The following is a 71,357-nucleotide window of genomic DNA, read 5'->3' on the forward strand; positions in this document are numbered from 1 at the left end:
TTTTTTTTAGTAGAGATGGGGTTTCACCATGTTGGCCAGACTGGTCTCAAACCCCTGACCTCAGGCAATCTGCCTGCCTTGGCCTCCCAAAGTGCTGGGATTACAGACGTGGGCCACCACACCCAGTCAAAAATACAGGTATCTTAATCACAAGGAGTATTGTTAAGATTAAATAACATAATGTCTATAAAGTGCTTAATACAGGTCTAATAAATTAAATATTTTAAAATATTTTTCTCCAAAATTTTAAATTCATTGTTCTGATATACTGGCATATGTATAAATAAACATACATTTATGTACTATAAATGTGTTTATTATTTGTATTATATATTACTTATATATATGACATATATTGATATATTTATATACTGATATATGTATTAATCAACATTTTATACACACACACACATACACACCCCAATTCCATACCTTTAGACATTTAGGTTGTTTGTTCTTTTTCTTCTCTTTCTTTTCTTTTTTGAGACAGAGTTTCACTCTTGTTGCCAAGGCTGGAATGCAATGGTGCGATCTCGGCTCACCACAACCTCCATTTCCCAGGTTCAAGCAATTCTCGACTCAATCTTCGGAGTAGCTGGGATTACAGGCATGCGCCGACACCACGCCAAGCTAATTTTGTATTTTTAGTAGAGAAGAGGTTTCTCCACGTTGGTCAGGCTAGTCTCAAACTCCTCACCTTAGGTGATCCACCTGCCTCGGCCTCCAAAGTGCTGGGGTTACAGGTGTGAGCCACTATGCTCGACAATTCTTTTTCAATATTATTAAAAAATCCAGGCTGGGCACAGTGGCTCACACATGAAATCTCAACACTTTGGGAGGCAAGGCAGGAGAATCACTTGAGGCCAGGAGTTTGAGACCAGCCTGGGCAACACAGGGATACCTCCAACTCCACACACACACACAAAAATTAAAATTAAAAAATAGTTGGTGGTACCCAGACACCAGGTAGAAGAAAAAAAAAAGAAGACAAAGAAAAAATAGCTGGGTGTAGTGGTCTGTGCCTGTAGTCCCAGCTACTCAAGAGGCCTAGGTTGGAAGATAGCTTGAGCCTGGAAGCTCGAGGCTACATTGAGCTGTGATCGCGTCGCTGCATCCCAGTCTGGGCAACACAACCAAAGCATATCTCAAAATAAATAAATAAAATAATATATTAAATATTTGTTTAGTTGTTATATATTTTATTTTATTTTTTTAGAGATAGGGTCTCAGTTTTATAATCCAGGCTGGAGTATAATGGTGCAATCAAAGGCTGGGCGCGGTGGCTCAAGCCTGTAATCCCAGCACTTTGGCAAGTCGAGGCAGGTGGATCACGAGGTCAAGAGATTGAGATCATCCTGGTCAACATGGTAAAACCCCTTCTCTACTAAAAATATAAAAAATTAGCTGGGCATGGTGGCGTGTGCCTGTAGTCCCAGCTACTCAGGAGGCTGAGGCAAGAGAATTGCCTGAACCCAGGAGGCGAAGGTTGTGGTGAGCCGAGATCACGCCATTGCACTCCAGCCTGGGTAACAAGAGCAAAACTCTGTCTCAAAAAAAAAGAAAAAAAATGGTTCAATCTTAGCTCATTGCAGCCTCCACCTCCTGGGCTCAAGTGATCCTCTCACCTTGGCCTCCCAAAGTGCTGAGATTACGGGTGTGAGACACTGTGCCCAGCTTCATATTGCATTTTAAATACCAAAGTGTTGGCTGGGTGCAGTGGCTCACACCCGTAATCCCAGCACTTTGGGAGGCCAAGGTTGGGAGATCATCTGAGCTCAGAAGTTTGAGACCAGCCTGGCCAACATGGCAAAACCCTGTCGTTACTAAAAATACAAAAATTAGCTGGGCATTATGGTGTGCACCTGTAATCCCAGCTACTCAGGAGGCTGAGGCAGGAGAATCGTTTGAACCTGGGAGGTGGAGGTGGCTGTGAGCCGAGACCACACCACTGCACTCCAGCCTGGGTGACAGAGTGAGACTCCATCTCAAGAAAAAACAAAAACAAAAACAAAAACAACAAAATGTTAACCCAAATTGGAATCAGGAAAAACACCACTGATTATATTTCCTCATTTCTACTTTTTGTATAAAGGGAGTCATACAGTGTGTATGATTGTGAGACTCATTCATGTTGTTGCAGGCAGTTGTGCTTAGTTTATTTTCACTGTTGTATGGTATTCCATGACCCCACTTGTTTCACCACCTCCTTTTAGTTGCTTATAAAATGTTTAAAAATTGACATGTAGTCTTGCTACATTGCCCAGGTTAGATTCAAAGTCCTGGGCTCAAGCGATCCTCCTGCTTCACCCTTTCAAGTAGCTGGGACTACAGGTGCATGTTCCCAGGCCCAGCAGTTGCTTCTGCATTTAACTATGTGTTGCTAATATCCAGATTCTACCCAAAGTCCTAAACTTACGTTGGTGAGGTAAGGCCAGCAAGAATAACTATCATTTCCTTTGGATAATTTCTTTTGTGGAAATTCTAATATCTTAATAAACACTAAAATTCTTGACTAAGTCAGTATCAGAACTCTTAATTTTGGTGAGTTAAAGATTTTTTTCAGCTGGATGTGGTGGCTCACATTATAATCCCAGCACTTTGGGAGGCCAAGGCAGGAGGATTTCTTGAATCCAGGAGTTCAAGACTAGCCTGGACAACATAGCAAGACTGTACCCTATCAAAATAATGATAATAATAATTACCCAGGTGTGGTGGTGCACATCTGTGGTCCCAGCAACTCTGGTAGCTGAAGCAGGAAGATCTGGTCCTCCTGAGAGGCTGAAGCTGCAATAAACCATGATCATGCCATTTGCACTCCAGCCTGGGTGACTCATAGAGACTGTCTCAAAACAAAACAAAACAAAAGATTTTGTTTCCATTTTTCTCTTAAGAAACTTTAGACTGCCCCGGGTGCCCTAATAAGAATAAAATCGTCAACTGAACATTTCAGGAAGGCTTTCTCCTCTGAAGAAGGTTACCTCTACCCAGCTGTTCTTTCCTACCCAACTTTAGTCACAAAACCCTGGAATGAAAACACCCTTGCAATCTCAGCCAGCCTCTCATTTTGCAGAAGAGAAAGTAGACCCAAAGCAGGCAGGGGCTCTTCCAGGGCTACCAATGAGCTGGAGAAAGAGACGCTGAGCTGGAGACAGAGACACTGGGCTGGAGGCAGAAACGCTAAACCCAGTGGCCTTCTTGACTAGTGCAACTCCGGTCCTAAGGCCTGGCCATGGCCAGCCCTGCCTCCACCTGTTTGGCTTCCTCTCCTGGTCCTTATGATGACTGAGCAGAAAACCCCGGGTGAGCCCAGCTGACTCAGAGCTGAAGGTTAGGAGGGTCAGGGTGGGGTAGCAGGTGGTGCAGGAGTGCTCAGTTACTCACAAGAGGGAGAAAGGCTTTCAGACCTGGAACCTGGGAAGGCTTTATGGAGCAGGGCCAGTCGGCTTTGGACTCAGGCCATGAGCAGCCTAGAAGCTACACAGGAAGGATCTGAGGAGGCAACTGGTGGGAACAGAGGGCTGCAGAGGCCAAGCGGAGCCAGCATGAGGCCTCCCTGCCAGTCATGGGGCTATGGAGTTTTAGTTCTGCAAAGCTGCAGAGTCACTGAAGGTCTGGTTGGTTTGTTTTCTTTCTTGTTTTGGTGATCAAATGTATATAACAAAATTTGCCATTTCAATCATTTTTAGGTAGCAATTCAGTGGCACTAATTACATTACTGTGCAACTATCACCAATAGCTATTTCCTAAACTTCTCCATCACCCAAAACAGAAACTCTATATACATTAAGCCATAACTCCTACTTTCTGTCTCTATGAATATGTCCCATTTTATTTATTTTTTTAGACAGCGTATTGCTTAGTCACCCAGGCTGGAATGCAGTGGTGCCATCATGGCTCACTGCAGCCTCAAATTCCCTGGAATTTGCCTATTATAGATGTTTCTTATAACTGGAATCATGTAATATTTGTCCTTTTGTGCCTGGCACATTTCATTTAGAATTGTTTTTAAGATTCATGTTTTACCTACCATGTATCAGTATTTCATTCCTTTTTGTTTTTATTTTTGTTTTTTTTGAGACGGCATCTCTCTCTGTCACCAGGCTGGAGTGCAGTAGCACAATCTCGGCTCACTGCAACCTCTGCCTCCCGAGTTCAAGCAATTCTCCTGCCTCAGCCTCCCAAGTAGCTGGGACTACAGGCGTGCACCACCATGTCCAGCTAGTTTTTGTATTTTTAGTAGAGACAGGGTGTTGGCCAGGATGGTCTCAATCTCCTGACCTCGAGATCCATCTGCCTCGGCCACCCAAAGTGCTGGGATTACAGGCGTCAGCCACCGTGCCCAACCATTCCTTTTGCTGTTTTTAGGGGGGCTGAATATATCATGTTTTTGTTTATTTTTATTGTGGTAAAATATACATAACATATAATTTATCATTTAAACAATTTTTACATGTAAAATTCAGTGGCATCAAGTACATTCACATTGTTGTAAGCCATCACAACTCTCCATTTCTGGAATTTTTCATCTCCCTAAACTGATACTCTGTACCCATTAAACACTCACCTCAGCCACTGGCAACCACTACTTTCTGTCTCAAGGAATTGGAGTATTCTACATACCTCAGACAATTGGATTCTCATTTGTCCCTATGTAGTTGCTTATTTTACTTAGCATAGTTTTCTCAAAGTTCACCCCTGTTGCAGCATGTGTCAGAATTTCACAACTTTTCAAGGCTGGATAATATCTCATTGTGTGTGCAATAATACTCCATTCTGCATTTTGTTTATCCATTAATCCATTGTTGGACGTCTGGGTTACTTTGGCCTTTCAGCTATTGTCAGTGACGCTGTTATGAACACTGGTATACACAAAACAGTTAAATTCCTTGCTTTTGATTCCTTGAAATATATACCTAGAAATGAAATTGCTGGATCATACGGCAATTGGTTTAAAATTTTGAGGACCCACCAAACTGTTTTCCAGAGAGAACCACCAGCAATGCATGAGGGTTCCAATTTGTCCACATTCTTGCCACCACTTGTTATTTCCTATTTTCATTCAATTTTAAGGCCAAGTCATCTTCCATTGAATAGTATATACTGTGTTTTGTGTATCTGTTCATCTATTGATGAACATGAGTTGTTTCTGCCTTTTGGCTGTTGTGAACAATGCTAATGCTTCAATGACCATTGATGTTTGCATCCTGGTTTTTAATTCTTTGGGGTATACATGTGGGTGTAAAGTTGCTGGGTCATATGGTAAGTCTATGTTTAACTCTATTTTTTTATTTTTATTTTTTGAGACGAAGTCTAGCTCTGTCACCCAGGCTGCAGTGCAGTGGTATGATCTCGGCTCACTGCAACCTCTGCCTCCCAGATTCTAGCTATTCTCCTGCCTCACCCTCCCGAGTAGCTGGGATTACAGGCGCCCACCACCACGCCTGGCTAACTTTTATAATTTTAGTAGAGACTGGTTTTCACCATGTTGCCCAGGCTGGTCTCAAACTCCTGACCTCAGGTAATCCACCTGCTTTGGCCTCCCAAAGTGCTGGGATTATAGGCATGCGACACAACACCTAGCTATTTTTTGTATTTTTAGTAGAGACAGGGTTTCACCATGTTGACCAGGCTGGTCTTGAACCCCTGACCTCAGGAGATTCACCTACCTTGGCCTCCCAAAGTGTTGGGATTAGAGGCATGAGTCACTGCGCCTGGCCTGGTTGGATCGTTTTCTAGAGAACCACCGGTTATTTCTTTGACTTTGGTTTAACTTATAACTGGAAGAGGTGATGAAGTTACTATACTTAAAAAATACTGCATGAACTATATATACAGAAGGGCTGGGCACAGTGGTTCACTCCTGTAATCCCAGCACTTTGGGAGACCAAGGCAGGCGGATCACGAGGTCAAGAGATGGAGACCATCCTGGCCAACATGGTGAGACCCCGTCTCTACTTAAAATACAAAAAAATTAGCTGGGCACAGTGGCACATGCTTGTAATCCCAGCTACGCGGGAGGCTGAGGCAGGAGAATTGCTTGAACCCAGGTGGCAGAGGTTGCAGTAAGCCGACGTCGCACCACTGTACTCCAGCCTGGTGCCTGATGACAGAGTGAGACTTTGTCTGAAAATAAGTAAGCAAATAAATAAATAAATAAAAATAAAAACAAAAATTAGCCAGACGTGGTGGCGGATGCCTGTAGTCCCGGCTACTTGGGAGACTGAGGCAGGAGAATTGCCTGAACCCAGAAGTCTCAGGTTGCAGTGAGCTGAGATCATGCCATTGCACTCCAGCCTGGGTGACAAAAGCAAAATTCCATCTCAAATAAAATAAAAATAAAAATTAGCTGGCCGAGTGCAGCGACTCACTCCTATAATCCCAACACTTTGGGAGGCCAAGGCAGGTGTGTCACCAGAGGTCAGGAGTTTCAGACTAGCCTGGCCAACATGGTGAAACCCTGTCTCTACTAAACATACAAAAATTAGCTGGGCATGGTGGCATGGGCCTGTAATCCCAGGAGAGGCTGAGGCAGGAGTATCACTTGAACCAGGGAGGCTGAAGTTGCAGTGAGCCAAGATCGCGCCACTGTACTCCAGCCTGGGAGACAGAGTGAGACTTCGTCTCAGGAAAAAAAAAAAAAATTAGCTAGGCGTGATGGCAGACGACTGTAGTCCCAACTACTTTGGAAGCTGAGTCAGGAGAATTGCCTGAACCCAAAAGGTAGAGGTTGCAGTGAGCCATGATCATACCACTGCTCTCCATCCAGCCTGGGAGACAGAGCAAGACTCCATCTCAAAAAATAAATAAATTAAATAAATATATATAGTAGAATATTAAAGTATAAGAATAAAGCACAAAATACTTTATGCATTGCTAGTTTCACATAGACTACAAATGTCTTTGAATCAATTAATGCATTCCTTTTTTTTTTTGAGATAAAGTCTTGCCCTGTCACCCAGGCTGGAGTGCAGTGGCATGATCTCGGCTCACTGCAACCTCCACCTCTCTGGTTCAAGCAGTTCCCCTGCCTCAGCCTCCCGAATAGATGAGATTACAGGTATGAGCCAACACGTCTGACCACCAATGCATTCCTTTTTTTTTTTTTTTGAGATGGATTTTTGTTCTATTGCCCAGGCTGGAATGCAAGGGTGGGATCTCGGCTCACCACAACCTCTGCCTCCCAGGTTCAAGTGATTCTCCTGCCTCAGCCTCCCAAGTAGCTGGGATTATAGGCATTCACCACCATGCCCAGCTAATTTTGTATTTTTGGTAGATGCAGGGTTTCTCCATGTTGGTCAGGACGTCTCAAACTCCCAACCTCAGGTGATTCGCCCTCCTCAGCCTCCCAAAGTGCTGGGATTACAGGCGTGAGCTACCGGGCCCGGCCCAGTGCATTCCTTTTATAAAGATTTATATAAAATTCATGATTTATATTTATGTGGCTTGTCCTGAGCTAGGAGGGCCTGAGATATTTTGTACGTGGACTCTGCCAATTCATTTGTGTTTATTTCTCAGAAAGTTCCAGTTCCAGAACACAGGCTGATTATCTGAAAGCCTACTGGATAAAGTAAAATATTTAAAAGCAAACAATGTTATAGTTGCTCTGATTCAGCACAATTAGATTCTGTTTGGGCAAAGAAAACTTAACAATGTTCTGCTATTTCTCAGCCACCATCAATAGGGAGAGCTTCAAGCCCCTTGTTCAAATAACCATCCTTGCAAAAGCAGCCTCTGGAGACAGTGGCTGGCAGCCAGCATGGACAGGCCTCTCAGGCTGCGTTGTACCTTTAGCATATTCACTTTGGCACATTTGTTTGCAAAATCAGGACTGACTTGTGTTGTTTTAATTTGAGGTGAAATGAAAGGATAAGAATTCAACTAGAGACTTAAAAAGGAAATAAATTCTGAGCCATGCTACAACATGGGTGAAACTTGAGGACCTCATGCTAAGTCAATAAGCCAGTCACAAAAGGAAAATACTTTATGGTTCTACTTATATGAGGGCCCTAGTCAAATTCATAAAGAGAGAAGGCAGAATGATGGCTGCTGGAGGGTGGGGGAGGGAAAATGGGGAGTTAAGTGTTTCACGGGGACAGAGTTTCAGTTGAGGACAAAAAAAAGTTCTGAGATGGATGGTGGTGATGGTTGCACAACAATGTGAATGTTCTCAGTGCCACTGAACTCTCCACTTAAAGTTTTAAATTTTGTGTTATGTGTATTTTACCACAATAAAATATGCATATGGAGAATCCACTCCAAAGCTGCACAGAAGGCCTTGGCTTATAAAACAGAAATTGGCTAGCCAAGCATGGTGGTATACACCTGTAGTCCTATCCACTTGGGAGGCTGAGATGGAAAGATCACTTGAACCCAAGAGTTCAAGGTTGCAGTGAGCTAAGATTGTGCCACTGTACTCCTACCTGGGCAACAGAGGGAGACCCTGTCTCTAAAACAACAACAAAAACAACCAGAAATCTGCTTAGTCTTCCTTTACTGAACACTGACCTTTAAAAAAAATCAACTTAAAATTTGGTGAGGTGGGAAGGATGCAGTGGCTCACATCTGTATTCCTAGCACTTTGAGGCACTGAGGCTGGTGGATCACTTGAAGTCAGGAGTTCAAGACAAGCCTGGCCAACATAGTGAAACCCCGTCTCTATAAAAAAATTAAAAATTAAATTAAAAAAAAGAAAATTAGAAGATTCTAAAAAATATCAAGAATTTCAACTTCTGCCAAAAAGTCAGATATCTGGCAACGTTAATCTCATATTCTCCAAAGGCAATGACTAGCTACCGTGAAGTGAGCTTAGTTGACTCCTTTCATCTTAGATGGGAGTTGAAACAAAGATTCTAGAGAGCAAGGAGGGACACTGCAAAGGACAGACTGTTCAGAAACACCAGCAAGTACAGATGAACAGGTGAAAGTGGGCACGGGCGGCAGGTCTTGCATTTGCCGGCCTTTCCACTGCCTTTTCTGGGTTGCCAATGTTTAGCTTGGTTTCTTGTCTTGTTGCTTCACCATGAAGAGTATCAGCAGACTTTTGACTTTGGAGGTCACGGACCCTTGTACTTGAAACTCTTTTCCACTCTATCCCTTTTCTCCTTCCCAGCAGAAGGCTACTGGAAACCAGAAATTAAAAGTAGCTCTACTCTTTCTATTTATTCTGGCAAAACTCTTGGACTGGGTAGTATGGGTAATTGAGATGAGAATTTTTTTTTTTTGAGACAGAGTTTTGCTTTTGTTGCCCAGGCTGGAGTGCAATGGCATGATCTCGGCTCACTGCAACCTCCGTCTCCTGGGTTCAAGCAATTTTCCTGCCTCAGCCTCCTGAGTAGTGTATTGCAGGAATGCGCCACCACACCCAACTAATTTTGTAGTTTTTAGTAGAGATGGGGTTTCACTATGTTGGTCAGGCTGGGCTGGAACTCCTGACCTCAGGTGATCCACCTGCCTCAGCCTCCCAAAGTGCTGGGATTACAGGCGTGAGCCACTGCACCTGGCAGAATTTTATTTATTTATTTATTTGTTTGTTTGTTTGTTTTTGAGACAGAGTCTTGCTCTGTTGCCCAGGATAGAGTGCAATGGCGCCATCTCCGCTCACTGCAACCTCTGCCTCCCAGGTTCAAGCAATTCTCTGCCTCAGTCTCCTGAGTAGCTGGGATTACAGGCACCCACCACCATGCACGGCTAATTTTTTTTTTTTTTGAGATGGAGTTTCACTCTTGTTACCCAGGCTGGAGTGCAATGGCGAAATCTTGGCTCACTGCAACCTCTGCCTCCTGGGTTCAGGCAATTTTCCTGCGTCAGCCTCCTGAATAGCTGGGATTACAGGCACACACCACCATGCCCAGCTAATTTTTTGTATTTTTAGTAGAGACAGGGTTTCAACCACGTTGACCAGGATGGTCTTGATCTCTTGACCTTGTGATCCATCCGCCTTGGCCTCCCAAAGTGCTGGGATTACAGGCATGAGCCACCGCGTCCGGCCTAATTTTTGTATTTTTAGTAGAGACAGGGTTTCACCATGTTGGCCAGGCTGGTTTTGAACTCCTGACCTTGTGATCCACCCATCTTGGCCTCCCAAAGTGCTGGGATTATAGGTGTGAACTGCGCCCGGCGAGATAAAAAGTTTTGAGGTATTTTGCCAAAGTGATTAACTGATTAAAAATGTTGGAAAAACACTGCTTTGTCACAGAGGATTAATATGACTGGAATAATTATTCTTTATAAGGTCCTATGGGTTGTTTTCTGATGTAATAATAACAACAAAACATTTGAATAGCACATTACAGTGTAAAAAGTATTTCTTATATATACATGATTTCAAACTCACAGCCCTCTTGTGCGTAAGTGATAAATTTCTCATTGTATGGCAGCTCCACTTAGAAACTATTCATATTGACATCAGTTCTGGAGATTCCAGATTCCATTTGCTGTATCATTGCAAAGCCCAGCATAAAACACAAGCCAGCTGCTGTTACCAGCAAATCAAGGTTGGAGAAAGTACTTAAAAAACAGGAAAAGCCTGTGGAAAATGCCTTGTCTTAGTGACTCTCAACTTCATTGTAATAAATGCTGGCTCTGAGGACGTGTAAATAGGGCAATCTCAGGTGTGATGCCAAGAGGGAAAATGAGGTATTCATTCAATAATATTTCACTGAAGGCCCACGTGCAAAGTATGCTGTTAGATCCAAGTATGCTGGGATCTTGCCTATGCTGGGCCTGTAGAGTCTGCCATATATTGTTGATTGATTTATTTAAATTTTATTTTATTTTAGGGACAGGGTCTTGCTCTGTCACCCAGGCTGGAGTACTCTAGGTATGTGCCACCACAGTCAGCTAATTTTTATTATTATTTTATTTATTGTTCTTTTTGAGACAGAGTCTCACTCTGTCAACCAGGCTGGAGTGCAGTGCCACGATCTTGGCTCACTGCAACCTTCACCTCTCGGGTTTAAACAATTCTCCTGCCTCAGCTTCTCAAGTAGCTGGGATTACAGGCACGTGCCACCATGCCTGGCTATTTTTTTTGTATTTTTTTTTTAGTAGAGACAGGGTTTCACCATGCTGGCCAGGCTGGTCTTGAACTCCTGACCTCTGATCCTCCTGCCTCGGCCTCCCCAAGTGCTGGGATTACAGGCGTGAGCGGCCATGCCCAGCCTGATTTTTATTTTTTAATTTTTTCATAGAGACAGGAGTCCCACTTTGTTGCCCAGTCTGGTCTCAAACTCTTGGTCTCAAGTGATCTTACCTCACCCTCCCAAAGTGCTGGGATTATAGGCCTGAACCACTGCACCCAGCCTGCAATTTAGAAACATATAATGAAATGATGAGATTTGTTTTCAAGACTTTCTATTATTTTAATTGGCAAAGTTAGCTTTTTTCCCTCTCTACTGTGAATCTTAAAATTCCTTTCATGCCCCTGTATAACAACCCAATGTACTATTCTTCATGTAGAAATATATTGCTTGACACAGGGGCTCACTCCTATAATCCCAGCACTTTAGGAGGCTGAGGTTGGCGGATCACTTGAGGTCAGGAGTTCAGACTAGCCTGGTCAACACAGTGAAACCGTGTCGCTACTAAAAAAAAAAAAATTAGCTGGGTGTGATGGTGGAGACTTGTAGTGCCAGCTGCTCAGGAGGCTGAGGCAGGAGAATCACTTGAACTCAGGAGGCGAAGGTTGTAGTGAGCCAAGATCACATCACTGCCCTCCAGCCTGGGCAAGAGTGAGACTCCATCTCAAAAAAAAAAAAAATTAGCTGGGCACAGTGGTGGATGCCTATAATCCCAGCTACTCAGGAGGCTGAGGCAGGAGAATTGTTTGAACTCAGCAGGTGGAGGTTTGTATGAATCAAGATCATTCTGTCTCAAAAAAGAAATATATCAAAGTAGGTATTAGGAGAAAATGAGTAAGGGTCTGTAGGTCTGATGTGAGGAAACTCAAGGAGACTGCTCCTTGGCTTCTCTAGGAAATCTACCACAAGAAATTTAATGGGGTCTTCAAGAAAGACTCTTGGAAGAAACCCTGGAAATGCTAAGACTTTGGCCAATGTCCCCTTACTCTCTCTCTCTCTCTCTCTCTCTCTCTCTCTCTCTCTCTCTCTCTCTCTCTCTCTCTCTCTCTCTCTCTCTTTTAAATAGAGACAGGGTTTCAGCATGTTGACCAAACTGATGTCAAACTCCTGACCTCAAGTGATCCACCTGCCTCAGCCTCCCCATGTGCTGAGATTACAGGCGTGAGCCACCACACCCAGCCAATACTTCTCAATGGGAAGTTACTTATTGGCTCTTATTCAGCTGGGACCACAACCTAAGAGTACTGGAAAGGAAACAGAAAGGAAAGGGAAAGGGAGATGTGAAAAGAAAGGCAGAAATTAAAGAAAAATTCCACCCTCTAGTTGAGCCTTCGGTCTCTCTGAGTCCCAGTTAATACCCTGGGGCTTAAGCCTCCTGTATTATTCTTCCAGTTTTTCACTAATCAAGGAAGTGCAAGGTGCTATGTGCAGGTGTGAGCATGGTTGTGTGTACACACACACACATAGACAGTTGGACTGTTGTTCAAAACTTGGGATGTTGCCTGTGTCTATCCTGAATTTTTCACACATACGCACCTTCCCCACCCCTGCCAAACAGCCCCATGGACAGTTTCCTGGGAATAGCAGGCCAACAGGAAAAGCTTGCTGAACTGCCAGTGTGCAGACATTCACCTGTCCCAGGCACCAGCTCTGCACTCCCTAAGGTTCTTCTGCAATAACTCCACACAGAAGGAATATGAAACAGAAACTTGTTTCTGTCCTCTTCTCTTCTCCCTGCAATTAAAAAAAAAACATTGTTAATTCTCAAGGATAGCTGGCCAAAGTATTGATTACTCTACAGAGTTCTTGCTATATTCAAGGGGGGAAACAATCTTGTGTTTTACTTTTAATGGCAATTGTATATTTCTTGAGAATCTTTCCTCCCACAGAATTAGCACACGAATCATCCAACTAGTGACCCTTAAGCCTGTAAGATACCAATATTTGAATAGGTGAGAGACCCTGAAAATGCTGCCCCATCTCCTGTGCGTCTCTTCTTCCACCATTAAACATACTTTTGGATTATTCCAAGTGTGAATTCCCATACTTGGCTCCATTTGAATGCCATCAGCTCAGTTTTTGCCAAATATGTCTATTATTGTGCACCATCTTCTAAATATTTACAAGAAAATCATAGTCCTTGATGGATTGCAGCAGGTCAGTCTTGGAGAGAGAAGGAAATGGCCTAGACCGCCCTAGGATGTTCCAAGGAGACTAGCTGTATATTTGAAGTATCCAAAGGAAAGAAAAGGGAGGCACAGAAAGGATCATATTAGCCACCATTTCAGGTTTGTTCAGAGCTGTCTTTGAATTCTGTGTCACCCAAAGCAAACCTCATTTGGGAGAAATATTCCACATCAGTAACATTCAGTTCCTTGAGAATATTACCTCAAATGGGGAAGTTAAAATCTCAAAAAGAAAATTACTTTTGATCATTATTTGAATACAATAGAAATTCTATGATTGCCTATTCACATGTCAGAAATATTTCTTTATATGTAGTAAATCATTGTAGACTTGATTTCATGACTTGGATGTATGAGACTGATAGAATCTGATCTTAATAATCTTTTATCTAGGTAAAACATTTTGGAATTCACAAAACATTGCGTATATTATACCTTCTTTAATCCTCACCAGAGCCCTTTGAAAATATCCAAAGCCTGTTTTCTTTAACATTGTGTGGCATAGATATAAATTCCATGTTCCCAGAAATCCTAGTACTTGCCTTCATATTTTTGCTATGGTTTGAGGGGAAGTTATGAGAAGCATCGTATATCAATTTCTCCATGGGTAGTTTGGGTTAATTGCAAAATTCATATAAATAAGCTACTCAAGATAATTTTGGTCATGAGTGTTTTATAAGATAATTTATTGAAATGAGAACTGAAGTTTGGATTGTTAGCTCAGCTATGCAGATGGCTTCACTGTGAGTATTGCACCACAGTGCAGATCAGAAGGACAGTTCAGTGAACTCAGTAGGGCAGTACTGGCCATGCCAGCTTGTACAATCCACAGCTTTATGGCCAGGATTGCAGAATCATGGCTTCGGCTTCCGCTTCCATCAGGGGAGAAAGCAGTGCAGCTGAGCAGATAAGAACACTAGAAAAGAAAAGCTTGGCTATTATCTGAAATTGCACTGGCTTTGACTTGTCCAAAAGCTATTTCCCCTTTCAAAGTCACTTCATGAGCATTGATTGTACCAGAATAATCAGCATTCTCTGTGGCTGGCTGAAGGGTGAGTCAGGATTCTAAATTCTGGCTGCAGTGCTGGGGAAAATGGAAACACCAGGCAAGGAGTACATCATGATGTCAGCAGTTTCTGAGGGCTGGTCAAAATGCCAGAAAACACGGCTGGTTTTACAATGCAATAAATGCATCTGAATGTTCCCAAAAAATGAGGCAAAGATTTGTGATCATGACATCTGCCCTCAAGCAGGTAGATGTTTTGATATGGTGTGCCTAGAATCTAACACACCACCAATTAAAGTGTGTCGCTGGCATGCAAGGATGCAAAGAAAATGCTGCTACGTGTAAGGTGTAGCAGGCGCAAAACTCCACAAGGTGGGCAGCTCCAAATGAAACTCCTTCATCACTTCATCAATGATCCAAATCCAAGTTTCAGAAATTCTTCATCTATTCCTAAACTTTACAGTACGTTGAGAAACAATCTCATATAACTGATAAAGGATTGCTATGCAGAACATATTAAGAATTCTTAGACTGGCATGGTGGCTCATGCCTGTAATCCCAGCACTTTGAGAGGTCAAGGCGGGCGAATCACTTGAGGTCAGGAGTTTGAGACCAGCCTGGCCAACATGGTGAAACCCTGTCTCTACTAAAAATAAAAAAATCAGTCGGGTGTGATGGTGCATGCCTGTAATCCCAGCTACTCGGGAGGCTGAAGCAGAAGATTGCTTGAACCCAGGAGGCAGAGATTGCGGTGAGCTGAGATCGCACCATTGCACTCCAGCCTGGGTAACAAAAGTGAGACTCTGTTTCAAAAAAAAAAAAAAAATCTTACAAATTAGTAAGAAAAACACAAACAACCCAACAGAAAAATAAGCAAAATAGTCCCTGATCAAAAGAGGAAACCTGAATAATCTACAAACATATAAAGAGATGTTCAACTCCACTGGTAATCTGGGAAATGGTAATTGAAAAAAATGAGACACCAAATGAAAACTTATGTTTGCACAAAAGTCTATACATAAGGATGGGCACAGTGGCTCACGCCTGTAATCCCAGCACTTTGGGAGGCTGAGGCGGGTGGATCACAAGGTCAAGAGATTGAGACTGCCAGGCACAGTGGCACGTGCCTATAGTCCCAGCTACTCAGGAGGCTGAGGCTGGAGGATCACTTGAGTCCACGAGTTCTGGGCTGTGGTGTGCTATCCTGATCAGGTGTCTGCACTAAGTTCGGCATCAATATGGTGACCTCCCGGGAGTAGGGGACCACCAGGTTGCCTAAGGAGGGGTGAACCAGCCCAGGTCAGAAATGGAGCAGGTCAAAACTCCCATTCTGATCAGTAGTGGGGTCGCGCCTGTGAATAGCCACTGTACTCCAGCCTGGGCAACATAGTGAGATACTGTCTTTTAAAAAAAAAAAAGAGAGAGCGAGATTGAGACCATTCTGGCCAAGACGGTGAAACCCCATCTCTATTAAAAATGCAAAAATTAGCTGAGTGTGGTGGCATGCACCTGTAGTCCCAGCTACTCATGAGGTTGAGGCAGGAGAATTGGTTGAACCCGGGAGGCAGAGGTTGCAGTGAGCCGAGATTGTGCCACTGCACTCCAACCGGCAACAGAGCAAGACTCGGCCTCAAAAAAAAACCAAAAACCCTATACATAAGCATTAGTGGCAGCTTTATTTGCAATTGCTCAAACTTGGAAATAAACATAGCTCCTTCAATGAGTGATGGTTGAACAGACTGTGGTCCATCCATACCATGGAATACCAACAATAAAAGGGATGGATTTTTTTTTTTTTTTTTGAGATGGAGTCTCGCTCTGTCATCCAGGCTGGAGTGCACTGGTGTGATGTTGGCTCACTGCAACCTCTGCCTCTCGGATTCAAGCAATGCTCTTGTCTCAGCCTCCCAAGTAGCTGAGACTATAGGCACGTACCACCATCCCCAGCTAAGTTTTGTTACTTTTAGTAGAGACAGGGTTTCACCATGTTGGCCAGGCTGGTCTCGAACTCCTTGCCTCAAGTGATCTGCCTGCCTTGGCCTCCCAAAGTGCTGGGATTACAGGCATGAGCCACCAGGCCCAGCCTTGGACTACTGATATATGCAACAACTTGTATATTGAATATACTGAGTGAAAAAAGACAGTCTCTAACAGTTACATACTGCAAGGTTCCTTTTTTTATTTTTTTATTAGATAAAGTCTCACACTGTTGCCTGGACTAGAGTGCAGTGGTACAATCTCAGCTCACTGCAACCTCTGCCTCCTGGGTTCAAGTGATTCTCCTGCCTCAGTCTCCTGAGTAGCTGGGATTACAGGCACCCACCACCACACCCAGCTAATTTGTTTGTATTTTTAGTAGAGACGGGGTTTCACCATGTTGGCCAGGTTGGTCTTGAACTCCTGACCTCATGATTCGCCTGCCTCGGCCTCCCATAGTGCTGGGATTAGAGGCGTGAGCCACTGTGCCTGGCCTGCATGGCTCCTTTTATACAACATTTTGTTTATTTTTTTTCTTTTTAAGTTTCCACATATAACACTGAATACAACATTTTTGAAAAGATAAAATCTTTTTTTTTTTTTTTTTTGAGACAGAGTCTCACTCTGTCACCCAGGCTGGAGTGCAGTGGCACGATTTCAGCTCACTGCAACCTCTACCTCCTGGGTTCAAGCAATTCTCCTGCCTCACTTAGCCTCCCAAGTAGCTGGGACTACAGGTGCCTGCCACCATGCCCAGTTAATTTTTTTTTGCATATATATATATTTTTTTAGTAGAGACGGGGTTTCACTCTGTTGGCCAGGCTGGTTTCAAACTCTTGACCTCAAGTGATCCGCCTGCCTCAGTCCCTCAAATTGCTAGGATTGTACAGGCATGAGCCACCACATCCAGCCTGAAAGGATAAAATCTTGGCAATAAAGAACAGAGTTTAAAAAGGAGGAGGAGGCTGGCCAGTGGCTCACACTTGTGATCCCAGTACTTCAGGAGGTGGAGGCAGGCTGATTGATTGAGGCCGGGAGTTCCAGACCAGCCTGGCCAACAAGGTAAAACCTGTCTTTACTAAAAATACAAAAATTAGCCAGGAGTGGTGGCGCATACCTGTAGTCCCAGCTACTTGGGAGACTGAGGCACAAGAATCGCTTGAACCCAGAAGCGGAGGTTGCAGTGAGCTGAGATTTCGCATAACAGGAAGATCCCTGTGTTTTAACTGTTCTGTATCTTGAGTGTGGAAGTAGATACATGGACCTACATATGGCATAAACTTGTATATAATTAAATACACTCACATGCACATAAAATGAGTACAAGTAAAAATGGGGAAACCTGTACAAAATCTGTGGACTGTGTCAATTTCGATATCCTGATTGTGACTATACTTTTGCAAAGTATTATCATTATAGGATCTGGCTTAAGGGTACGCAGGGTTTCTCTGTATTATTTCTTTCAACTACATGTTAAATCTACAGTTATCTGAATAATTTTTTTTTTTTAGGTGAAATCTCACTCTATAGCCCAGGCTGGAGTGAAGTGGTGCAGGTCTTGGCTTAGTGCAACCTCTGTCAACTGGGTTCAAGTGATTCTCCTGCCTAAGCCTTCCAAGTAGCTGAGATTACGGGCACCTGCCACTGCGCCCACCTAATTTTTGTATTTTTAGTAGAGATGGGGTTTCACCACCTTGGCTAGGCTGGTCTTGAACTCCTGACCTCGTGATCCACCCACCTTGGCTTCCTAAAGTGCTGGGATTATGGGATTACAGGTGTGAGTGGACTGCCTTTTCTTTTTTTGAAACAGAGTCTTGCTTTGTTGCCCAGGCTGGAGTGCAGTGGCTCAATCTCAGCTCACTGCAACCTCTGCCTCCCAGGTTCATGTGATTCTCCGGTCTCAGCCTCCCGAGTAGCTGAAATTACAGGCACACACCACATGCCCAGCTAATTTTTTTTTTGTATTTTTAGTAGGGATGGGATTTCAGATTCTCCTTTCTCAGTCTCCCGAGTAGCTGAGATTACAGGCGCACACCACACACCCAGCTAATTTTTTTGTATTTTTAGTAGAGACGCAGTTTCACCATGTTAGCCAGGATGGTCTTGATCTCCTGACCTCATGATCTGTCCGCCTCGGCCTCCCAAAGTGCCAGGATTACAGGCATAAGCCACTGCTCCTGGCCTTAATAAAAATTTAAATAAAAGAGACACCGGCGCTGCCTCGTCTCGGCTACCCCTGGCTGGGCCGCCCTGTGAAGCAGCTCCTTAAAAAAAAAAAAAAAAAAAAAAAAGGGACACCATGTTTCACCCATGAGATTGGCAAATAAATTTTAAAATCTCACAGTAGAAAGTTTTGGCAAGATGTAAGAAACATGAAGCCTTCTTCCACTGCTGCTGAGAGTATAATTAGCTATGGCCACTTTTGAGAGTAACATGACAAGCAACCAGTGAAATTTAAAATATCACCCTTCATTGCTCAACATTCACCTTCTGCGGCATATATACCCTAGAGAAATTATTCTGCATCGGCCTAAAAAAATTTGCATATTTGTGTGTAAGGGTTTATGACCGCAAAGGAGTGAAAATAATGTAAATATCCTCTAATAGATGAATGGACAAATAAAACAGTTTACAGACTGGGCGCCGTGGTTCACGCCTATAATCCCAGCACTTTGAGAGGCTGAGGCGGGTGGATCACGAGGTCAAGAGATCGAGACCATCCTGGTCAACAAGGTGAAGCCCCGTCTCTACTAAAAATACAAAAATTAGCTGGGCATTCTGGTGCTCGCTTGTAGTCCCAGCTACTTGGGAGGCTGAGGCAGGAGAATTGCTTGAACCCAGAAGGTGGAGGTTGCGGTGAGCTGAGATCGTGCCATTGCACTCCAGTCTGGGTAACAACAGTGAAACTCCGTCTCAAAAAAAAAAAAAAACAGTTTTACAAAGCAGTAAAAATTAATGAACTAGATGAGAATGAACACATGAAAACACACACACACACACACACACACACACACACACACACCAAATTTAAGCAGCAAGTTACGGATTGATATTTATTTATTCAATTGAACCAGGGAGTTGTAGGTTGCATGAGCCGAGATGGCACCATTGCACTCTAGCTGGTGACAGTGAGAGACTCTGTCTCAAAAAAAAAAAAAGAAATAGTCAGGTGTGGTGGCCAGCACCTGTAATCCCAGCTACTCCAGAGGCTGAGGCAGGAGAATCGCTTGAACCTGGAGCAGAGGTTGCAATGAGCTGAGATTGCACCATTGCACTCCAGCCAGGGCAACAGAGCAAGACTATGTTTCAAAAATAAATCAATACATAACATAAAGCACACACAAAAATGATGTTGACAAGGCTGGTCTCAAAACTTCTGAGCTTAAGCAATCCACCTGCCCCAGCCTCTCTAAGTGTTGGAATTACAGGTGTGAGCCACTGCACCTGGCCAGCTATTTTTCTTTTAAGGAAAAAAAGAGGCTGCTGTGCTTATGGAGTAGCCATTCCTTATTCCTTTACTTTATAAAAAGAAAAAGAAAAAAAGGATGGTTGGTTTTACTTTGAAACTTTCAAAACTATTTGCAAATACAATTTTTCTCTAACTAGTTTGCAGTAGAGAGTTTCAATTCAAGGTCAGAGGAGGAAGCCAACTAATGAAATGCTCACTAAATGATTTGTGAGTGTTTCATATTTTCTTTATCATCAGTTAGCATTCCCTACACCATCACTTTAGGGAGTCAATGGAATTTTATAGGATTAGGCCTTGGTAAGACTGGGAAGCCAGCAGCACTGTTCAAGCACATGGGCTGTCTGTGTTTGAAGCCTGACCTGTCATTTGTTCACTTTCTGACCTTGAGCAGATTACTTGAAGTTTCTCAACCTGTTTCCTCATGGGGATAATAAAAGTACTTCTAGGGAGTTTGTGAAAACTTATAAAGAAGTTAAAAACGGCCAGTCACAGTGGCCCATGCCTGTAATCCCAGCACTTTGGGAGGCCGAGGTGGGCAGATCACCTGAGGTTGGGAGTTCAAGACCAGCCTGACCAATATGGAGAGCTCTCATCTCTACTGAAAATACAAAATTAGCCGGGAGTGATGGCACATACCTGTAATCCCAGCTACTGGAGAGGCTGAACCAGAAGAATTGCCTGAACATGGGCGGCGGAGGGTTGCAGTGAGCTAAGATTGCACCATTGCACCCCAGCTTGGGCAACAAGAGCGAAACTCTGCCTCAAAAAACAAAAATTTAATAAAAAGAGGTTAAAAACATTGCCTGGCATATAGTAAGCACCCAATAAATAAGAATAAGAAATATTTGAATAGTAATGAGTTTATGCCGGGAACTACTATAAGAGCTGTATATATATTAACAATTAGCTATACTAGCATTACTAATTCCTAGTTCAGGATTTAACTTAGTAAATTTTCTGCTTCAGAAATAAATATGAGAGGTGAAAACATCAACTTATTCTCCTCAGTCTGAGTTACATACTTTCCAAATAAAGTCATAGGGCACCATTTCCTTGCTGTCAGGGAAAACAAGACATGGGTTTATATGATATCACCTATCCCCTCAATTTAACAGCAGAATCTAAGGCATGTACTCTGCAGTTGGGCATTTAAGCAGAAATTAACAGTTGGCAGGTATTGCTGCTCAACTGGTACCCATTTTAGGAATGATGCTGAATCACAGCATTTTAGCTGGTCTTCTCTCAGGACACTTAGACTTTCTATGACCCTTGTTATCCTGCAAATTCTGCAAGGGCACACTCTGTCTTAACTAGTCACCTCTGCAACCCCTGCAATGCTAATGCATTGAGATGAACACTGGAGGAGAGGAGGGGAATAAAACATCTCCAGGGGAGGGGAATGTAATGGGAGCCTCTTAAAGTCCCACTGGCAGCTTATCTTTTGAGTGAGCTGACTTTTTCCTATTTTCACACATCTCTAGTAAAATAGGTGTACCAAAGGGCATATCCAGGTAATAGAAGCCATTGTAGTTAAATTCCACCATACACTTTTCCTGGAGATAGCCATGGTGCCTCACGATCAGCCTGGCTCTATTAATAATAGTCATTACAGGATGCTGCATGCCAGGTAGAAAGAGCCATTAGCTATTACTACTCTAGTGCAAAGAAGTAAAGACCACATATTTCCATTCCTTCTCCTTAAGTCTTTTAAAACCTATAGAACATTATGTCCAGTATCTCTATTTCTCACACTCACTTTCATTTTCTATAGCTGTAAAAAATTTTTTTGTTTTTTTTTGCTTGCCTACATGCAGAAAAAAATTTTAATATAGGAATATTCCATTCCTGCATCTATAAGGAATAGCAAATATTTTATACAGCACTATGGTTGGAATGGTAAACAGAAATAAGTCAGAAAATATTAATTTTTGGCTCCTATGGTAATTTTAACTTGTCCTCTTGGTGTGGTGTGGGCACACCCAGGTTGGACTTCACACACAGCCTCTTGCATTATGTTGATTCATTGTTAGAGCTCAGAAGTCACTACTTAAGTGACTGATTGCTACACTGTACATTACCTCAAGATACTATAAAGATTAATCAGATTACAGAGGGGAAATCTATAAAGCTGAGTAAGCTTCTTGGTAATAAAACTATATAAATGCAAAATACTGTTTTATTATTGGCAAATAATATATTGTGTTTTAGCACAATACATAAGCTGCTAGGCATTTATTCAATCTGATTGGAAATGGGGACTTTTTATACTGAATCTAAAAATATTTTACTTTAGATTGCTTTGATTAAAAAATTTTACTTTAGGTTGCTTTTATTAAAAAAAATGTTAGGCCAGGCATGGTGGCTTACGCCTGCAATCCAAGCACTTTGGAGGCCAAGGAAGGTGGATCACCTGAGGTCGGGAGTTCAAGACCAGCCTGACCAATGTGGTGAAACCCTGTCTTAAAAAATAATAATGAAAATTTAAAAATGTTTAAGGCTGGGCAAGATGGCTCACACCTGCAATCCCAGAACTTTGGGAGGCTAAGGTAGCTGGATCGCTTGAGGCCAGGAGTTCAAGACCAGCCTGGCCAATATGGTGAAACCCCATCTATACTAAAAATACAAAAATTAGCTAGGCATGGTGGTGGGTGCCTGTAGTTCCAGCTACTCAGGAAGCTGAGGGAGAATTGGTTGAACCCGGGAGACAGAGGTTGTAGTGAGCTGAGATGGCACCACTACACTCCAGCCTGGGTAACAGGGAGACACTATCTCAAAAAATAATAATAATAAATAAATTTTAAAAGTTGGGCTGGGTGCTCGCTTCGGTAGCACTTATACTAAAATTGGAACGATACAGAGAAGATTAGCATGGTCCCTGCGCAAGGATGACATGCAAATTTGTGAAGCATTCCATTAAAAAAAAAAAGTTGGCTGGGCTCAGTGGCTCACACCTGTAATCCCAACACTTTGGGAGGCCAAAGTGGGCCAATCACCTGAGGTCGGGAATTCGAGACCAGCCTAACCAATGTGGAGAAACTCTACTACTCTACTAAAAATACAAAGTTAGCCGGGCGTGGTGGTGCATGCCTGTAAACCCAGCTACTCGGGATGGGGGAGGTTGAGGCAGGAGAATCGCTTGAAGGTGGGAGGTAGAGGTTGCAGTGAGCCAAGATCGTGCCATTGCACTCTAGCCTGGGCGACAGAGCGAGACTCCGTCTCAAAAAGAAAAAAAAAAACGTTTCAAATATTATTGGTCCTTAAAGTTATACCTTCATTCTTTGACAACTGCTATATTGAACACAATCTGCTAACTGCTTTACCATGATTAAGTAATCACTAGTGATTTGAACCCAGGTTTAATGCCTGACTCTCAACACATGTGCTCTGCCTTCTCCCGACCATGATTTCAAAAATCATAACACTGGGATCCAGGAGCGGCGGCTCATACCTGTAATCCCAGCGATGGAGCGAGACCTTAAAAAAGAAAAATCATAGCATTGAACTGGGGGATCCCACTGAGATGAAACTTGGGTCAAAACAATGAGACTTGGGACTCTTCCTTGTTTTGTTTCAAATAAAGCCATTCTGAATGAGACACAAAATTCTAAAATATTTTATAGTGAACAACTGAAATTGGGTTTCATCTTGACAAGACTATCTAGGACTATATACACACATCTCTCTTGGAGAAAATACCAAATCTAAACTGAAATCCATTCCTGAATATGACGGACCAGGTCAAATGGCTCTCCTGGCCCTCCCGGGGGATGTCACTCATAAACGAGATAAACGTCGTGTCTGGGCCCCACTCCCTTCCATGCTCATGACCTTCCCACGGAGGCCCCTCGCCCTCACCAGGCACTTTCATCTTGGGAAGATACATCAGTCCTGGCGAAGAAAGCAGCAAGGCCTTTCCCCGGCTCACAAAAACCAATACAAATCTTAGCGCCTGTATCCCACAGCCGTGACCACCGTGACCTGGCACCCCTTTTCTACAAACTTAAACGTATCTGGAGATCGTACCCGGCTCTGAAAGCCAAGGGCCTGGTAGGAGCCCGAGAACGAGGAGAAACTTTCTGTGGTCCCATGATAATCGCAGTCACTGCACCGAGACCCGTCCCCTGGCATCCCTAGGCTCCAGCTGGCAAAAGAGACCACAAGGCGGAGACAGCCAGATTTCCATCCAGTCGGGCAGAGCCCGAACCCATCTAGGAAGGGCCCGAGGGCCACTGGGTCTATAATCCCCCGCGGGAAAGGCCGCACGCGTGGCACGGCGGGAAAGGCAGCGGCGCGCAGAAACACCAGTCCCGTCCCGCGCCGCGCCGCGCCGCGCTCCAGCAGGGCGGCCCTCCCGCGGACGTCTCTGATTGGACTGCCGAATCCCGCGCGCTGATTGGCCGCATGGGCGAGGCGGAGGAGAGCCGTGCGCAGCGGCGTACGTGGGGCCGTGTGCAGACCCGCGTGTGGCGCAGGCAAGGACCCTCAAAATAAACAGCCGCTACCTTGCGAGCCGTCTTCCACAGGCCTGCGTCTGAGACTCCGTCGCTGCGGGCCCGCTCCGACGCAGAAGGTGAGGGCTGGGGGAGGGGGCCGGCGCTGAGGGAACCGCAGTGCGGACAGGTTCTGAGGCGGACAGAGAGGGTAGGGAGCGGCGAGGCGGCGATGGCGGCTGCACTTTGGCCTGCGCCGCTGCTGCGTCAGGCGGGAAGCTCGGCTGCGGCCGCCTCCTCGGACCCTAGTTTCTGGCCCACCGCTGTCGGACGACACTACTGCCCTTTCTTCGTTTTGGGAAGCTGGGTCGCCGAGCATGGGGGCCTCTCGGCGCCAGGGCCGCACCCCAGGCCGCAGGCTTAGGGCAGGGAGGCCAGGGCCCGTGCGCCCTTGGGGCTGAGGCCCTAATGCGTCGAGAGTCGCGGGATGAGGGGCAGAGGGTGGATTTGGCGGGAACTCGGTGGAAGGAGTCCGCGTTGTGGGGAAAGGCTCCCGGCTGCGGACGAAGAGGGAATGGGGTGCAGACCATGTGCTGGGGTCGTGAGCCTGACGGGCAATGTGCCAAGGGTTTTGGGGGCCTTAGAAAAGAGTTCTTAGGCCGGGCGCAGTGGGTCACGCCTGTAAGCCTAACACGTTGGGAGGCCGAGGCGGGCGGATCGTGAGGTCAGGAGTTCGAGACCAGCCTGGCCAATATAGTGAAAACCCGTCTCTACTAAAAATACAAAAATTAGCCGGTCATGGTGGTGCGCGCCTGTAGGCCTAGTTACTCGGGAGGCTGAGGCAGGAGAATCGCTTGAGCCTCGGAGGCGGAGGTTGTGGTGAGCCAAGATCGCGCAACTGCACTCAGCCTGGGCAACAGAGCGAGACTCGGTCTCACAAAAAAAGAAAAGAAAAAAGAAAAGGGTTTTTGAAGATGCCCTTGTGTTTCCGGTGGCCAGACACTGCTAGAAAACTTGTGAGCCTTTAGAGTTTGTATTCCCCATACCTGATGGTTTCCTGATTCTAGTATTCTTACCGTCATTTAGATACTAAATTGCTTGTCTTACATTAGCATTCGAAAAGGGGCTAATGGGGCTCACTTTCCCTGAGTCAACACGATTTAAGTTGCTGGGATCCTTTAAAAGCGCCCTTACCAGAAAAAAAAACACGAATTTGTCAAACCTCCAAAACCATAGCGGCAGTCGGTAGTCTTTGCATCGTTTCTTGTATTAATGAAACAGATGTAATTACAAACGAGACAGACATGAAATTCGATTAGCCATCCTCCATCTAGGTTTTTCCATATCGCGAAAACCTATTTTAGAATGGCATAATCGTCCACATTTGGGTTTAGGTGTTGATGGGTAAGGCTTGTGCTTGTTGCCACATGTTAACCACATGGCCTCAGCCACAGGGCACTTCCAAAGGAAGTGACTGCTGGTCTTGCGGGGGTCTTGTAAAAAGAGAACATTGCTCAGTAATCGTCTTTGATTTCAGCTAGTGTATTTCAGGCATTATTCTGAAGGACTCAGAAGAGACAAGGCAAAACTCTGAATTTGTTTTTTGTCTTTTTCAAAGTGAAGGTTGTCTAGTGTATATCCCCATCTTGCTCTTAAATTACGTTTTTAAAAGTAGATTTTCCCCCTTTAGTATTGTTTGACCCACTTTTGGAGTGAAACATAACCATTAATGTTTCCATCAAGGAATTAATCTTAGAATTTAAATTCGCAATTTTATGTTATTTGCTTGCTTAAGTAGTATAAATAGAGCATAGAGCTTTAAGGGTTTCAAAAAGATAAGAGATGTAGTTTTTATCACTTAGGCTTCCTCCTCCCCACTTCTTAATAGTTTTAAATGCTTCTAATGAGTTGCTCTAGTAAAGGTTAATGAAACACCTGTAAACTGCCAGGATCCTAGGTACATGCTATTTTTAGTTTGTTGAGTCTGATTCTTGTCTACAAGAGTTCTTTGTGTATTGGAATATAAAATGAATAATTTATTAGATTAAAGACTTTAAGTTTTCCAGATTTCATCTCTTGATAAGTTTTTCTTTAAAAAAAAAAAAAGTAACAGTTATGTTTGTGTTTTTCTGAGGAACCAAAGGTCCACATTTCTTTTCGTATTGGTAACAGGAGAGGTAATATATTTCAAACATATGGTGCAGTCTGTAAAATATTTTGAACCAAATCAGTGGAAGACCAGGGGTTTTTCTTACACTGGCATTTGAACATCTGAAACAGCCAGAGAGATCTTTATCTTAAAGTATAAATATGTTTTGTTATATGATTTATGACAATTCTACCTGGCTTTTAAAGTTCAGTGAAATACGTGGCATGTATATGGGATAGTACCAAACTGGTGCCTAAAAGCAATGAAACTACCGCTGGACTAATTGGATTGAATGTCTATTGGCTGAACAGTTGACCACAGAGATTTTGCTTTTTTTTTCCCCCCTGCAGGAGTGAGAGTTTAAAAAATGATTGGCTCTTTTTTCTCTTCCTAGCCTCCTGACAGTAAGTAGAGAGCCAGGAGAATGATGCCAGGGCATCCTGGCCTTCTATGTGGAGAACACTCTTTCCCTACTGTCTCACTTAATAGAACTCTTATTCTGGCAGTGTCAGATGCTGCTGCAGCAAGGGAATGCCATTGAGTGATTGCAGTAAGCTATGCAGCATTTTCATGTTTAAAACTACTGGGATAATAAAGTGAGAACTTGGGGCCACCAGATTTCAAGTTGTAATTAGAAGGATTTTGTTAGGAATATGAGAGTGCTACAATGATCACCTGGAATGGCTCCATAAATACAGTGAGGTGTTAACTAGTGAAATCGAGTTGCCAGTATTTCTGTGTTTGGTGAGACTCCTAAGTTCTGCCATGAAGTTAAGGAAAATGTCTCTCTTAGCTTAAAATTCAAGAAACCTGTGTGAATGAAGTCAAAATTATGACTGGATTTTTTTTAAAAAAGCTATCAGTTCTAGTTTTACATTGATTTTATCTAAAGAGAAATACAGAATGAATACAATTCAACTGTACGTGGTTTTTTGAATTGTATTCATTCAATTCAAAATTGGGGTGGGGGGGGATGCTGAGTCTCGCTCTGTCACTGGCCCAGGCTGGAGTGCAGTCTCAGCTCACTGCAACCTCCACTTCCCATCTAAAGAGAAATACAGAATGAATACAATTCAACTGTGTGGGTTTTTTGGGGGGTTGGGGGGGGCGGATGCTGAGTCTCGCTCTGTCACTGGCCCAGGCGGGAGTGCAGTCTCAGCTCACTGCAACCTCTGCTTCCCAGATTCCAGTGATTGCCTTGCATCAGTCTTCCGAGTAGCTGGGATTACAGGTACACATCACCATGCCTGGCTAATTTTTGTATTTTTAGTAGAGATGGGGTTTCACCATGTTGGCCAGGAATATCGAGATCTCCTGACCTTGTATTTGTCTGCCTTGGCCTCCCAAAGTGCTGGGATTACAGGCATGAACCACTGTGCCCAGCCATGGCTTTTTTAAAGTTATTAGATACATAGTATTAGGTTTATGTAATATTTTGAAGTAGGAAGTAAATTGTATAATTCCCTACTTTAAATGCCTACACAATGGCATTTTTGTCATATATTATGATAGTATTTTTGTGTACTTTAACTTTTTTTTTTTCTCCCTGAAATGGAGTCTCGCTCTGTCACCTAGGCTGGAGTGCAATAGCATGATCTTTGCTTACTGCAACCTCTGCCTCCCAGGTTCAAGCCATTCTCCTGCCTCAGCCTCCCAAGTAACTGGGACTACAGGTGCCCGCCACCACACCTGGCTAATTTTTGTATTTTTAGTAGAGACAGGGTTTCACCATGTTGGCCAAGCTGGTCTTGAACTCCTGACCTCAGGTGATCCACCTGCCTCAGCCTCCCAAAGTGTTGGGATTACAGGCGCGAGCCACCTTGCCCGGCCTCAACTCTGAACGAAAGCCTCTGCAGAGGGTTGAGAGCCACACTCTTGAAATCCTGATTGTAGTCCTTTAGATGTGTGGCTTTGGGTAAGTCACTTGGTGTCATATCTTTAGTTTGTCATTGAAATGGAGGAAGAATACATAACTTGTAAGGTTGTAAGATTATATATATGTTTACTAATGCCTGACTCATAGATATCCAGGTATTAAAACCCTTCAAGAAGTAATCAGGCTAGGCAGAAATGGATGTAATTAACCAAGGTCAGGCAGTAAATGCATGTAGAATTGCCCCCCCAGGTAAGTACTCTGTTTTCCATTATTCTGGCTGGAATGCAGGTAATGCAGAATGCATACTGCTTCCTTTCTTTGCATCTGTAGTTTGTTTTTATTAAAACAGACTGAAGTGTTCTAGTACCATGTTGGAACACTAAACTGACTTAATGGCACATAATAATGAGTATATACATTCAGAGGGCAAAAGCTCCAATATGGTCTCAATGCAGTTAGGTCAACAACATGAATGAGTCAGGGATAATCCTTGCGAAGTTATTAAGGATATATACAAATGTGAATGTGTCCAGCTGTGTTAGGAAAACCATATAAAATAATAAAGATAGCCAGAATCACACCTTACTTTGCTAGTATTATTTTTTATCCCCAACTTTCCTGTTGTTGCTTATTATAAATGTATTTTCTAGGATAGAGTTATGATCATTCTATTTATTAGAACCCAGATTGCTAGTCTTGACCACATACTGTTAGGTTTTAGTAGTTTACTAGATTTGTTCTTAGTATCAATAGTATGGTACAATTACGTTAAGGAAGACAAATTTAGCATCATAACCATTTGTGGTTTAATTCCAATATTTAATCTTTAAAGCCCAAATAAATACAAAATTTGTAAAATAGTTTTTTTATCCCCCCCCCAACAATGGTCCTTCCTGTGGGAGTTATACCTCTTAGTTTAGCTTGCATGGCCCCTCACAGTCTTGTCAGACTTTTTTTTTTTTTGAGACAGAGTCCCGCCCTGTTTCCCAGGCTAGAGTGCAGTGGTGTGATCTCAGCTCACTGCAACTCCTGCCTTCTGGGTTCAAGCAATTCTCCTGCCTAAGCTTCCTAAGTAGCTGTGATTATAGGTGTGTGCTACCATGCTCAGCTAATTTTTGTATTTTTAGTAGAGATAGGGTTTCACCATGTTGGCCAGGCTGGTCTTGAACTCCTGACTTCAAGTAATCTGCCTGCTCCAGCCTCCCAAAGTGCTGGGATTATAGGCGTGAGCCACCGACCTTACCTTGACTTTCTTAGTCATTCCTTCACCTGCCTGACATGCTCTGTGCTCCTACCACTTTTTAAAGTGGTTTGTGTTATAAAAATTAGATACACAGAAATTGAAACTTAGAACAGATGTCTTGATGTCTGGTAGTTGAAAATGTGAACTGATTTGGAACTCATCTGTTTTTCTTCTCTTAATCTCTTTTCCATTCCATTCAGGAAATAGACTGTAAGGTGGGAAACGAGTATAAGCAGTTAGCCCCACTCTGCTGTGTAATAGACTTTGGACTGAGTTCTGTCTACTCCCTGTAAGCAGTCTAAGGTCATTGGAGAAAGAGTGGAAAGAATAACCATGTACTCAGAAGACAGAAACTTTGATAGCTTTTTCTTTTTTTTTCTGAGATGGAGTCTCGCTCTGTCACCCTGGCTGGAGTGCAGTGGCATGATCCCAGCTCACTACAACCTCTGCCTCCCGGGTTCAAATGATTCTCCTGCCTCAGCCTCCCCAGTAGCTGGGACTACAGGCAGTGCCACCATGCCCAGCAACTTTTTTTGTATTTTTAGTAGAGATGGGGTTTCACTGTGTTCGCCAGGATGGTCTCAATCTCCTGATCTCATGATCCACACACCTCAGCCTCCCAAAGTTGCTGGGATTACAGGTGTGAGCCACCTTGCCTGGCAGATATGTTTTTTAATTGATTATCTATTAAGCACAAAGTACTGTGTAACAATTCTTACCACACACATCAGTTTTATTATCTCTTTTTTACAAATAAGGCAGATGAGCAGTGAGATGTCTGAGGTAACACAAGTAGTTAAACTGGGTTAAGTATGGTCCTAAAATCTCTTTTATAGTGACAGGCAGGCTACATCAGTGTACTATAGATGTATTAGATTTTACAAAAATTCTTTTCCAGAGAGAAAACAAACCCAAGGAACCTTTAATAAGCGGTCCCTTAGGTTAGTGGGGTTTTGTTGTTGTTGTTGTTGTTGTTGCTTTGTTTTGAGACGGAGTCTTACTGTGTCGCTTCGGCTGGAGTGCACTGGTGCCAGCTTGGCTTACTGCAACCTCCACCTCCCAGGTTCAAGTGATTCTCCTGCCTCAGCCTCCTGAGTAACTGGGACTACAGGAGCGTACCACCATGCCTGGCTCAGTTTTGTATTTTTAGTAGAGACAGGGTTTCACCATGTTGGCCAGGATGGTCTTGATCTCTTGACCTCATGATCTGTGTGCCTCGACCTCCCATAGTGCTGAGATGACAGGCATGGGGCACTGCGCCCAGTCCCATATTAGTGGTTTTTGGCAAAAGGAAGAAAATACATGTATTCCTGCTGGCTGACAAAAAGTGAAAAACAGTATTTTGCTTTTTATTGAAGTTAGTATGTTTTGTAGCATTGCATAAAAATAGTACTGAAGTCTAGTTGGTTATGAATTCTTGGACTAATGGAACCTGGATGACAAGTTAGAGGTTCTGGCCTGGCTGCTGGCTTTTTTATTGTCTTGGGTGTAAATTTCTTAGCCACACGTGGGGATTGTGTTAGATAATCTGAAAAAAATCTAATTTTCATTGTTTTATGATTCATCCGTTTTTTTTGCAGTCTTCGCTTTATTATAGATTGGAACCCCCAAAATAACATTTATAAGTAGAAGATAACTTCTGTTACAGATTTTTAAAAACATTACATTGGGAATGTCCTTTGAGTGGTTGGCCTTAATCCCTGTCAGAAGCTGAAAGTTGTGGATCCTAAAAATTCATTTATGCAGAATCTTACCTATGATTTCAGAAAGCCGAGAGTTTCAGGGAGTGACTGTAGTCAGTCCTTAATGAGTATAAAATTGAGAATACATCAGTACTTTAAATTAATGGTGCAGTAACTCTTGTGACTGATAGCAGTAATTTAGGTGCTTTATTGTTTAGTGCTTGGTTAGGCTGGATTGGGTCAGTAGTTTATTCACCAAATTACTAAAGACACCTGTCTCCCAAAAATTAATTAAAATGCTGAGTTACATAATGGCTACTAAAAGGATAACTATATGGGGTGTTTGATGATTCAAAGGTGAATTACTTGGTCTCTGCCTTCAAGGAATATCATGCAAGGCAATATGGTACTGCCATTAGATAGGTATTAACAGAGTGTCCTAGAACTTAATAGGAAGGATAGTTCCCAGCTGGAGAAATGTAGAGATGTAGTCGGATTCTTTTTTTTTTTTTTTTTTTTTTTTTTTTGAGACGGAGTCTTGCTCTATTGCACAGGCTGGAGTGCAGTGGCACGATCTCAGCTCACTACAACCTCCACCTTCTAGGTTCAAGCAATTCTTCTGCCTCACCCTCCTGATAAGTTGGGACTACAGGCACACACCACCACACCCAGCTAATTTTTGTATTATAATAGAGATGGGTTTTGTCACGTTGGTCAGGCTGATCTGGAACTCCTGACCTCATGATCTATCTTCCTCGGCCTCCCAAAGTACTGGGATTACAGGTGTGAGCCAGTGCGCCCAGCCCAGATTCTTTTGTAGAGTTGGCATTTGAGTTGGCCCGTGAAGGTTGGAAAAAGTTGTGACAGGTGGAGAAGGAGCACAGGAGACCAGGATAGTGCAGCACAATTCCAGCCAGCAGCAGTCAGGCAATGAGACAGACTCATGGGGCCATGATTCTCAGCTGTCTTGCCTTACCTTAGTTTTACTAAGGAATATCACAGAATTCTGTAAAGACCTTTAAATATATTCTTCTGAGATGAGTACTAGGATGGGGACCTGCTGCCTAATATAAGTAGTGTGTTTGCTGCGTGTTCTCACTCATAGGTGGGTGTTGAACAATGAGAACACATGGACACAGGGAGGGGAGCATCACACACTGACGTCTGTCGGGGGCAGGGAAATAGGGGAAGGACAGCGGGGGTGGGGGTGGGGGGGAGTTGGGGAGAGAGCATGGGGAGAAATGCCAGATATAGGTGATGGGGAGAAAGGCAGCAAATCATACTGCCATGATGTACCTATGCAACAATCTTGCATGTTCTTCACATGTACCCCAAAACCTAAAGTGCAATAAAAAAAAATAGTGTGTTTCTAAAACATCATGGAAAGTGGTTAGTTTAATTATGTTACTAAAGACAAGTCTATCACAAGGGACCAGTTATCAGTGAAACTGTAAACCACCTGATTCACTGTGATAGGGTTGGCCAAAGGGGTGGAGAAGGCAGATTGCATACATAAGTACCTAAGGCCACTGAAAGACCTCTTTAAAAAGTATATGTTGTATTGATGACATTTAGGGGCTAAAAAGATTAATTCTTTCTTCCCTTCTAAGACTTGGTGGTTTTTTTGTTTTGTTTTGTTTTTAACATTTATTCTAGTAAACATAATTATGCGTGACTAAAAATGGCAAAATATCTAAAATTTCTGTTCTAGTGTGTAAAATTCTGCCTTTGCCACTGAAGTACATGTTTGTTTTACAGAATAGTGCTTGAATTGCAGTCTTGTGAGACACTTTTAATGGGATTATTTTATTTGCTTGACTAAGTGAAGTACTGCTTTCTCTAAATGTCATTTGTAGTTCTTATTGAAATAGGAAGTAGAGCTTATAATATTAAGTCTTAACATGTTATTTTAGCCAATGGTTTCCTTTCCGGAAATATTTGTTCCTGTCATTCTCCCCACCCCCTACCTTTATACTAGATCTCTGGGTCCCACGACTAGAGATAAACAAGACAATGGAGAAACAGTTTGTGAGAAATCTCACATTGATTAATCCCGGGTTCAAGTGACTCAGCCTCCTGAGTATCTGGGATTACAGGCGTGTGCCACCATAGCCAGCTAATTTTGTATTTTTAGTAGAGACAGAGTTTTCCCATGTTGGTCAGGCTGGTCTCAAACTCTTGACCTTAGGTGATCCTCCTGCCTTGGCGTCCCAAAATGCTGGGATTACAAGTGTGAGCCACTGTGCCCAGCCTTGTTTTGTATTTTCTAAAAGTGAAGTATCTTGTTTAAATATTATAAAGTATTTAGGACTTGTAGATTGTCTGGATTACACTGTAAAAGTAATCATTTATGTACAAATAATTATTCCTGAGAGCAGTTGTTAAATGAGCCCAAGTTGATCTGACTAAACTGGAGAAGATACAAAATGAAGATGGGGAGGAAGTGGTGCCATAAGCAGCTTTTTTTCTTTGACCATTTTATATGCCGTTATTTTTTTTTAATCCTAATTCTTACCTATGGTGGAAACCAGTTTACATCATTTAGGATGCTGATAATAGTACAGTTAAAAGAATGATTACTGTACTCTTCTATCTTAAAGCAGATACTCTTTCAAATTCTGTAAAATTATGTTTTTAATCTCCTTCACTGGCTGGTTTCTTTTAACTAGAAATAATGTTTTATACATCTGAAACCACAAATAACTCATAGCCAAACAATTTTTTTGGTAATATGTTTGTAGGCATGTGGTAAGAGTTAGTAGAAAGATTTCTTTTATTTTTTTTGTTTTGTTTTGTTTTGAGACAGAGTTTCGCTCTTTGTTACCCAGGCTGGAGTGCAATGGCATGATCTCTGCTCACTGCAACCTCTGCCTCCTGGGTTCAAGCAATTCTCCTGCCTCAGCCTCCTGAGTAGCTGGGACTACAGGCGTGCGCCACCATGCCCCGCTAATTTTTGTATTTTTAGTAGGGACGGGGTTTCACCTTGTTGACCAGGATAGTCTCGATCTCTTGACCTCGTGATCCTCCCGCCTTGGCCTCCCAAAGTGCTGGAATTATAGGCGAGAGCCACCACACCCAGCCTATTTTATTTTATTATTTTTAAGATGGGGTTTTACCGTGTTGGTCAGGCTGGTCTTGAACTCCTGACCTCAGGTGATCTGCCCACCGTGGCCTCCAAAGTGCTTGGATTACAGGCATGAGCCACCACACCCAGCCTTTTTTTTCTTTTTTCTTTTTTCTTTTTTATTATTATTTTTTTTTAGTAGAGAGATTTCTCTAAGAATGTATCCTGAATCAGATTGCACAGAGTTGGGATAAGTGAGTATTGGGTTTGTTTGTTTGTTTTCACTATCTACCTGGAGATAAGGGTTATTTTCTTTTGTATATTTGACAATGGGAACTTTTTGAAACTGAACTTTAGCTTAATTTTTAGTTACTAAATTTCTCCACAGTTAATGATTAAATAGTTACTGAAAGTGGAGAACCTAAATAGTTACTGAAAGTAGAGAACCTTGCCATTTTTCTGACTGCCTTTTGGGTCTTTGGTGCTGTGGTTGGGTTAGCTAATTCCGTCATCCAGTTAGTTTTACTCAGTTGGAAATATGTTTTTCTACGTGATGGTACCCATGCTTAGGTAGGTTTGAGAGGATATTTGTGTGTCATTGTTTGACAATGGAATTAAGGGTAAAAATATTTAGCTATGGAAGTGTGAAAATATAGTTACATTGTTTTCATTCCATTCTATTCCATTTCATTCTATTTTAAGAATAGCCTCAATTTATTTTTAGATTGTTACATAAGAAGTACAAAATCCATTTGCTTTAGTGGGAATTTTATTTTTATTTTAAAATGATACCCAATCAAAGGAATTTATTATGAAATTTTAAGTAGCCTTGTTTAAAATGTAGAATTACATTACAGAAACATTTGGAAAGGGGAGAATAAAAGAGAACAAAGCACAAACATTCCCAGTGCTATAGGTGCTATTAGCACTTTGGTGTAACTCATGGTCATTTTCCTAGTGTTTTTATTATATAATCATCTCTTGGTATCTGTGGAGGAGTGGTTCCACGACCTCCCTCAGATATCAAAATCCTCCTATGCCCAAGTTCCTGATATAAAATGGTGTAGTACTTGCATTACAACCTTTGCACATCTTCCCATATACTTTAAAAATCATCTCTAGATTAAAAATTCTTAATACAGTGTAAGTACTGAATAAGTAGTTGTTAACATTGTATTGTTTAAGGAATAATGGCAAGAAAAAAAGTCTGCATATTCAATACAGATGCCACTTTTTTCCCCTGAATATTTTTTTTCTAAGGTTGGTTGAATATATGGATGCAGAACCCATGGATATAGAGGGCCTACTGTACTTTTGTATCCTCTAGAGATAAAATTTATATCTTGCATTTGTTTTAACATATCTGTTCTAAGGAATATCTCAATCAGCAGGCAAGTGCTGCAATATAACTAGGTACTATATCAGGTGCTAAGGTTAAGAGAGTGTTTTTCTTCACCGACTCCTCGCTCTGAGAATCCGTTTTATAGCTTCATTGGTTTGGGTTATTCCAATTTTCTGATGAGTAAATAAAGACTTCTATTTGCAAATGTGTCCATTAAGCTGGACCTGGAATGAGTATTACTACCAATTACTTCTTTTCTTTCTTCTTTTTTTTTGAGATGGAGTCTCTATCCTCCAGGCTAAAGTGCAGTGACATGATCTCAGCTCACTGTAACCTCCACCTCCCGGGTTGAAGCAATTCTCCTGCCTCAGCCCCTCTCGTAGCTGGGATTATAGGTGTGTGTCACCACACCTAGCTATTTTTTGTAGTAGAGATGGGGTTTTGCCATGTTGGCCAAGCTGGTCTCAAACTTCTAACCTCAGATGATCCACCTGCCTTGGCCTCCCAAAGTACTAGGATTACAGGCATGAGCCCCCATGCCCAGTCACTACCAATTATTTCTAATAATGAATTTTAATTGACCCTAACCCTGTAAATTCGATCACTCCTTCAATACCTGTATTAATGTGTGTATTATAATAGATCTATAATGCCCAAGCATGTAGTTGTGTGATTATTTTTTAACCAAAATATTAGCTTTTTTTCCCCCAGAATAATTTTCCAAAAATACAGTTAATGGAGAATAAAAGTTAAAAGAAATTTCAGTGGTTTAATGTTGTTACTCTTAATATTTCAAAGATCTGACTGCAGCCATGAGCAGCAATGAATGCTTCAAGTGTGGACGATCTGGCCACTGGGCCCGGGAATGCCCTACTGGTGGAGGCCGTGGTCGTGGAATGAGAAGCCGTGGCAGAGGTGGTTTTACCTCGGATAGAGGTATTTTGTCGAATACAAAAATTTGAAGTACTTCAGTATTTGTTAGTATTCAGACTGGTCTGACTAGCCGAATTCCCTTTGTTTTTGCTCAAAACAGGTTTCCAGTTTGTTTCCTCGTCTCTTCCAGACATCTGTTATCGCTGCGGTGAGTCTGGTCATCTTGCCAAGGATTGTGATCTTCAGGAGGATGGTAAGTATTTAACACTTCCTTTCATACCCCTCTGGAGCTTGGAGAGGTGAGCACATGCAGCTGCATATAGCTTTTCCACCTTTGAGGTTTTGTATAATTTAAAACTTAACACTTTGTAAAGGTTTTATAGTCTTGGTCTGTTTCTTTTCCTTATTGTTGAAGCCTGCTATAACTGCGGTAGAGGTGGTCACATTGCCAAGGACTGCAAGGAGCCCAAGAGAGAGCGAGAGCAGTGCTGCTACAATTGTGGCAAACCAGGCCATCTGGCTCGTGACTGCGACCATGCAGATGAGCAGAAGTGCTATTCTTGTGGAGAATTTGGACACATTCAAAAAGACTGCACCAAAGTGAAGTGCTATAGGTAAGGTGTTAGAATGTTGTTAGAGGAAAGCTCATTGCAGAGATTGTTTTAGAGATGAATTAGCTATAAATGGAAGGCCCTTAGTAAATTCAGTGAAAGTTGGCTGTGACCAGATAAGACCAGTTTTCAGCGTTTGTAACTGGTATTCTGTCTGTATATAATTCTGCATTCTGCCCTAATATTTTGTGATTTATGGCACCTGGACAGTTTTCACAACTGGACTTTTTAAATATGTAAGAGTGTAATAATTAGAACCTTCGAGAGACTTTACAGAAAGCTCTGTAATTGATATACATAAATCATCATGTAACCAGAAATCTTTGTTGGTGACATGTAAAGTGTATTTTTTGATAAATGTTACTGTGTATGTACCTGTGAAACCTTAATTGCATAAAGACAAAGATCTTAATCGGTGTTTTAGTTTTAATGTTGGATGATCTCTTAATGGCAAAAATTTTAATTTTATAGCTTAGGCTATACAGTTGAGTATCTTTTTTTTTTGTGACAGAGTCTCTGTCATCAGGCTGGAGTGCAGTGGCGTGATCTCGTTTCACTGCAACCTCCACCTCCTGTATTCAAGCAATTATCCCACCTAAGCCTCCCAAGTAGCTGGGACTACAGGTGCTCGCCACCACACCCAGCCAAGTTTTGTATTTTTAGTAGAGAAGGGGTTTCACCATGTTGGCCAGGATGGTCTTGATCTCTTGACTTCGTGATGTGCCCACCTCGGCCTCCCAAAGTTCTGGGATTATAGGCATGAGCTACCATGCCCGGCCAAGTAGCTTTATTTTATTTCTCCTTCCTGCCCTCAGTTTATTAATGTAAACATTCTTTTTTTTTATTTTGGAGATGAAGTGTCACCGTTGCCAAGCTGAAGTACAGTGTAACGATTTTGGCTTACTGTAACCCATCTCCTGGGTTCAAGCAGTTCTCCTGCCTCAGCCTCCCAAGCAGCTGGGACTATAAGCACGCACTACCATGCCTGGCTAATTTTTGTATTTTTAGTAGAGATGGGGTTTCACTGTGTTGGCCAGGCTGGTCTTGAACTCCTGATCTCATGATCTGCCTGCCTTGGCGTCCCAAAGTACTGGGATTACAGGCATGAGCCACTGCACCTAGCCAGTATAAACATTTATTGTCTTGAATAGAAAAGTGTACTGCTTGGTTTATTAATGGCTTTTTGTTCTGCACCATGACTATTGCTTTGGTAGACAGTTTTGCTCTGAGGCCCATTGTGAAAACTATTTTAATTTCTTTTTAGGTGTGGTGAAACTGGTCATGTAGCCATCAACTGCAGCAAGACAAGTGAAGTCAACTGTTACCGCTGTGGCGAGTCAGGGCACCTTGCACGGGAATGCACAATTGAGGCTACAGCCTAATTATTTTCCTTTGTCGCCCCTCCTTTTTCTGATTGATGGTTGTATTATTTTCTCTGAATCCTCTTCACTGGCCAAAGGTTGGCAGATAGAGGCAACTCCCAGGCCAGTGAGCTTTACTTGCCGTGTAAAAGGAGGAAAGGGGTGGAAAAAAACGACTTTCTGCATTTAACTACAAAAAAAAGTTTATGTTTAGTTTGGTAGAGGTGTTATGTATAATGCTTTGTTAAAGAACCCCCTTTCCGTGCCACTGGTGAATAGGGATTGATGAATGGGAAGAGTTGAGTCAGACCAGTAAGCCCGTCCTGGGTTTCTTGAACATGTTCCCATGTAGGAGGTAAAACCAATTCTGGAAGTGTCGATGAACTTCCATGAATAACTTTAATTTTAGTATAATGATGGCCTTGGATTGTCTGACCTCAGTAGCTAATAAGTAACATCAAGTAACATCTGTATCAGGCCCTTCATAGAACATACAGTTGAGTGGGAGTAAACAAAATGAAAAACATGCGTGTTAATGGCTGTGCGAGAGAAATCGAAATAAAAGCCTAAACAGGAACAACTTCATCACAGTGTTGATGTTGGACACATAGACGGTGATGGCAAAGGTTTAGAACACATTTTTTCAAAGAGTAAATCTAAAACCCAGAGTAAACATCAATGCTCAGAGTTAGCATAATTTGGAGCTATTCAGGAATTGCAGAGAAATGCATTTTCACAGAAATCAAGATGTTATTTTTGTATACTATATCACTTAGACAACTGTGTTTCATTTGCTGTAATCAGTTTTTAAAAGTCAGATGGAAAAAGCAACTGAAGTCCTAGAAAATAGAAATGTAATTTTAAACTATTCCAATAAAGCTGGAGGAGGAAGGGGAGTTTGACTAAAGTTCTTTTGTTTGTTTCAAATTTTCATTAATGTATATAGTGCAAAATGCCATATTAAAGAGGGGAATGTGGAGGACTGAAAGCTGACAGTTTGGACTTTTCTTTTTGTACTGAAGTCATGTCTTCAATAATGAAAATTGCTGTTAGGGATGTATAGGATTTAGATACTTTTGCAAAGCTGTAGAAAATCCTCTTTGTAATCCATTATAATAATGCCCTTTAGTTCTGTGTTCGAACAGTTTTAATGCCATTGCTGTTTGAGTATTTGTTTCCTTTTTTTTTTTTTTTGAGATGGAGTCTCCCTCTGTTGCCCTGGCTAGAGTGCAATGGTGTGATCTCCGCTCACTGCAGCTTCCTCCCCTGAGGTTCAAATGATTCTCCTTCCTCAGCCTCCCAAGTAGCTGGGATTACAGGCGTGCGCCACCACACCCAGCTGGTTTTTGTATTTTTAAGAGATGGGATTTATTATGTTGGTCAGGCTGGTCTCAAACTCTTGACCTCAGGTGAGCCACTGTACCCGACCTTTTCCTGAGTTTCATAAGGATCTGAAGTAGTGGATTCCTTGTTTTTGCTAGGATCTCACTTAAAGTGGAGATAGACTTTAGAACTCATCTGTTTAACTCACTTTATAGATGAGTTAAAAGAACCTTAATCTGCATAAGGATGTACAGTTTGTTAGAGCCTGAACCTCAACAGTTCTTCCCACCCCATGCCCTCTGTTTCCCGACTCCCAAGTTAAATGCAGTTAGTGTCATATACTTTTTCCACTTAGTTCATTTTTCCCCCTCCATGTTGCTATGTGATTTTTTGGGTATGAGTTTTTCATCTTTCATGCAGGGTTCTTCTGTCAGTTCATGGTATAGCGATTCAGTGTTGAAATGGTGGTGTCTCAGCTGTCCTGTGCACATTCCGACCTTGTTAAATTAATAGTCCAGAGCAAGCAAGAAAAAGAGGTAATAGCATACTCATTCCTTTATGAATATAAGCTTAATTTTTTTCATCATGTGCTATTTTTACTGAACAAATTGTATGTCTCACATGTTAACACAATAAATATCTTGACAATTTTATTTTCTACCACATGTATGAGACAGCATAAGGAAAGACTTATTTCGAAGGCATCACTGTTAAATGAGGTTTGGGGGCTGGTGTGCACATGGAAGTTATTTCCCCCAAATTATGGGCTTTATGTAGGAAAACCTAAAACATAGCAAATGGGGTATGCTGTTATGGCATTTTCGGTCAACTTAGTTGTGGTTAATAATCCTTTCTCCTGTCTGGGCGTGGTGGCTCATGCCAGTAATCCCAGCACTTTGCGGGAGGCCGAGGCAGACGGATCAAGAGGTCGAGACCATCCCGGCCAACATGGTGAAACCCCATCTACTAAAAATACAAAAATTAGCTGGGCGTGGTGGCATATCCCTGGAGTCCCAGTTACTTGAGAAGCTGAGGCAGGAGAGTTGATCACAGCTTTGAGTGTTGGGAAAGGGAAAAGTAGAGTGGGTTGGTTAAAACATAGAACTCTTGCTTCATGCAACCATTCCTTGTAGTACTTTATTTGCCTTTTGAGACCTTTTGGAATGCATTAATTAAGGACCTATTCACAGGAGACCACAAAGTCTTACAAAGTCTTTGTAAGTTAAAATTTATTTGCATTGACCTTGATGACTGTCAAGCAGTGCAACATGAAAATGTATTTTACAGTGAAATCAGGCTAATTAAAAAGGGTCAGGATGGGTGCTGTGGCTCATGCCTGTAATCCCAACACTTTGGGAGGCCAAGAGGGGTGGATCATGAAGTCAGGAGTTAATGAGCCTGGCTAACATGGTGAAACCCAGTCTCTACTAAAAATACAAAAACTAGCTGGGTGTGGTGGTGCGTGTGCCTGTAGTCTCAGCTACTTGGGAAGCTGAGGCAGGAGAATCGCTTGAACCAGGAGGTAGAGGTTGCAGTGAACCGAGATCCATGCCATTGCACTCAATCCTGATGAACAGAGTGAAACTCCATCTCAAAACAACAACAAAAAATCAGTACCATGAACACCTGTGTGTTTTCTCCATTTTAATAGTTTGGAAGTAAATTATGACACTTCATCATGCATTTTACAAGATGTTCTCATTATCACAATACCAGTATCATACTTAATATATCTAAACTTTATTCCCTTGTATCATCTAATATCTTTGGTTTTTTTTTTGAGACAGAGTTTCACTCTTGTTGCCGCCTCTGTAGTGCAATGTCGTGATCTCGGCTGACCCCCCAACCTCCACCTCCCAGGTTCAAGCAGTTCTGCCTGAGCTTCCTAGCTGGGATTACAGGCACGTGCCACCATGCTCAGCTAATTTTGTATTCTTAGTAGAGACGGTTTCATCTTGTCGGCCAGGTTGATCTCTAACTCCTGACCTCAAGTGATCCACCTGTCTCAGCCCCCCGAAGTGCTAGGATTATAGATGTGAGCCACCGTACCTGGACAAGTTAATTGGTTTCTTTAGTCTGTCTTACTCTCCTAACTTAACTGTTGGGAGACTATAACAGTTTTCTTGAATGTCCTTTTTTTGGGGTGAGGGGAATGGAGTCTCACTCGTGTTGTCCAGGCTAGAGTGCAATGGTGCTATCTCAGCTCACTGCAACCTCTGCCTCCCAGGTTCAAGCGATTCTGCCTGAGCCTCCTGAGTAGCTGGGATTACAGGCATGCGCCACTATGCCCGGCCAATTTTTGTATTTTTAATAGAGACGAGGTTTCTCCATGTTGGGCAGGTTGTTCTCAAACTGTCAGTCTCCCGCTTTGGCCTCCCAAAGTGCTGGAATTGCTGGGATTACAGGCATGAGCCACTGCACCTGGCCAAATGTCCTCTGTTTACTGGTTGTTTCCTTATGGTATCATTAACTTGGTTCTCTGTATATCTATTTCCTAGTCTAGAGGCTAATTTATTAGGTTAAGCTTAAAGTTTTTGCCTTTTTTTTTTTGACAGTCTTGCTCTGGCACCCAGGCTGGAGTGCAGTGTCTCCACCGTAGCTCATTTTGCTTCAACTCCTCGGCTCAAGAGATCCTCCCACTTTAGCCTCCCTAGTAGCTGAGAGTACAGGCATATGCCACCAAGCCTGGCTAATTTTTTAATTTTTTGTAGAGATGAAGTCTTGCAGTGGGCATGGTGGCTCATGCCTATAATCCCAGCACTTTGGGAGGCTAAAGCAGACGGATCACCTGAGGTCAGGAGTTTGAGACCAGCCTGGCCAACATGGTGAAACCCTGTCTCTACTAAAAATACAAACATTGGCCGGTCATGGTGGCAGATGCGTGTAATCTCAGCTACTTGGGAGGCTGAGGCAGAGAATCGCTTGAACCTGGGAGGTAGAGGTTGCAGTGAGCCAAGATTGAGCCACTGCCCTCCAGCCTGGGGGATAGAGTGAGACTATGCCCTTATCCCCACCCCCTAAAAAAAAAGAGATGAGGTCTTGCTGTGTTGCCTGAGCTGGTCTCGAACTACTGTAGTGATCCTCCTGCTTTGGCCTTCCAAAGTGCTGGAATTGTAGGTAAGAGCCACTGTGTCCAGCCTTAATTCTTTTTTTTTTTTTTTTTTTTTTTTTTTTTGAGACAGTTTCGCTCTTCTTGCCCAGGCTGGAGTGCAATGGCACCATCTCGGCTCCGCAGCCTCCGCCTCCCGGATTCAAGCAGTTCAGCTTCAGCCTTCTGAGTAGCCGGGACTATCGGCGTACACCACCACGCCCAGCTAATTTTTGTATTTTTAGTAGAGACAAGGTTTTACCATGTTGACCAGGATGGTCTCGATCTCTTGACCTCGTGATCCACCCTCCTCGCCCTCCCAAAGTGCTGGGATTACAGGGGTGAGCCCCCGCGCCCGACCTAATAATTCTTTAGTAGCACGAAGAACTGGGTGTGTGTTTAATTGTCTTCACTTCATGAAAAAATTCTTCTAATTTTTTTTTGTATCAGGATCCAAATGCTCTCTATACATGCATTTGGTAATATCTCTTAAGTGTCCAACTCTCTTAATAGTTACCTGTCTTTACTGGAGAAAACCTGGGATTGATCCTATGACCTGTATTTGGCAGACATTGTGATTCCGTTAAATATCATTGTGATACATTTCACATGATTTTTAGCCCCCATCGTTTTTGTAAAGTGGTAGATTCAGAAGGTTAATTTTACATATATGTGAACCTATATATGTATGTGTAGGTTCTTTTCTTTTTCTTTCTTCTTTTTGAGACAAAAGTCTCACCCTGTTGCCCAGGTTGGAGTGCAGTAGCGCTATCTCAGTGCAACCTCTGACTCCCAAGTGATTCTCCTGCTTCAGCTTCCCAAGTAGCTGGGGTTATAGGCATCTTGCCACCCCTCCTGGCTAATTTTCTTTCTTTCTTTCTTTCTTTTTTTTTACATTGGAATCTCACTCAGTCACCAAGGCTGGAGTGCCGTGGCAATGTAGTCTCAGCTCACTGCAACGTCCACGTCCCAGGGTCAAGCAGTATGCCTGGCTAATTTTTGTATTTGTAGTAGAGATGGGGTTTCCCTATGTTGGCCAGGCTGGTCTCGAATCCTGGACCTCAAATGATCTGCCTGCTTCGGCTTCTCAGAGTGTTAGGATTACAGGTGTGAGTCACTGCACCTGACCTCTTTTTCTTTCTTTTAGACAAGAATATATCATAGGAGATGCAGTGTGCTTCCTGTTGCATCATTATCAAGAAGTACAAAATGTCAGGTTTTACTTTTGGTAATCAGAAGCATCTTCAGTGGGTTTGGTGATTGCAGTTTTGTCCATTCATCAGGAAGTTCTCCATTAATCTTGCACCAAATGGTTTTTACGGTTTGAGAGCCATGGATGATAGATAACTGGATGAATTCGGTCATGAGGAACAATTGGAAGAATTCTAAATCCTTTAAAATGCAAGCCCAGGGGAGAAAACTCCCAGGAATTAATGTATAATTTCTTTTTTTTTGAGACGGAGTTTCGCTGTTGTCACCCGGACTGGAGTGCAATGGCACAATCTCAGCTCACCGCAGCCTCCGCCTTCTGGATTCAAGCAATTCTCCTGCCTCAGCCTCCCGAGTAGCTGGGACTACAGGCGCGCACCACCATGCCCAGCTAATTTTTGTATTTTTAGTAGAGACGGGGTTTCACCTTGTTGACCAGGATGGTCTCAATCTCTTGACGTCATGATCTACCTGCCTCAGCCTCCCAGAGTGCTGGGATTATAGGTGTGAGCCACTGCGCCCGGCCATTGTATAATTTCTTTATTATTTTTATTTATTTAATTTTTTTGAGACAATCTCGCTGTTGCCCAGGTTGGAGTACAGTGGCATCATCTTGGCTCACTGCAACCTCTGCCTCCCAGGTTCAAGCGGTCAGCCCCCCTACTAGCTGGGATTACAGGTACGCACCACTATGCCTGGCTAATTTTTGTATTTTTTAGTAGAGATGGGGTTTTGCCATGTTGACCAGGCTGGTCTCAAACTTCTGTCCTCAGGTGATCCACCTGTCTCAGCCTCCTAAAGTGCTGGGATTATAGGTGTGAGCCATGGTGCATGGCTAATGTGTAATTTCTAAAAGCTGGCCTAGTACTCTCACTTTCCCAAAGTCTTGATACTGCTGTAGCTCAGCCCCCAAGCCCCTTGTGGTCTGAGCAGCAGAGCCTTGCTCATTTTTGAGAGCACATGGCATGTAAGTAAAGGATCTGGTGTCAGACCTCATTTGAATTTTATCTTCATCAACTCAGTAGTTGTCTTAGAATGGAAGCTGAGCAAATACCTCTAAACTAGTTTCCTCATCTGTAAAGTGAAAATAACTTCTGGCCATATATGGTGACTCACATCTGTAATCCAAGCACTTTGGGAGGCTGAGGCAGGTGGATCACCTGAGGTCAGGAGTTCAAGACCAGCCTGGCCAACATGGCGAAACCCTGTCTTTACTAAAAATAACAAAAATTAGCCAGGCATCGTGGCGGGTGCCTGTAATCCTAGCTATTTAGGAGGCTGAAGCAGGAAGAAAATCACTTTAACTAACCTGGGAGGCAGAGGTTGCAGTGAGCCAAGATCGGGCCAGCGTACCCCAGCCTAGGAGACAGACTGAGTCTGTCTCAAAAACAAAACAAAAAACAATACTTTTATGCTGTGATGGATTATATGAGACGTTGGTAAAAGGCCTACTTAGTCCTTAGGATAATACATGGTATCTACTATTTTTAGTGATGCATAATGTACATAGTTTCAGGGTATATGTGGTAATTTAATAAATTCATATAATTTGTAAAGATCAAATCTGTGTACTTGGGGTATCCGTCACCTTAAATATTTGTCTTTATGCTAGAACCATTCAAATTTTTCCTTTTAGGCTGGACGTGGTGGATCACCTGAGGTCAGGAGTTTGAGACCAGCCTGACCAACATGTTGAAACCCTGTCTCTACTAAAATAGAAAAATTAGCCAGGTGTGGTGGTGCACACCTGTAGTCCCAGCTACTCGGGAGGCGGAGGCAGGAGAATTACTTGAACCTAGGAGGCAGCGGTTCCAGTGAGCTAAGATCATGCCATTGACTCCAACCTGGGTGACAGAGTGAGACTCCATCTCAAGAAAAAAAATTTTTTTTCTCCTTTAGGTATTTTGAAATGTATGGTAGATAATTGTAAACTATAGTCACTACTCTTTTTTTTTTTTTTTTTTTTTGAGACGGAGTTTCGCTCTTGTTACCCAGGCTGGAGTGCAATGGCGCGTTTTGGCTCACCGCAACCTCTGCCTCCTGGGTTCAGGCAATTCTGCCTCAGCCTCCTGAGTAGCTGGGATTACAGGCACACGCCACCATGCCCAGCTAATTTTTTAGTAGAGATGGGATTTCACCATGTTGACCAGGATGGTTTCGATCTCTTGACCTCGTGATTCACCCGCCTTGGCCTCCCAAAGTGCTGGGATTACAGGCTTGAGCCACCACGCCCGGCCAGTCACTACTCATCTAACACTAGGTTTTATTCTGTCAAACTACATTTGTGCACATTTATCAGTTTCTCTTCATCCCCATCTCCTACCTCTCATAATCACTGGTCTGCTCTTTATGAGATCCCCTTTTTAGTTCCCACATGAGTGAGGACTTGTGATATTTGTCTTTCTCTGCTTGGCTTATTTCACTTAATGGTCCCTGGTTCCATCCATGTTGCTGCACATGATAGATTTTCATTGTTTTTTATGGCTGAATAATACTCCATTGTGTATGTATATATATTTCTTTAGCCATTCATCTCCTGATGGGCACTTAGGTTGGTTGTATATGTTTACTGTAACAGTGCTGCAGTAAACATGGGACTGCAGATAACTTTTTTACATTGATTTCCTTTTTGTGGCTATGTACCCAGTCGTGGAATTGCTGGGTCATACTGTGGTTCTAGTTTTACTTTTTTCTACTACTATTTTTATTGAAACTCTTCCTATAGTGCCACCAAGTTCTTGCAATTTTTTCTTTTTTCTTTTCTTTTTTTTTTTTTTTGAGACGGAGTTTCGCTCTTGTTACCCAGGCTGGAGTGCAATGGCGTGATCTCGGCTCACCGCAACCTCCGCCTCCTGGGTTCAGGCAGTTCTCCTGCCTCAGCCTCCTGAGTAGCTGGGATTACAGGCACGCACCACCATGCCCAGCTGATTTTTTGTATTTTTAGTAGAGACGGGGTTTCACCATGTTGACCAGGATGGTCTCAATCTCTTGACCTCGTGATTCACCTGCCTCGGCCTCCCAAAGTTCTGGGATTATAGGCGTGAGCCACCGCGCCCAGCCCAATTTTTTCTCATGCCACATGAGAGGAGTACCTCAGCATATTTGGCAAATATGTGTGTAATTTCTAAAAGCTGATTTAGTACTCTTTCACTTTCCCAAAGTGAAACAATAGTCCTGGTTTAATTCAGGGACATGTTTAAACATGGCCACAAACTCAAGGGCCTTGGGGAGCAATGGTGTTTTAGATGAATGAAGCTGGTCAGTTAGGAAATAGAGGGGTGGTGTTGGGAACTGGGGAAGAGGCTATGCCTATAACCCCTATAGGAGGATCCCCTTAACTGGGTATACTCTTTAATGCCCCCAGGGCTTTGGTGGATGAAGGGAGCAGTCTATTACTTTAAACTTTGTTAAGTGCATAATTTTTATTTATTTATTTTTGAGACAAGGTCTCTGTCTCCCAGGCTGGAGTGCAGTGGCCTGATCTCAGATCATTGCAAGCTCTGCCTCCTCGGTTCAAGCGATTCTCCTGCCTCAGCCTCCCGAGTAGCTTCGATTACAGGCGCGTGCCACTATGCCCAGCTAATTTGTATTTTTAGTAGAGATGGGGTATCACCATGTTAGCCAGGCTGGTCTCGAATCCTGGCTTCAAGCAATCCACCCGCCTCTGCCTCCCAAAGTGTTGGGACTACAGCGTGAGCCACCACATCCGGCCTAGTGCATAATTTTAAAAACCTGAGCAATAGTTTGAAAATCAGTTTTGCGGGTGGGCATTTAAAATTTTGAGGGATGGCTCACAGTGTGAGGGTGAGTCATGGTGGCTCACGCCTGTAATCCCAGCACTTTGGGAGGCCCAGGTAGGTATATCACTTGAGGTCAGGATTTCCAGACCAGCCTGGCCAACATGGTGAAATCCCATTTCTACTAAAAATATAAAATGAGCCCAACATGGTGGTGTAGTCCCAGGTACTTGGGAGGCTGAAGCAGGAGAATCGCTTGAACCTGGGTGGTGGAGTTTGCAGTGAGCAGAGATTGTGCCACTGCACTCCTTCCTGGGCAACAGAGTGAGACTCCATCTCAAAAAAAAAAGAAAACGCAAATTTTTTGAGGGGCATATTGATTCTAAATTTGTTTACAATTTAAAGTGACTAGGAATTTAATTTGGCTTTGAAAGTCTGAAATAGAAACATCCTGCAAATATAGAGGTTATGCATCCTATAAGTAAAGTTTTTTTTTCTTTCTTTTTTCACTTTTTTTTTTTTTTTTTTAGAGACAGGGTTTCACCATGTTGGTCAGGCTGGTCTTGAACTCCTGACTTCAGGTGATCCGCCTGCCTCAGCCTCCCAAAGTGCTGGGATTACAGGCATGAGCCACCGTGCCAAGTTTTTCTTGTACCTTTGTGGAGTTTGAATCATACATCTTCCTAAGGATTTCCATTTTAGATTACATTTTCATATTTTAGTGTTAATACTTATTAGGCTAAAGAGAAAATGCTTTATTTTATATATATTTTTCTTTGTTTTTGTTTTTTGAGACAGAGTCTTGCTCTGCAGCCTCTGTTCCAGGCTGGAATGGAGTGGCACGATCTGGGCTCACTGCAACCTCTCCCTCCCGTATTCAAGCAATTCTCCAGCCTCAGCCTCCCCAGTAGCTGGGATTACAGGCACCCACCACCAAGCCTGGCTAATTTTTTTTTTTTTTTTTTTGAGATGGAATTTCACTCTGTTACCCAGGCTGGAGTGCAGTGGTGCTATTTCAGTTCACTGCAGCTTCCACCTCCTGGGTTCAAGCAATTCTTCCACCTCAGCCTCTTCAATAGCTGGGATTGCAGGCATGTGCCACCACGCCTAGCTAATTTTTATATTTTTAGTGAAGGCAGGGTTTCACCATATTGTCCAGGTTGATCTTAAACTTCTGACCTCAGGTAAGCCACCTGCTTTGGCCTCCCAAAGTGCTAGGATTACAGACATGAGCCACTGCACTTGGCCGTTTTTGTGTTTTTAGTAGAGATGTTGGTCTGGTTTCAAACTTGTACCCTCAAGTAATTTGGTTGCCTCAGCCTCCCAAAGTGCTGGGATTACAGGCATGAGCCATTGCGCCTGGCCTATTTTATATATATATTTCAAGGCAGAATTTTGCTCTGTTGCCCAGGCTGGTCTCAAACTCCTGAGCTCGAGCAGTCCTGCCTGGGCCTCCCAAAGTGCTGGGTAGAATGCTATCTCAGATAATCAGCATGGTAGTTTCTGGTTGTTTGGCTGCTAGGACCCTAGTTTGGGACACACAAGCTTGTTGCCCAGAGGTATTTGAAACTTGAGCTGCTAGAAGTGGGGCTGAATCCCCTTTTCCTAACAGTATACCTTAGTACATTAGTACATCATGGATGTCTTGATCTCTTTCAAACACATTTTAAACCTACAAGCCTCTTTTCCCAGAAACAACGTGTTCATAAAATCTCTGGTCTCTGCCTAACATCTATCATTATGACTCATTGGCTCCAATGTTAGACCCTCGATTTAATTGGTGGTATCAGACTATAGCTAACTGGCTATTAGAATATTATTTTTTAACATTAGGCCATAGGTGGTGTTCAGGTCTGGTTTTTGTTTTTTTTTAGACAGAGTCTTGCTCTTGTCACCCAGGCTAGAGTGCAATGGCATGTTCTCTGCTCACTGTACAATGTCCACCTCCCAGGTTCAAGTGATTTTCCTACCTCAGCCTCACAAGTAGCTGGGATTACAGGTGCCTGCCACCATGCCTGGCTAATTTTTGTACTTTTAATAGAGATGGGGATTCACCATTTTGGCCAGGCTGGTCTCGAACTCCTGGCCTCAGGTGATCCATCCATCTCAGCCTCCCAAAGTTCTGGGATTATATGTGTGAGCCACTGGGCCTGGCCCATATAGTTGTTAATTTAGCAAAATTATGAACTCATGGTCATTTGCAAATTATTTTATTCTCAAATTGTCACATCTTCGTTTCTGCTAAGAACAGAATGCTCCAGGATCCATTCGGATTTTTTCGTCTTGCCTCAAGGAATCAACAACTGTGTTAGTTTACTATTGATGTTATAATTTAGTCACATCTGTAAGGTCCATTTTCCGTGTACACAGGTTTGAAGGATTACAAAATATACATCTTTGGGAGGGTACTATACTATTCTATCTGGCTTCTGGCCCCCAAAGATTCACATCCATTGAACATATAAAATGCAATTATTCTATTCCAAATTACCCAAAGTATCAGCCCATTGATACTTCTGTAAAATCTTTATTGGGGTGGGGGTTGTGGTGTAAAATCTCATCTACATCTCATCACCTTCACCTGATGATATCCTCAGGCTCAAGGCTTTTCTTATGTTTTGTCCTTTTTCTCACAGTCCAAGCTGGCAGTGTTTCTGCTGGTATAAAATTCTCAAGAACCTTGTGAGTCTTCTTTGTGTGTCACAGGCATTCATTCCATTAGACAAACAGGAGGCTCCTCCACTGACAGAGATGGGATAATCTCATCTCTATTTCTGGTTTCTGCTGAGACGGTTGTGCCATTTGCCTAGTCTCTTCAAAGAGCCCTCAGTATGAATGAATATTGTGATCTTTTGATTCTTATAAGGCACTAGGAAAAGGTTGTACAACTGCACCCTTGGCTTTTTGTCCAGAGCACACATTCCTTGACGGTAAATCACCTAATTTTAGCATCTTTTGCTATATGGAAGGCTGAGAATTTCCAAAATTAATTACTGGTTCCTTTTGGCTTAATAGTTCTTTTCCTCAAAATTTCTCTCTTTCTTTTGCATTTTACCATAAGCAGCAGGAAGAAACCAGTAAACTTCCTCAGCTAAATATACAAGTTCATTGTTTATAAGTTTTGTTTTCCTCACAACTGTAGATACAATTCAGTTAAGTTTCTCCCTCTATTTGAGGACCCCCTTTACTGTGTTTCCAGTAGCATGCTTCTTACTTTCTTCTGAGCCCTCACCAGCAGGAATTTTTTTTTTTGAGACCGAGTCTTGCTCTGTCGCTCAGGCTGGAGTGAAATGGCACAATCTCAGCTCACTGTCATCTCCACCTCCTGGGTTCAAGCGATTCTCCTGCCTCAACCTCCCGAGTAGCTGGAATTACAGGCATGCACCGCTGTGTCCAGCTTATTTTTACATTTTTAGTAGAGACAAGGTTTCACCATGTTGCCCAAGCTGGTCTTGAACTACTGACCTCAAGTACCTAAGTATATGGAAGGATATGCATAGGTTATATGCAAATAGCATGCCGTTTTACATAAGGGATTTTAGCATCTGCAGATTTTGGTGTGAGTGGGGAATCCTGGAACCAGTTCCCTGAAGATACTGAGGGACAACTATAGATAAATGAAAGTACATAGAAACATTTTGATAATGAGTACAGAATCCTTATACTACAAAAATGTTGCTCATATTTACAGGGTGACTAGGAAACTATAAATTGGGACTATTAGCACAGAAAAAAGTCAGGGCAGTGCCATTGTTTCTGCTCCTTTACTGTTTCAGCCATCGAATCTTTTTTTTTTTTTTTTGAGATGGAGTTTCACTCTTGTTACCCAGGCTGGAGTGCAATGGCATGATCTCGGCACACCGCAACCTCAGACTCCCAAGTAGCTGGGACTACAGGCGTGCACCACCATGCCCAGCTAATTTTTGTATTTTTAGTAGAGACAGGGTTTCACCATGTTGACCAGGATGGTCTCAATCTCTTGACCTTGTGATCCACCCACCTTGGCCTCCCAAAGTTCTGGGATTATAGGTGTGAGCCACCTCACCCGGCAGCCATTAAATCTTATATGCCAGACCTGTCCTGGGGTGGAGTTGGAGGTAAAAAGTAAAAATACAAGATAGGATTCAAGTAGAGAAAGGCCTGTAAATCTGAAGTTTGGTGATTTAAAGGCTAACAGTTTTTCCAAAGTCCTGCAAGGACCTGAGCCTGGCTCAGCTGACTACACATAGATGGTTGGTAGGGCCTCATTAATAAATCTGCAGTTTTTTTCTTTTCTTTTTTTTTTTTTTTTTTTTTGACAGGATCTCACTTTGTCACCTAGACTCTGGAGTGCAGTTGCAGTGGAGTGATCATGGCTCACTGCAGCCTTGACCTTATGCACTCACTTGATCCTCCCACCTCAGCCTCCTGATTAGCTGGGACCACAGGTGTGTGCCACTATGCCCAGCTAATATTTTTTTTGGTAGAGATGGAGTTTTACCATGTTGCCCAGGCTTGTCTCATCTCAAACTCCTGAGCTCAAGTGATCTGCCTGCCTTGGCCTCCCAAAGTGCTGGAATTATAGGCATGAGCCACTACGCCCAGCTGTTATTGAACTAATTATTGCGAACTTTACATAGATCTGTTGTTTTAAAGTGTCTCCTTTAAAACAACAGCTCTGTCCACGTTTCATGCAAGAGGAAAAAAATGAGAACAGAAAGGTAAGCACTATCATGCCAGTTTCATGGCAGAAGAAAAATTACACTGGTTGAGTAAGTCATCTAAGGCCACAGAGCTAATAAGTGGTGAAACCAGGCTATGAATCCCGGATGTCTTAACTCTCAAATGGGAAGTAGGCATCAACCAATCAGATTAGTCAAGTGGCAAAGGCATAAAGGAAGGGGAACTGCAGGCAAAAGGAGCAGCATGAACAAAGGCAGACTCAGTGTGAGCAGAGAAAGGAAAGCCATTTAGCAGACTGGCGAGATAGGTGTGACTTTCATTGATTGCAACCCTAAAGAATTTTACATAAATCTTAACTGAAGATTTAATAGTGGGCTGGGGGCAAGGCCTCATTCTCATCTACCCAATGATGTCACCAAACACTAAATCTTGTCTCCTGAGCTCTGAAGTGGCTGACAGTTGGTATTACCTTTTGTCTGACATCCCGCAGGACTATTTTCTCCAGCATTGTAAGCAGATCTCAAGACTCATTCTGACTAGGTCAGCTTGGGTCTTAAGCCCACCAGTCACCAAGCCTAGGGAGATGGGATGGATGGATTAGCTTAATCTAGCGCTTGATCCACACTGAAAGCTGGAGATGCAGTTCCCTTCCCTACAACCAGAGGGCTCCCCAAATGGAACTGAGATAAGTGGATAGGGGGAGCAGATGCTAGGACAACATTGATAACACCTCTTGAATCCCGTTAGTGTGTGATCTCTGCATCCTAGAGTCGGAGATTTAATGGATAAAGGTTGTATGGACATGTTGAGAAGGACTCGTTTGAGTGAGGAATGACCCTGCTTGTTTGAGATCAGATATTTAAGGTAAAAGTTAAGCTGCTTGAAACCAGGCACAGTGACTCACACCTGTCATCTCAGCACTGGGAGGCTGAGGTGGGCGGATCACAAGGTCAGGAGTTCATGACCAGCCCGACCAACATAGTGAAAACCCATCTCTACTAAAAATACAAAAATTAGCTGGGCATGGTGGCACATGCCTGTAGTCCTAGCTACTAGGGAGGCTGAGGCAGGAGAATCGCTTGAACCCGGGAAGTTAAGGCTGTGGTGAGCCAGATCACTCCACTGCACTCTAGCCTGGGCAACAAAGCGAGACTCCGTCTAAAAAAGTTAAGCTGCTTGAACAAAAGACCCCCCCACAAATACAGAGACCTTAACAAGACATGTTTTTATTTTTTTCATTTTACAGAGCTCAGTGTTCCAGAGCTGGGAGGGGGGACTCTGGCATCTTCACAATACTTTCATTTCTGAACTCAGGTTGGCTGATCCATGGGACACCTCGCAGTTAGCAGAGAAGGGAAAGGGCAAAGGATGTATATTTTTGTCATGACTTCGTCTAAGTGACACACAGCTCTTTGACTCGATTCTCATTAGCCATTCTTTATAAATCATAAACCAGACAGGTGGGAAGATGGGATCTGTAGTCGGTGGTCATATGCCCACTTAAAACTTGTCACATTTCAGACATGAGATTCTGGTGACTATTGTAAGTACTTTTCCTGTTCTTTCTGACCCTCAACTACATGTCAGCTGCTTCTCTCTCTGACTTGTGCCTTATGGCTGCTGCTAGGGTGCCCATCACTAGTTAGGTCCCGTGGTGGAGGGAGTACCTGCAACTGAGGCACCATGTTTGAAAGGGGAAAGCAGCTGTAACGGAATTTGCTGCGGGTCCTCAACACACCACAGCTCTCATTGCTGACACCATGCGGAGGAACCATCAGAACCTTTCCTACCAGGGACCTCTCTTCTCTTCCTGGCCCTTGTCTAAGGATCTTCGGGTCCCAGCAATGTGACCAGGACACAGTGACCGCACTTCTCAACCACCCTCCTCCGCTAAGTAAGTGGCACTTTTTGCCTGAAACTTAAATTTTTATTTTAAAAGGGGATGATCTCAAGCACTGTCTAGCTCTGAAGGGCCCCGCGATTACAGCAGACGAGCTGAGAAAAAGTAGACAAGGCCCTAAGAAGTAACAGGGGGCCGGGCGCGGTGGCTCAAGCCTGTAATCCCAGCACTTTGGGTAGCCGAGACTGGTGGATCACGAGGTCGAGAGATCGAGACCATCCTGGTCAACATGGTGAAACCCCGTCTCTACTAAAAATACAAAAAACTAGCTGGGCATGGTGGCGCGTGCCTGTAATCCCAGCTACTCGGGAGGCTGAGGCAGGAGAATTGCCTGAACCCAGGAGGCGGAGGTTGCGGTGAGCCGAGATCGCGCCATTGCACTCCAGCCTGGGTATCAAGAGCGAAACTCCGACTCAAATAAAAAAAAAAAGAAGTAACAGGGAAACGTGAAGGAGTTTACGAAGCCCAGCCAGCTTTAACTCCTGCAGACGCACACTCCAGCTCCCACTACAGGAGCTGCTGGGGCCGTAGATCCATCGTCGCAGTCAGAGGTGAGGTCGAGTAATTTCCAAAAGGGAATATTTGCTCTCACAGAAAAACCAAGAAGGAAGCCAGTGGACTTAGAGTAGCGGCAATAACTCAGCCTTCCACACAACCGCGTCCAGCGCCGCCTGCCTCCGCAGTGCCGTTAGTGAACGCAAAACATTTTGTATCGCTTGTTTCAAGAGCAAGACCCGCCGCCCGGAAGGAGTCCAAAAATAGTCCCACTGCGCAAGCGCAACTTTGCCCCGCCCACTCTCACGTACGCGTGTGATGGTGCCACGTGCTGGCGCTACTGGAAGACTGCCTGTCAGAGTGCGCTGCCAATGTCTCTCCCAACCTTTAGCCGGATCTCCCTTTCACTTCCGGTCCCTTTCTTTTACGTTTCCGACAAAAACATCAGTCTCTGTGGGCAGTTAGAATCTTCAGTTCCTTTGAGCGTCGGCTTCCTCTGAGCCTGTGGCGTTACTTGGACTGGGGCCGCGGGGCTTCAGGACGGCGCCCTTAGCGACACCATGGTGAGTGGGGTGGGCGGGTGAGGGAGCGAGTGGATAGATGGGCAGGCCATGGGGGCATCCAGCCGCCTGGGTCGCTCATGGCCTAGGGGCTCAGGCTTGCAATGCGGAGGGCTTCAGCTTACTTGGTGTAACGAGGATATTCTCTTCCTGCCTCGCTTAGCTGTCAGAAATTGGAAAACTGGAACCCCGGGAGCCGCGTTACCGACCTAGACAGTGTCTTAATCTCGATGAATCTCTTTACGTTATTGAGAGGGAAACTGAGACACGGAGAGGCACTAGGGCCCGCTCCGAGTTACGGTGCATATAGTGTGTGGTCGGCTGTTTGTCCTAAATACCAAAGAGAAGATTAAGAGCAGTTGTGACCGTATGTTTTTGGGATATTTCATTCATGTCCGTTCTCAGTTGCTCCATAATATACAAACATCTCGAGGGTAGGGTCTTTTCATTATTGCTTCCTTAATGTCTAACACAGAGTCGTTGTAGATGTACAGTAACTATTGAATAAGTGAATGGCATAGACAAGAAATGTTCCATGAGGGTGTGATCTCTGTGGTCTGCGTCATTTGTTGGTTTCTTCATTTCTTCGAGAAGCATTTATGATGTGTAAATGTGAGAGAATACACCCAGTGCCGGTACAAATATGATGATTGGTTACTGTAATATTGGCTGCTGTATTATTTTCATTAAGTGAAGCCCGGATAAGAAACACGGAACGGGCGCGGTGGCTCAAGCCTGTAATTCCAGCACTTTGGGAGGCCAAGGGGGGTGGATCACAAGGTCAAGAGATCGAGACCATCCTGGTCAACACGGTGAAACCCCATCTCTACTAAAAATACAAAATATTAGCTGGGCATGGTGGCACGTGCCTGAAATCCCAGCTACTCAGGAGGCTGAGGCAGGAGAATTGCCTGAACCCAGAAGGCGGAGGTTGCTGTGAGCCGAGATTGCGCCATTGCACTCCAGCCTGGGTAACGAGCGAAACTCCGTCTCAAAAAAGAAAAAAAAGAAAAAAAAAAAAAAAAAAAGAAACACGGGATGTCACGGTTAGGTTATAGGAGATATGAAGTCATTGTAGATTGATGAGGGCACTCTCCCAAGAAAAAGAGAATCCAGTGAAGTAAAAGTAGCCCTTTTTGTGAGAAGATATGTCCCAAATTACTGCCGTGTTTGCCTATCTACCAAGCATTTGACAAGTTTATTCATGTGTCAGTTCAAGGGGAGAGTCTCAAAGGAGATTTAAATTGAACTCACTTTTGCTGAGTGTCTATAAACTGCATGCCTGGCGTATTTATCTTATGAAGATATCCTGACATCTCTGAGATGAGGTGTCATCTCTGTTGTAAAGATGGGGAAACTGAGGTATAGAGAGACTACTTCTCAGAGATGTAAGTGGAAGAACTGGGAATGTAAGTCCCTGACTTAGCCAGGACTCTTTCTACCTAAACTGCAACCCAGAAAACTCGTTCTCTGCCAGACACTGTGTTTCAGGGATAATTGAGTTAACATTTAGTGTGACAGCACTTACCTAAAACTCACTTTACAAAAGTCAGTCTTCAGACTTATTTTCCCCAAATACCACTGGCAGGGAACAGAAAATTGTGATGCTGGGTGTTAAGTCCCACAGTAAGTATAATCCCTGATAGAGGACACCAGCCTAACTGGGAAGGAGGGTGTCACAGAATAATGTTCTGGGTGGTCCTAACACAAGTAAAATTTGAAGGAAGAATAATGGAAGTTAGCCAGATACAAGGTGTTAGGGTCAGTGGAGGAGTAAAGATTTTAAGTAGAGGGAAAAGCAGCTGGTCACAGGATTGGGACATCTTTTGACTTTTGTTGTTTATTGTTGTTCATACAGTAGTTCAGGTGATTTGCTTGGGACTATATCCTTGTAAAACTTTTCACTAAAAAGTAAATGGAAAGAAAAAGATGTATTTTAAACATGGGCATGTTTCTTCCCTTTTCTCTTCTTCCAGGCCCGAAATGCAGAAAAGGCCATGTAAGTATCAACTTGTTTTTGGCTGTACATTTTTTGTAACTAAATACCCACCATGTAACTCTTTTTGTATTTCCTCTTTTTGTTATCTGAGCCTTTGGAGAAGCTGTTTCTTTCTCTACATATGTTAAAAATAGAATTCCCATATTTGTCCATTTGTTTTCTCCTTTTGTGTTTTCTCACAGTTTCCAGAACTTACACAGGATGAACATTTGCTCACCTCTGGTTGGTGCAGGGGTTGTGAGATTGACAGCTAGAGAACACCATGATGTTAGTCTTTTAACATCTGGATGTATTGCTCATCACAGTGGTCTAATAAGTAGAATTTGCCACAGTCCTTATGTGTAGTGTAAGTAAAATAGATACTTGGGTGTTCAGGAATACAAATTGCATCATAAACCCTACTCCTGATAACATGGAATCCCTAACTACACTGTGGTTTCTTAATTGCAATACATATATATGAATGACATTAATTATGGTCATAAGCAGATACACCCCATCCAGGAACATGGGTAATGAGAAGTCTGTGTGAGCAGGATCTAATGGAGTCTCTTATATCCCTGGTAGGACGGCCTTAGCAAGATTTCGCCAGGCTCAGCTGGAAGAAGGAAAAGTGAAGGTTGGTGTAAATCTTCCCCATGAATTGTAAAGTATCAATGCAGAATGGGTACAGTGACTCATACTTGTAATCCTGGTACTTTGGGAGGCTGAGGTGGGTGGATCACTTGAGTGTAGGAGTTTGAGACCAGTCTGGGTAACATGGTAAAACCCCTTCTTTACAAAAAATACAAAGATTAGCCTAGCCAGGGATGGTGGTACCCGCCTGTAGTCCCAGCTACTGGGGAGGCTGAGGCAGGAGGATTGCTTGAATGTAGGAGTGTTACATTACAGTGAGCCATGATTATGCCACTGTATTCCAGCCTGGGTGATGGAGTGAAAACCTGTCTCCAAAAAAAAATGCTGAGTGCAGTGGCTCATGCCTGTAATCCCAACATTTGGGGGGCTGAGGGGAATGGATCACTTGAGGTCAGGAGTTTGAGACCATCCTGGCCAACATGGTGAAACCCTGTCTCTACTAAAAATTCAAAAATTAGCTGGGCATGGTGGTGGGCACCTGTAATCCTAGCTACTCAGTAAGCTGAGGCAGAAGAATCACTGGAGCCCTGGAGACTAAGGATGCAGTGAGCCAAGATCATGCCACTGCACTCCAGCTGGACAGACTTCAAACTGCAAATTTTCCTATTTCTTGTCTGTACTTGCTGACACTCTTGAGAGTCTGTACACCTGAATTCCAGTACCTCCCCATAACTGAGGCAGGATGATGGATCTGGCTGCTTGTTTTTCAGTTTCTTCTGTATTACAATGGCTGGGTCCTTTATTACTCCAGCTCTAATACTGAATAATAGGGAGTGGAGTATGATGTGGAGAACAGCTGTAAGCTGAAACCAGTAAATGATTTCATCTCTTAGAGACAGCCAGATTAGAGATAATGTATACCATTCTTTGAATTTTTTTTTTGTTTTTTAAAAAGTTTATATACACATATTTATGTATATTTATTTTAAACACTGATAGACATTTTTTCTTAAGGTAGTATAAATATGCCATGAAATAGATAGAAACTAGTTTAGCTGTCTCTCTCTTGCAGGACAATTAAGTTGTTTCCAGTACTAAATACAATGCAATGAATGTTTTTCTTAAGGAGAGTTTGTAGAATGAGGTTTAAGGCTTGATGAGGATCATCTGGAATGAAAATGTCAACTGTATTTAGGCCATTAGATGATTTGGGCTTAAGGCCTGAATCAATTATGAATGTTAGGATGAAACTTGTAAGTAGTCTAATGGCAATGTGTTATTTTTTTCTCCTTAGGAACGAAGACCCTTTCTGGCCTCAGAATGTACTGAGCTGCCCAAAGCTGAGAAATGGAGACGACAGGTATGTTCTGGGTAAATCTGATTTCAGTAGAAGTAACAAATCTCATTGCTTCTTCTTATCTAAATGACTGTTAAACCAAAAGTCTAAGTATTTTTAAATACTAACTTTGAATTGTAGTTTTCTGTGGTTTCTAACATATTCAAAAATCATTAAAATGAATTACTTTTTTTAAATAGATCATTGGAGAGATCTCTAAAAAGGTGGCTCAGATTCAGAATGGTAAGCAAACTTCTTCCTTTAAAGTGGTTGTTTCTCAAATCCACAATTAGACTTGAAGAATTCAACACTCCTCACAATAATCAATAGAACAAGTAGACAGTAAATCAGTAAGAACATAGAAGAGCTGATCAATATGATCAGTCAGTTTGATCTAGTTGAAAGTTATAGACTACTCTACCTCACAACACTCTACCTGACAAAAAAGAATACATGGGTTTTTTTAAGGGCACATTGGAACGCTCACCAAAATAAAACATTCTGGGCTGCAGAACAAATGTTAGCAAATTTAAAATATTTGAAATTATACGAAGTATTTTCTCTGATTATAACAACAGATTCATATCTGAAAAATCCCTAAATATTTGGAAATTAAACAACACACTTGTAAATAAGTCATGTGTCTAAGAGGAAACAACAAGGAAATTAGAAGATATTTTGAATTTAATTACAGTGAAAATGTAATGTCAAAATTTAGGGAATGAAAACATTTATGGGATATAGCGCTTAGATAAAAATGTATAGCACCAGCCGGCGCAGTGACTCCTGCCTATAATTCTAGCACTTTGGGAGGCCAGTGCTAGAGGCTAGGTAGATCGTGAGGTCAAGGTATAGAGACTATCCTGGCCAACATGGTGAAACCCTGTCTCTACTAAAAGTATAAAAATTAGCTGGGTGTGGTGGCGTGTGCCTGTAGTCCCAGCTAATCGGGAGGCTGAGACATAAGAATCACTTAAACCCAGGAGGCAGAGGTTGCAGTGAGCCAAGATCACATCACTGCACTCCAGCCTGGCAACAGAGTGAGACTCTGTCACAAAAAAGAAAGAAAGAAAGGAAGAAAGACAGACAGAGAGAGAGAGAAAGAAAGAAAAAAATGTATAGCACTGAAATAACAGAAAATTAACAAAGTTTCAAATTGGTGATCCAAACTTCTACCCTGTGAAATTAGAAAAGAAGAGCAAATTAAACCCAAAGCAAGCAAAGGAAGGAAATAGTAAAAGTAAGAAATCAAAAACATTGAAAACAAGATGAACAGAGAAAATAAACCAACAGCTGGTTCTTTGAAAAGATCAAGAAAATTAATAAACTTCTAGTGATACTGACCAAGAAAAAATGTACACAAATTAAGAATATTAGGGACTAGGCCAGGTGCAGTGGCTCACGCCTATAATCCCAGCACTTTGGGAGACCAAGGCAGGTAGATCATGAGGTCAAGAGATTGAGACCATCCTGGTCAACATGGTGAAACCCCATCTCTACTAAAAAAAAATACAAAAATTAGCTGGGCATGGTGGCGCGCCCCTGTAGTCCCAGCTACTTGGGAGGCTCCATCTCAAAAAAAAAAAAAAAAAGAATATTAGGAACTAAATTGGGAATATTACTGCAGACTCTACAGACGTTAAAAGGATGATAAGGAAATATTGCAGACAATTTTGTGTCCATAAATTGGCAACTTAGTTGAAATAGGTCAATTCCTCATAAGACAGAAACCTCTAGCTGAAGCTCACTTAAGAGAAATGTACACAAATTAAGAATATTAGGAACTAGGCCGGGCGCGGTGGCTCACGCTTATAATCTCAGCACTTTGGGAGGCCAAGGCAGGTGGCCTAGCAATATGTAAAGAAAAATGGTTCTTTTTTTTTTGAAACAGAGTCTCACTCCGTCACCCAGGCTGGAGTGCAGTGGCACGATCTTGGCTCACTGCAACCTCTACCTCCCTGGTTCAAGCAATTCTCCTGGCTCAGCCTCCAGACTAGCTGGGATTACAGGTACCTTCCATCGTGCCTGGCTAATTTTTGTATTTTTTTAGTAGAGATGGGGTTTTACCATGTTGGACAGGCTGGTCTTAAACTCCTGACCTCAGATGATCCACCCACCTCGGCCTCCCAATTACAGGTCTGAGCCACTGTGCTTGGCTGAGAAGTGATTCCTAACCAGGTTAACCAGGGGCCTTCCCTCTGCCACCCTCATGACATTTAGCAATGTCTGAAGAAATTTTTGATTGTCACACTTGAGGGGTGTTACTGGCATATGATGGGTAGAGGCCAGGGATGTGCTAAGCATCCTATAAATAATTATCCTGAATAAACCACAGTGTCAGTAATTCTACTGTTTAGGGACAAAGTTCAAGAAGAAATGGTAAACCTGAGTAGTCCTGTTTCTGTTAAAGAAATTGAGGCTGAGCACCATGGCTCACACCTGTAATCCCAGCCATTTGGGAGGCTGAGGTGGATGGATCATCTTGAGGTAAGGAGTTCAAGACCAGCCGGGCCAACACGGTGAAACCCCATCTCTACTAAAAATACAGAAATTAGCCAGGTATAGTGATGCATACCTGTAATCCCAGCTACTTGGGAGACTGAGGCAAGAGAATCACTTTAACTCAGGAGACAGAGGTTGCAGTGAGCCAAGATTGGGCCACTGCACTCCAGCCTGGGAGACAGAGTGAGACTCCATCTCAATTTAAAAAAACAAGAAAGAAAGAAATTGACTTCTAAAAACCTTCCTACAAAGAAAATTCCAGGCCCAAGATGGCCTCACTGGTCAGTTCTACTAGGTATTTAAGGAAGAAATAATACCAACTCTGCTTAGTTTCCTCAAGAAAATGGAAGAAGAGGGAACACTTTTTGACAGATTTTATGACTTTTAGTATCAGCATTACCCTGATGTTAAAATCAGAAAAAGATATTATGAGAAATAACTACAGACCAATATTTCCTATGAATATAGACAGAAATCTTTAACCTAGCAATATGTAAAAAGGATAATACATCACAACTAAGTAGGATTTCTAAACCGTAGTTGATTAACATTCAAATATAAGTTAATTCATTATGTTATTCTGAAGAAGAAAAACTGTATGATGATCTAAGTAGATGCAGAAAAAGCATTTGACAAAATTTGATGCTTACTCATGATAACAATTCAGCAAGCCAGGCCTGGTGGCTCACACCTGTAATCCTAGCACTTTGGGAGGCTGGCTGAGGTGGGCAGATCACCCAAGGTCAGGAGTTCGAGACCAGCCTGATCATCATGGTGAAACCCCATCTCTTAAAAAACAAACAAACAAAAAAACCAGAATTCAGCAAACAGACTAAAAGGGAACTTTTTACCCTGATAAAGCACTCTTTTTTATTTATTTATTTTTTGTAGAGACGGGGTTTTACCATGGTCTCGATCTCTTGACCTCGTGATCCACCCGTCTCGGCCTCCCAAAGTTCTGGGATTACAGGCCTGAGCCAGTGTGCCTGGCACTTTAAAAAAAATTTTTTTTTTTTTATTGAGATGGAGTTTTGCTCTTGTTGCCTACGCTGGAGTGCAATGGCATGATCTTGGCTCAGTGCAACTTCTGCCTCCCTGGTTCAAGTGATTTTCCTGCCTCAGCCTCCTGAGTAGCTGGGATTACAAGTGCCAACCACCACACCTTGCTAATTTTTGTATTTTTAGTAGAGACAATTTTCACCATGTTGGTTGGACTGGTCTCAAGCTCCCAACCTCAGATGATCTACCTGCTGTGGCCTCCCACAATGCTAGGATTACAGGCATGAGCCACCATATCCAGCCCTGAAAAAGCACTTCTAACAAGAAACCCACAGCCAATAAACTATTTAATGGTGAAGGATTGAATGCTTTCCTCCTAAGATCTGGAACAAGGCGAAGACACCAATTCTTACCACTCATATTCAGCATGATGCTAGAAATCCTAGCCAGTGCAGTAAAATAAGGAAATAAAAGGCATACAGATTAGAAAGTAACAAACTCTCTTTATTGTAATGTAGAAAATCCCTCATAATTTTCTTTTTTTGAGATGGAGTCTCGCTCTGTCACCCAGGGTTGAGTGCAGTGGCACGATCTTGGCTCACTGTAACCTCCGCCCACTGGGTTCTAGTGATTCTCTTGCCTCAGCCTTCCAAGTAGCTGGGGCCACAGGCATGCATGCTAATTTCTGTATTTCTAGTAGAGATGGAGTTTTGCTATGTTGGCCAGGCTGGTCTCAAACTCCCTACCTCAGGTGATACTCACGCCTCTGCCTCCCAAAGTACTGGGATTACAGGCGTGAACCACCATGCCTGGCTGAAAATCCTACATAATTTTGTATGTTGAAAATCACAAGGAACCTATAGAAAGACTTCTAAAATAGATAAGTGAGTTTATCAAGGTCACAGAAAAAAAAGTTCAATATACAAAATTTTATATATATGTGAATATATGTATATATATATATATATATTTTTTTTTTTTTTGAGACAGAGTCTTGCTCTGTTGCCCAGGCTGGAGTGCAGTGGCCTAACCTTGGCTCACTGCAACCTCTGCCTCCCAGTTTCAAGTTATTCTCCTGCCTCAGCCTCCCAAGTAGCTGGGACTACAAGCATCCACCACCACACCTGGCTAAGTTTTGTATTTTCAGTAGAGATGGGGTTTCCTCATGTTGGCCAGGTTGGTCTTGAACTCCTGGGCTCAAGTGATCTGCCTGCTTCAGCCTCTGAAAGTACTGGGATTATAGGTGTGAGCCACCACACTTGGCCTCAAAATTATATTTTTATATACTGACATTGAACAACTGGAAATACAACATTTTTTAAAAGTGCTATTTGCAAAAGCACCAAAACACAAGAAATACTTAGGTATAAATCTAACAAAATACAGTCAGGATCTGTATGCTGAAAACTAGGATGCAATGATGAAAGAAACCAAAGAGGACCCAAATGAATGGAGAGATATATTGTGCTCTTGTATAGGAGGACTTAACACAGTACAGAGATCGATTCTTTCTCTCTTCAAATACATCACAATCAGATTTCTAACAAAATTTCTTGTTTATGTTGACATGCTGTATCTAAAATTTAATTGGAAAGGCAAAGGAACTACAATAGCCAAAACAATTTTGAAAAGGAACACAATTGGAACATTCATATCACCCGATTTCAAGATGTAATGGAAAGCTTCAGGATTCCAGTTAATGTGGTATTGGTGAAAGGATAGGCACATAGACCAAGGAAACAGAATTAGAAGTCTAAAAACAGAGCCACACATAAATGGTCAGTTGACTTTTGTTTTTGGAGACATAGCCTTGTTCTGTCTGTCACCCAGGGTGGAGTACAATGGTGCAGTCATAGCTCACTGCAGTCTCCACCTCCTGGGCTCAAGTGATCCTTTTGCCTCAGTCTCTTAGGTAGCTGGGACTGCACACCATGCCACCATACCCGGCTATTTTTTTTTTTTTTTTTTTTTTGAGATAGAGTCTCACACTCTGTTGCCCAGGCTGTAGCATGATCTCAGCTCAGTGCCACCTCCACCTCCCAGGTTCAAGCAGTTCTGCCTCAGCCTCCTGAGTAGCTAGGATTACAGGCACATACCACCATGCCCAGCTAATTTTTGTATTTTTGTAGAGACAGGGTTTTGCCATGTTGGTCAGGCTGGTCTCCAGCTCCTGACCTGGTGATCTGCCTGCCTCAGCCTCCCAAAGTGCTCGGATTACAGGTGTGAGCCCCTGTGCCCGGCATGCCTGGCTAATTTTTTTTTTTTTTTTTTTTTGAGACAGCGTTTCACTCTTATTGCCCAGGTTTGAGTGCAATGGCACAATCTCGGCTCACCACAACCTGCCACCTGGTTTCAAGCAATTCTCCTGCCTCAGCCTCCAGAGTAATTGGGATTACAGGCATGTGCCACCACACTCAACTAATTTTTTGTGTTTTTACTAGAGACAGGGTTTCTCCATGTTGGTCAGGCTAGTCTCCAACTCCCGACCTCAAGTGATCTGCCTGCTTTCACCTCCCAAAATGCTGGGATAACAGGTGTGAGCCACCATGCCTGGCCCTGAATGGCTAATTTTAAATTGTTTGTAAAGATGGGCTCTTTCTGTGTTGCCCAGGCTGGGCTCAAGCAGTCTTCTCATCTATGTCTCCTAAAGTGTTGAGATTACAGGCAGGAGCCACTGTGCCTGGCCTGGTCAGTTTACTTTTGACAAAGGTATGCAAACAATTCAGTAGAGAAGAGAGACAAAGAACTCTTAAAAATTCATCAATAAGAAAATATAATTTGTTTTAAGAAGTGGGCAAAATTTTGAACAGATACTTTACCAAAGAAAATATGTAGACTGGGCACAGTGGCTCACACCTGTAATCCCAGCACTTTGGGAGGTTGAGGCAGGTGGATCACTTCATGCCAGGAGTTGGAGACCAGCGTGGCCAACATGGTAAAAGCCTGTCTCTAGTAAAAATACAAAAATTAGCTGGGTGTGGTGGCTCATGCCTGTAATCCCAACTGCTTGGGAGGCTGAGGCATGAGGATAGCTTGAACTGGGGAGGCGGAGGTTGCAGTGAGCTGAGATTGTACCACTGCACTTCAGCCTAGGCAACAGAGCAAGACTCTGTCTCAAAAAATATATATATGTATACGTAGAGGCAGATGAGCATCTTTTCATGTGTTTAACATAATAGTCATAAAGGAAATGCAGATTAAAACAACAGTGGGATACTACACACCTGTTAGAATGACTTAAACAAATAGTGGCAATGCCAAGTGCTGGCAAATATGTGAAGTAACGAACTCTTATGCACTGCTGGTGAGAAAGCAAAATGGAGCAGCTACTTTAGAATGGGGTTTGGTAAAGTTAAACATACACATACCTATGATCCAGCATTTCCATTCCTAGGTATTTGTCCAAGAGAAATGTAATCCTTTTCTGTTACACAACAACTCATACATAATGTTTATAGTAGCTAAAAATTGGAAGGAACCCAAAGGTCCTTTTGACGAATCGTTAAACAAACTGAGGTCTATATAATAAAATAATACTTAATAATAACAAACAGGCCGGGCGCGGTGGCTCACGCCTGTAATCCCAGCACTTTGGGAGGCCGAGGCGGGTGGATCATGAGTTCAAGAGGTCGAGACCATCCTGGCCAACATGGTGAAACCCCGTCTCTACTAAAAATACAAAAAATTAGCTGGGCATGGTGGCGCGTGCCTGTAATCCCAGCACTTTGGGAGGCTGAGGCGGGTGGATCACAAGATCAAGAGATCGAGACCATCCTGGTCAACAAGGTGAAACACCGTCTCTACTAAAAAATACAAAAATTAGCTGGGCATGGTGGCGCGTGCCTGTAGTCCCAGCGACTCGGGAGGCTGAGGCAGGAGAAATGCCTGAACCCAGGAGGCGGAGGTTGCAGTGAGCCGAGATCGCGCCATTGCACTCCAGCCTGGGTAACAAGAGCGAAACTCTGTCTCAAAAAAAGAAAATAAGAAAACGTGTGATTCTTGTTTTCTTCAAGATGCCTTGGCTTTGGGAGAGGATGCCAGAAGCCCTCACTTGGTGTTGGTTGAGGCCCTCAGAGGATTGACTGCCTTGAGTTCTCTGTGTCTTTAGCACTGGAAAGTCTTACCATTGTGGTAGTGGCAAGTTTTTTTCCTTCTTCTTTTTCTTCTTTTTTTTTTTTTTGAGACGGAGTCTCCCTCTGTCACCCAGGCTGGAGTGCAATGGTGTGATCACAGCTCATTGCAACGGTGTGATCACAGCTCATTGCAACCTCTGCCTTCTGGGCTCAAGTGATTCTCCTGCCTCAGCCTCTGGAGTAGCTGGGACTTACAGGCGCATGCCACTATGCCTGGCTAATTTTTGTATTTTAGTAGAGATGGGGTTTCACCATATTGGCCAGGCTGGTCTCAAACTTCTGACCTCATGATCCGCCTGCTTTGGCCTCCCAAAGTGCTGGGATTACAGGCAGCAGCCACTGCGCTCGGCTGTCTTGCTGTCTTTTTCCTTCTTAACAGAACAGAACATGGGAGTGGGAGGTTGTAAAAAAAATTTTTTTTTTTTTTTGAGACAGAATCTTGCTCTAATTGCCCAGGCTGGAGTGCAGTGGTGCAATCTCGGCTCATTGCAACCTCTGCCTCCTGGGCTCAAGCAATTCTGACTCAGCTTCCCAAGTAGCTGGAATTACAAGTGTGCGCCACCACTCCTGGCTAATTTTTGTATTTTTAGTAGAGACAGGGTCTCCCCATGTTAGCCAAGGCTGGTCCTGAACTCCTGACCTCAAGTGATCTTCCCTCCTCAGCCTCCCCAAATGCTGGGATTATAGGCATGAGCCATCGCACCTAGTTATAATGTATTCTTTTTACTTGACTTTTTTTTTTTTCTCACTCGGTCACCCAGGCTGGAGTACAGTGGTGCAATCACAGCTCACTGCAGCCTCTGCCTCCAGGGCTCAAGTGAATCTCTCACCTAAGCCTCTCAAGTAGCTGGAACCACAGGCATGTGCCACCACACCCAGTTAATTTTAAATATTTTTGGTGGAGATGGGATTTCACCACGTTGCTCAGGCTGGTCTTGAACTCCTGAGCTTAAATGATCTGCCCACCTTGGCTTCCCAAAGTGCTGGGATTACAGGGGTGAGCCACCACACCTCACCTCTTTGACTTTTTTTTTTTTTAAATGGACTTTATCCAGGCAAGAATTCCATACAATAAAATTCACTTGTTTTTAATGTAGAGTTGGATGAGTTGCAGCAGATTTGTATACTCACGTAAGCAACCACCTCCACAAGCAATATCCATCAGCCCTAGAGGTACTCTCGTGCCCATCTGCTAGAGCATCAGTCTCAGCTGTAATCCAGATTTAAGAGCCCTTCTGGACTTGCTGTTGTCATCTAACATTACTTCTTTTTTTATTTTTTTCCCTCCTTGCTGGGCACATCCAACATTACTTCATAAAGGCCTTGCTGTATCTCCACTGTGTGCAAATTGTCCCTTCCAACAGCCATATGATATTTCATTTCAATGTATTAAGGTTTGTTAACCATTTTCCCTCCTCCATGGTGTGATGCCCCAGTTCCACCACAGCGAAATTTGTGCACATCCCTTTCAATTAGTCCCTTAGGCTTAATTCTCAGGCCTGTAGTCCTTGCTAAAAAAATTTTCCCATATAGCAATACATTGCTTTCCTAAAAAGGCTAAATCATCATGGAATGCTGCCAGCCCTGGGTGCCCATCCCAGCCTCATTGCGTCTTTGCTGACCTTGGATGCTGCCTCCCCTCCCTCTTAGGAGCTTGTTATTTTAGTAGTTGTATAAATATAACTGCCGGGTCATTTCAGGGTTGTTTATATTTTTTAATTGCTAATGAGGATGAAGTTATTTTCAAGGATTTTTTTTTTCTTGTTATGCTAGTGGGAACTCTTTATAATTCTTGTCCTTTTATTTATTCGGGTGGTTTTTCTTATCAATTTAGATGAGTATTTTTATGTAGTATGCCTTTGTAGGTGTTGACATTTATTTTAAGGGAATGATACGGAGTGTACGTGTTGGAGGTGTTGACATTCATTTTTATGGAATGATGTTGTTAACCTTTTTGTTTTCTAGCTGGTTTAGGTGAATTTCGAATTCGTGACCTGAATGATGAAATTAACAAGTTGCTGCGGGAGAAAGGACACTGGGAGGTCCGGATAAAGGAGCTGGGGGGTCCTGATTACGGAGTGAGTACATGGCAGCCCCAGTGGTGAATCTCATCTAGTTTTCTAGCCCTAGCAGTTCCCAGCCTATTCCTGTCATAGTAGTCCCTTGATTCAGGAAACCTATGAACAGGTTGGGTAAGATGATGATGCTGGAAGACTCCACAGCATATGCATCAGAGCAGAGAGGGCAGCTGTATGCACCAGCCAGAAGCCCTTGTAGAAGCTGCTTCATCTCTGGGCCTCGTGTTTAAAATGACCATGAGGCCAGGGGCGGTAGCTCACTCCTATAATCCCAGCATTTTGGGAGGCTGAGGCAGGCAGGTCACTTGAGGTCAGGAGTTCAAGACCAACCTGGCCAATATGGCAGAAGCCTCTTCTAAAAATACAAAATTTAACTGTGTGTCGTGGCATGTACCTGTAATCCCAGCTACTTGGGAGGCTGAGGCAGGAGAACCACTTGAACCTGGAAGACAGAGGTTGCAGTGAGCCAAGGTCACCACTGCATTCCAGCCTGGGCAATGTAGTAAGACTCTGTCTCAAAGAAAAAAAAAATGACTATGGTTCTTCACTGGGAGCAGTGGCTCATGCCTGTAATCCTAATACTTTGGGAGGCTAAGTCAGGAGGAGCTCTTGAGCACAGGAGTTTGAGACCAGCCTGGGCAACACTGTGGGACCCTGAATCTATAAAATATTTAAAAATCGGCTGGGCGTGGTGGCTCATGCCTGAAATCCCAGCACTTTGGGAGGCTGAGGCGGGTGGATCACGAGGTCAAGAGATTGAGACCATCGTGGTCAACATGGTGAAACCCCGTCTCTACTAAAAATACAAAAAATTAGCTGGGCATGGTGACGGGTGCCTGTAATCCCAGCTACTCAGGAGGCTGAGGCAGAATTGCCTGAACCTAGGAGGCGGAGGTTGTGGTGAGCTGAGATCGCGCCATTGCACTCCAGCCTGGATAACAAGAGCGAAACTCCGTCTCAAAAAAAAAAAAAATTTTTTTTTAAATTAGCTAGGCATGGGTAGCACATGCTTATAGTCCCAGTTGCTCAAAAGGATGAGGTGGGAGGATTGCTTGAGCCTGGGAGGTGGAGGCTGCAGTGAGCTGTGATCATGCCACTTGGGTGACAGAGCAAGACCCTGTCTCAAAAAAAAGAAAAAAAGACCATGGTTCCTCACATTCTTTGAGCGCCTTAGAAACTGGAGACAGCCATTTGTTGGCTTTGTTATCTGAGGGGGCCTTAGAGACACTCCATTTTGTCCTTTTTTTGGACTTGTATAAATGTAATACTTCAGAACCCTATCTTTCAAACTTTTAGGAACATGGCTCATTGGTAAAATACACACACACACAATCACAACCCAGCACACACAGAAAGGTGCTGAAAAAAACACTAAGTATGGTATACTTTGATATTTTTTATTTTGTTCTGTTTTGGTTTTTAAAAAATTAATATTTGTGACTTGGTTAACTGATTTCATGACGCACTAATGGGTCTTGGCTTTGAAAATTCCTGCCCCAGAGCCTAATTCATTCACACTTTTGTGATGAGACCTACCTCAGATCACTGGAAACAGTAGTATTTAATCAGTGGACTATAACGTGTTGTGTAAGAAACATGCAGTTTTTCTACTTGTTGATCTTTTCACCCTTGAGAAAGTCTTAACACATAACCATAATTCTCACTCTAGTACATACAGATGGAGCATTCATCCTCTTCCCACTGCAGAAGAGGAAAGGCACTCTCATTTCTGCAGCACCTCTTGTGTCCAGGCACTGCGCTAGGAGCCTTTTCTTGGGCATCTTGCCTAACTTCTTTTCTTCTTTTCATTTGTTTTATTTTTGTTGTTTTTTATTTTTACATGCCAATCTTCTCTAAATTCCAATCTTCACTAAATTGGCATTTTTACATGCCAATCTTGACTAAATCATTCCGATTTTAGTGTATGTCCCGCCAAAGTGAGCACTTGCCTCACCTTTTCAGCAGTTCTGTAGTGGAGATTTTATTTTACCTGGGAAGCTGCTTAAAAGGAGGTCATTAATCCACCTACGAAAGTGGCATCGGACATATTAATTAATGTTTGAAAGGTTAAGTTCCACCACCCAAATTCAACAGTTAATGTTTTTCTATATTTCCTTCCAGAGATTTTTAATGCTTATTAATTTCATTTTTATTTTCTGCATTCAAAAGTAATATGTTATCACTAAGTTCAGAAAAGTACAAAGAAGCAGAACAGCACTCAGTCACAATCCCATTACCTAAGTGCACCCACTTGAATATGCTCTTCCATTGTTTTTTTTTTAATCTTTTTTTTTCCATTGTTTTTGTATGAATGCCATAATTGAAACTACACTCACTGTATGTACAATTTTGGTTCTAGGTTTTGTTTTTCTTTTCAAAACAGTAACTTTGATTGTATAAACAGTACATATTT

General features: G+C 42.9%; 2 protein-coding genes, 1 long non-coding RNA gene and 1 other non-coding gene across 7 annotated transcripts in view; 3 read left to right on the forward strand and 1 right to left on the reverse strand.

Moving 5' to 3' along the window:
* Nucleotides 1–246: 246 nt before the first annotated feature.
* On the reverse strand, nt 247–24,055 carry LOC144579588 (uncharacterized). The gene is made up of 4 exons (XR_013527539.1): nt 23,740–24,055; nt 20,353–20,472; nt 2,703–12,812; nt 247–630 (listed from the first exon to the last, which is right to left on the reverse strand). It is a non-coding gene; the product is annotated as an uncharacterized LOC144579588 (long non-coding RNA).
* Nucleotides 22,530–22,636, forward strand: LOC118148109 (U6 spliceosomal RNA). Its single transcript, XR_004734903.1, has one exon. It is a non-coding gene; the product is annotated as a U6 spliceosomal RNA (small nuclear RNA).
* A 110-nt stretch (nt 24,056–24,165) lies between the features above and the next one.
* On the forward strand, nt 24,166–39,335 carry CNBP (CCHC-type zinc finger nucleic acid binding protein). Of its 4 annotated transcripts, none has more exons than XM_002758670.7 (5): nt 24,166–24,286; nt 36,301–36,438; nt 36,536–36,628; nt 36,791–36,989; nt 38,251–39,335. In XM_002758670.7, exons 2-5 carry the CDS (start codon nt 36,315–36,317, stop codon nt 38,366–38,368), a joined length of 534 nt encoding a protein of 177 aa, XP_002758716.2. In that variant the 5' UTR covers nt 24,166–24,286; nt 36,301–36,314; the 3' UTR covers nt 38,369–39,335. The 4 variants fall into 4 exon arrangements, with proteins under 4 accessions (XP_002758716.2, XP_054101965.1, XP_003734945.1 ...); XM_054245990.2 differs by having other exon boundaries at nt 36,536–36,626; nt 36,786–36,989; XM_003734897.6 differs by having other exon boundaries at nt 36,301–36,417.
* Nucleotides 39,336–55,207: 15,872 nt separating this feature from the next.
* The window catches only part of ISY1 (ISY1 spliceosome associated protein), a 32,330-nt gene continuing 16,180 nt past the window's right edge, over nt 55,208–71,357 (forward strand). The window contains exons 1-6 of the mRNA XM_008982232.5: nt 55,208–55,324; nt 57,298–57,320; nt 57,888–57,939; nt 59,191–59,256; nt 59,433–59,475; nt 68,832–68,944. Of these exons, the coding sequence (XP_008980480.1) occupies nt 55,322–55,324; nt 57,298–57,320; nt 57,888–57,939; nt 59,191–59,256; nt 59,433–59,475; nt 68,832–68,944 (300 nt within the window). The 5' untranslated portion in view covers nt 55,208–55,321. The remainder of the gene's footprint in view (nt 55,325–57,297; nt 57,321–57,887; nt 57,940–59,190; nt 59,257–59,432; nt 59,476–68,831; nt 68,945–71,357) is intronic.

This window comes from Callithrix jacchus, chromosome 15, assembly GCF_049354715.1.
Source record: "Callithrix jacchus isolate 240 chromosome 15, calJac240_pri, whole genome shotgun sequence".
Taxonomy (NCBI): Eukaryota; Metazoa; Chordata; class Mammalia; order Primates; family Cebidae; genus Callithrix; species Callithrix jacchus.

Excerpts from the sequence above, each read along its gene's own strand:
- CNBP (XM_054245990.2), top strand. The coding sequence starts at position 36,315 with ATGAGCAGCAATGAATGCTTCAAGTGTGGACGATCTGGCCACTGGGCC. Across the intron at positions 36,439-36,535 it reads TGGTTTTACCTCGGATAGAG|GTTTCCAGTTTGTTTCCTCG; the intron begins GTATTTTGTCGA and ends TGCTCAAAACAG. Across the intron at positions 36,990-38,250 it reads ACCAAAGTGAAGTGCTATAG|GTGTGGTGAAACTGGTCATG; the intron begins GTAAGGTGTTAG and ends ATTTCTTTTTAG.